The sequence below is a fragment of the Ptychodera flava genome, unplaced genomic scaffold, assembly GCF_041260155.1.
Source record: "Ptychodera flava strain L36383 unplaced genomic scaffold, AS_Pfla_20210202 Scaffold_62__1_contigs__length_770838_pilon, whole genome shotgun sequence".
Classification (NCBI taxonomy): domain Eukaryota; kingdom Metazoa; phylum Hemichordata; class Enteropneusta; family Ptychoderidae; genus Ptychodera; species Ptychodera flava.
The window spans coordinates 638,117-710,114 of NW_027248384.1; the positions used below are offsets into that span (position 1 = coordinate 638,117).

The 71,998-nt window shown below is 38.6% G+C and overlaps 3 protein-coding genes across 4 annotated transcripts; 1 reads left to right on the forward strand and 2 right to left on the reverse strand.

The window, feature by feature from the left end:
* Positions 1 to 7,237: 7,237 nt before the first annotated feature.
* Positions 7,238 to 9,495, reverse strand: LOC139128627 (cell adhesion molecule 2-like). Its single transcript, XM_070694366.1, has one exon. The coding sequence runs from the start codon at positions 9,372 to 9,374 to the stop codon at positions 7,794 to 7,796; it is 1,581 nt and encodes a 526-aa protein (XP_070550467.1). The 5' UTR covers positions 9,375 to 9,495; the 3' UTR covers positions 7,238 to 7,793.
* A 4,920-nt stretch (positions 9,496 to 14,415) lies between these two features.
* LOC139128638 (uncharacterized) lies at positions 14,416 to 29,946 on the reverse strand. 2 transcript variants are annotated; one of them, XM_070694378.1, is made up of 14 exons: positions 29,791 to 29,946; positions 28,998 to 29,144; positions 28,210 to 28,314; positions 26,706 to 26,765; positions 24,245 to 24,403; positions 23,212 to 23,310; positions 22,368 to 22,533; positions 19,992 to 20,152; positions 19,610 to 19,708; positions 17,769 to 17,944; positions 17,596 to 17,656; positions 16,986 to 17,260; positions 16,004 to 16,118; positions 14,416 to 15,479 (listed from the first exon to the last, which is right to left on the reverse strand). In XM_070694378.1, the coding sequence occupies exons 1-14, from the start codon at positions 29,902 to 29,904 to the stop codon at positions 15,414 to 15,416; spliced, it is 1,803 nt and encodes a 600-aa protein (XP_070550479.1). In that variant the 5' UTR covers positions 29,905 to 29,946; the 3' UTR covers positions 14,416 to 15,413. The 2 variants fall into 2 exon arrangements, with proteins under 2 accessions (XP_070550479.1, XP_070550480.1); XM_070694379.1 differs by lacking the exon at positions 26,706 to 26,765.
* Positions 29,947 to 30,182: 236 nt separating this feature from the next.
* On the forward strand, positions 30,183 to 44,947 carry LOC139128639 (E3 UFM1-protein ligase 1-like). Its single transcript, XM_070694380.1, has 17 exons — positions 30,183 to 30,339; positions 30,768 to 30,913; positions 31,933 to 31,961; positions 32,843 to 32,940; positions 33,471 to 33,585; positions 34,141 to 34,271; positions 34,510 to 34,568; positions 35,569 to 35,715; positions 36,308 to 36,483; positions 36,898 to 37,068; positions 37,813 to 38,065; positions 38,500 to 38,614; positions 40,507 to 40,673; positions 41,678 to 41,805; positions 42,535 to 42,615; positions 43,622 to 43,707; positions 44,509 to 44,947. Exons 1-17 carry the CDS (start codon positions 30,260 to 30,262, stop codon positions 44,891 to 44,893), a joined length of 2,367 nt encoding a protein of 788 aa, XP_070550481.1. The 5' UTR covers positions 30,183 to 30,259; the 3' UTR covers positions 44,894 to 44,947.
* The last annotated feature ends 27,051 nt before the right edge of the window (positions 44,948 to 71,998 follow it).

Sequence of the window (71,998 nt, forward strand, 5' to 3'; positions counted from 1 at the left end):
ATATATATATATATATATATATATATCTGTAAAATGACATTATACTAAAATATATTGTTACATGTACATGTATGTATATTATGGAAATACATTTATAATTGCATTTGATATAAAACATTTCTGCATTCTGCCTGAATATCTTACATTTTCAGTTCTGCATAAACAGTATCTTCATCTACATCTCTGGCTGGTTTTTTCTTCACGACACTTGGTTTGACGTTTGATAGATCTAATTCAGCATACGTTAAACCTTCCACATTATTTGATCGCGGATCGTTTGGCGGAGCTTTGGTTCCTTCTTCATCGACAGACGTCACTTCGTGCCTGGGCTTACCGAACGATCCATTCACAGCATCGTACACGTGATCGCTGGGAAGCTGCTGTTTCCTCAAGTTCTCCTTCTCCGATTGGTCATTTGTTGTAATGTCATTGACATCCCGATTCGTCATGGGGCCAATGTTTTGGTAGGCACTTTCTTCTGGGCGGCCTCTCCCCTTTCTGCGCGTCTTAATATGTTTAGGTTTTTGTTTTATATCAGGTTTCTTTGTCTTGTCATTCTTATCTTCAATAGTTCCATTATTTTCATTTGGCATATTCTTCTTCAATTCCTCTACTACTTCACTAGTAACCAGAGTTTTAACATTTGCTACTGCCTGCGTGTCTCGTCCTTTTTCTAAATCATCTATTCTATTTCCTTTCCTGGTTGACAATTGTAAGTCTCCTTGCTTCGCCTTCTCAAACTTAATGTCCGCGGAGGCTGTGTCACCCTTGCCATCAGATCCGCGTTTGAAAGCGACGCTAACTGTTGCGTATGCAACATTATCAAGACTTTGGTCAAGTTCTATGGTGTCGGTTTCTGTCGCATTGCGCTGCTCGGATGATTTGTGCCGGCGTGATTTCCTATGTTTCCTGACGATTGCGACAATCAAAACAGCAATAACAATAAGAAGCACAAACAGGGCACTTGCCGTCGCCCAAATTATGACCCAACCTTCCTGGCGCAAAAGCGCTGCAGATGGTACCGTCATCTCTGGAATATCAATGCTAAAACTGGTGTTAGCACTCCCCATGCCGAGAGTGTTATTCAACTCACATCTTACGTAATGGAAGCCGTTTTCTTGGTCAGCAAGCAAGGTAATCCTCATAGAAAAGTCTTTGAAGTGGAAATGAGTATTATTTCTTTCAGTTCCTGGTACAATTAACTCGCCGTTGTACATCCAACTCATTTGATTCACAGGTGGGTTTGAATCAGGGATACACGTAAATGAAATAATTATATGACCATCAGTAACATACTCCTGAGTTGTGTTTATTTCTACTGTTGGCGGGTACTGGATGTCGAAGTTTCCTACAGTGCACGTCCTGTTATGCGTTAGTCGGGGTGCACAACGGTGCAGGTAAAGTTCAGCCCGGAGCTGTCTAGTCTTGAAGGTTTCCATAAATACGTTAGAAATAACAAACCATTATCGTTTATGGTCGCTTGATATTCCTGAAGAGAACCGCTGACGTCATTAGGACTCCAGGACATGGTTACTGTCGGGTAACCAGGATCAGACAGACAGGTGAATGTGTAGGGGGGTCTCCCTCAATAAGCGTGATCGAGTTGTTGGTGGCAATGTTTTCATGTAGCGGGTCTGACATTCGACACAGAGGGTGTCCGAGCCTTGGAACCTCGTATATTGTCACTTGGGCAACTCTAGACATTTTGACCACTTCACCGGACTGCGTAGTAATGGCACATTTGAACGGACCAGAGTCTAAAGTTGCTGTTGCCAGAGTGTTTTTCTGTACACCTAGAACAGACCCAACCTTGTCTGCTATGTCGTGCAAGGTATACCTACTCCAGTCAACTATATATTGGCTGTAATCCCTGAATGCTGTGTTATCTGCAAAGGGTATATCACCGATGTACCATGTCACCTTCTGGTTAACTTCCAATCCTGTAACAGTGCAGTTTAAATGGAAATATGAAGTTTTCCCATGTTGAATGGCAACTGTCTGATCCTCGGGTTTATTAAAAAATTCCTGGCCGGTAGCTGACACACTCAGCGAGCAAAACGCCGATAATGAAACAACGATAGTGATAGCGAGAGCGTAGCCGTTGACATCGAACATGTTTCCTGTCTGGGACGAAGGAAGACACGGCGTCTTTACACAAAAATAAATGGGTTCTTGTCCCCCTTGCCAAACTCCCAGTGGAAATATTTTGAAGTAGTTCTTGGTTGCGAAAAATAACATTTCCTGATCCGGGTACTTGCACTTGTTCTGTGACTTTTTGTTAGGCAAATTACCCTTCACTTTCAATGCGTGTCAAAAATGTTGACCTTTGACATCATGAGACTAATACCTTGACCAGTTCACCTTCTAACAGCCCTTAGGTTTCAACAGATCCCCCCCCCCCCGCCCAGAATAAGAGCGTTTCGTGTAACATCGTATATTTCTTCCACGACTACTACATCACCGACCGGGGGAAAGTATCGTCCGTCGCCCATAAAATACTGCTATGGCGTTTGCTCCTCTCGCAAACACCCACCATTAATACTATTGCAGACAATCTCATTCCTTTAGAGCTCAGAAAATGCTCGTCTACAAGGATTAACCTTGAAGAGTGGGAGTTTCGGTACCAAGTCTGTGGAAATTTATGCAATATGCATGTTTTTTTTTGCTTTACGTAACCAGAGCTAGCGTGCACTCTAATCACTAATCTTGCTGGCAAATTTCTCTAATAAGGCGTTTTCCGAGATTATCTTCACCTGTTGATTACCAAACTTTATATCATTTAAGTCGACAGGTGTGCACTTTACAATACCACGGTCCCTGTGTGACGGACGTGGACTCGTACAGGGATGGTTTATGCAGCTGTATACAGGTGAAAAACATTAAGGCATAATCTCATATTTGCTGCCCCCATGCCACAAGTGTGAAGAGTGTCTGTTAACTGAAGCAGTTGTACCATTTTCAATTGCAACATGTATGATGAATAACTCTGCCTTTATATGACAGGAGAGTTGCATTACAATATTTGTGTTTCCGATAAGCGACCTTTCCTACTACATGTAAAAACCTTCCTAATAAAGAGTTTTTTCGCATAAATAGCGCGTGACTTTGCCAAAATTTCGTGTTTTTCATGGTTGAAACAGAGTTCCAGACAACATTTCCTATTTCCTGCAGGCACGTTTACGGGATCACACCTTTTGTCTAAGAGATCGTGCATGGCAAACGGGGAAGCGAATTATTTGGAGGGGAGGTTCTGCTCTAGTTCGATTACCGTGCGGAAACACACACTACACCAACAATATGTTGCAGTCATGCCATGAAAGCCGCGTCTATGAATGAAACCAATTAAATCGAATTTCAGATTTTTAATCAGAAACAGTTATTGTCAAAAGCAAATTTATCTTAATTGGGACAGGTTTAAGTAATGATTTCGTCTTCGGATTTTCGCACTTGTCAACTTTCGCTTGGGGGGATGGGTTTGAGGTAAAACTACATGAGTTTTCTTTTTTCTGTGCGCGTGCATTGAAAACCAACAGTCCCCTTGGTACAGTTCAGTAGCGCACTGGTTACCATTTTCGTCAGGAATATTGCCTGTAGACTTCAGTGGTGCCATATCTGGCAAGGCTGGAGAGTGTTTCTGAAGATGTTTTTCTAAGACGACTTTTGCAATCTCTTCTGCATTCGGTACAATAGTTTGCGGAAGTCTGGTGAAACTTCAAGCGGGCAGTCTTATCGGCTCTTGTCTGAGGGATCTCACACACAGCTGCATTAAACGATGACATAGAATCGTCATAGAAGCCGGTAAGATAGTTTGTTAGGTACTCTTAGTATAGCGTAATGATACATTGCATATACAATGGCAACTTCCGACAATTTCACTTCATATTCTCCGTTTTTTATTTGCGCATTGGGTATCATAAAATGCCGAATCAATACCAGCGAATCTATTCTAAAACGGTGTTATATAATATCAACAAGGAAGAATTAGCGGCATTTGAATGCACGTTCTTTCTACTAGCACAAAGGATTTTATACGTCGTGAGATTGGAGCTCAAAGGAACATAAATATTCAGCCTACAGGTCGTGCGTGTATTCTCTCTTCTCTTTTCGAAACCGATAACAACGGGAACAATATATGGTAATAACATCGAAAGCGAGTCATTTCTTCAGAGTACAATTTATTTTCAGACGTACAATTTATTGACCTTGTCAATTGAGCACTGTCGTTATTTGTCGAATAACACAGGACACGCCCAACTTGTTACAACTTGTTACAAGCAGAAGAAATACATAAGGACACATAACAGGTAAACATGACCAAATACATGTACTCCCTGTCCAACAACGATATGATCCATCGTCGCAGGTTGTGGCAACACTATGTGTCAAGGTTCATGTGAAGAAAATTTGAAATCGTATTCTGAATCTGTATATAATATGTTACCTATGATCAGGTGGGGTAGAGTAACCGTGCAATGATGTTCTGACTCACGTCTCTGACATTTTTTAATGAAATGTATAGAAATGTCACAGACACTGGTAAAAATAACATATTTATTTCGAAGAAGAATTGGTGACAATCGCATGTTTATCAGGAGACAACTGTAATGTAAAGAGATTGTCTTGTATGCCATTCCCATGGTTTTAATGTCAAACCCGATCACTTTTTATCACGTGCTGTCAAGGATATAGTTAACAAACAAGTTGTTTACACAACATGGCCAGCAGATCTAACCAGCAGACTGTAGGTTTACATAATATACTGAGCAGATTTGCTGATGGTCAGGAAATAACGTTTTTAAAAACATTCCGAAGAATGCTAATAAACTGATTCCAATCTTTTGAGTTCCATACTGCACTATCCCTCTTATCTTAAAAAATGCAAAGTATATAGGAATGTGCGCCATCAAAGTCAGCTAAGGTACATACAACATGTGCGTTAATGTACGGAATTCTAAAGCATTAAGGTAGTATGCGCCTCGAAAGTGAAAGACTTAAAATTATGCTCAGACTTTCTTTAGGGAATCTTTCAACCATTATCTTTCAAAATCAAGAATAAAAATAGGGGTCACCGTGCAAATTTTGGTAATAAAAAAACAAACAACCAAAGATTTACCAATATTTAAAATTCGCAGCAATCCTATGTTCACTATAAGGAGAAAAATAAAATTTTCGAATTCGAAAAAACTAAGCCGTTTAAAAGCTTTCTTACACCAAGAGCTTTAAAATGAGCCCCCACAAGTGGTAGATCAGAAAAGAATTGTAAAAGTTTAGAGTCTGAATATCTGTTCCGGAGGCGCGTTCTGCCTTAGGCCTCATATCAAAAGAAAAGATACTCATATGATGTGAGGTAGCAACTCTCAAGTAATTATATCATGATTCTATTAAATTTTTAGTATTGAAGCCTAGAATCTACCTCTATTATTTACATCAGTAAGAATTACAGAAGAGATATTAATTAAATGTCTATGACTGTGTACAAATTAAACTATCCGTACAGATCGAACTTGATTTTTCCCCATGATAGCGATTGATTAACATTCGCACACTCTTGAAATATATTCTGAAACGAAATGTGATGATGATGATGATGATGATGATGATGATGATGATGATGATGATGATGATGATGATGATGATGATGATGATGATACAGTGTTATTTCACCGTGAAAATGTTGCAAATGCTGAAAGCGACAGACTAAGGCAAGTTAGGATTGAAAAACTTCACCTGCTTGCTTGAAGCAAGAGTGCTTTTACTGTCATGACGATATGCACGTCAAAGGGACAAAGTCGGCCATTTTTCATGAATTTTGTTTGATACAAGATACTACTTATATTGTTTGACATGTTGAGAGATACTGAATAAATGGGTGACCATGCATATATTCGACCCCGGTTTTAGACACGATACATGAAACCATCGTGAAAATGAATTAATGGTCATGACCATCAATTTTGCGATGGTTTCATTTAATTTGTCCCTTTGTCCCTTTAATAAAAGCTGTTGATGAAAAGGGGTTTGTTTTAGCAGATACTCTTGCAATGTGCAGCGTCTTAGAATCTTATATCTATTAGTAGATTGTCATTATTTACACCAGCTTAAGGAGTCTGAAACGTGGGCTAGCGAGTGACTGACTGGCTGTCTGGAAGTAATTCAATTCAAATAACTTGATGAATATGAGTTGCAGTCCACCAGTTGGCTGAAAGCTTTCAGGGCACTGCAGATACCAGGCTCGTCTCTGCTGGTATTCAAGCGAGGAAAAATATTTCGCAGTTTCTAGTATCCGGTAACATGAATTGTCATTAAAAGCAAGATTACATGTAAAAGTGGTTATAGGCTGTGGGGCATTAAAACATGCACATTAGAAACAAGACACGTCTTGGTTACGTGGATTGGATTTACCTCAACGTCGATACTAACAAGCGAGTTATACGTGATACTATGCCACAGTTACGCAATGAAACCCTATCAATCCGTGATAATAAACCACTATTTTGTTTTGAAAACTCTATCCACAAAATTGCCTGCACGTAAATTTACAACTTCGTTCAGAAGTCTATTGTGTTCATAGTTCAGTCGCCGGATTTCGGCCGCACTTCCAAATTTTCAGTGAGAGTAGTTATAGGGGACTGAATTGAGAACATATGAAACGAGTTTCGTTGATATGCGTGTTTTATTACCCACAATACTTTCTTCGTTCAGTTGTAGATGTGTCAGAAAACTATCTAACAATAATTTGAAGCGACAGCAAATTCTGCATAATTATAATTTCTTCATATTTTCGCTTTTTTGAATGAAAATGAATTCAACATATCCTACAACTCCTGTTAGGCCATATTCCGTGATTTGATCAAGATGGCCATGAATTCAAGTTTAAAATAGATTTGTTTGCAGCATCGAGCGTATTATCCACTGTATGGATGAAACTAATGTACTTGAAATTGCGCAAAGGAAGAGGAATACATGACGCATTAATTTAAATTATATATAATATATATATATATATATATATATATATATATATATATATATATATATATATGAAATTATATTATAAATATATAAATTATAAATATATGTAATATATACATGTATATTAAACTATATATGTATACATATACATATATGCATACATGTATATATATATATATATATATATATATATATATATATATATTATATATATATATATATATATATATATATATATATATATATGAAAAAAGTGATATTAACCTTGGTTGGCATGACGGTCTTTCGTGATAAACTCGTAAGGAAGATTGTTCATATTACCACTTATCTAACATTTCACACTTGTAAATCAGCGTAAATTACAGCGTCATCTTCTCTGATTGGTTGTTTGGTCGTGTTACGTGGAGTGACGTTAGATAGATCTAAATCGGCATATGTCAGCCCCTCCACATTCTTCGAGCGCGGATCGTTTGGTGAAACAACAGTTCCCTGTTCCTCGGAATGCGTCACTTCTTCCGCGGGCTTATCAAAAGATCCGTGTACCTCTTCGTACATGTTGTTGCTAGGAAACTGCTGCTTCCTCCTCATCTCACTCTCCGATTGGTCATTGTTTGTAACGTCACCGACATTCTGCCCAGTCATTGGGCCGACATTTTCATAGGCACTGTATTCCGATGTGTCTCTGGTATTTCTTCGCCTTTTAGTCTGTTTAGGTTTCGGTTTTATATCTGGTTTCTTCTTCTTCTTGTCCTCGTTATTATCAAAACCTTTGCTAACTTCACTTTGGATAGAATCCTTCGACTCTGCTACAGCATCATATGTTACAGGATCTTCGACATTTCTAACTCTGTAACTTTTCCTTTGTCGGGCCCGTCCGTTGTACTTTCGTTTCCACTTGGTATATTCTTGTTCAAGTCTCCTTTCTTGGTCGCAACCTGCGCCTTCAATTGAATATCCACCGATGCAGCGGCAAACGTACCGTCTGTTTCACTTTTGAACGCGACGTTTACCGTAGCGTACGCGGAAGTCACATTGTCACTGCTTTGACCAATTTCGGCATACTCGTCTGATTTCACATCGGGCTGCTCGGGTGACTTCGGCGGGCGGGAATTCCGGCGTTTCATGACAATTACGACGACTAAGACTATGATTACGATGAGCAGCACGACCAGGACGCCTGCCGTCGCTCCACCTATGATCACGCCATCCTGTTGCTGAGCCGCCGGTGCTAGATCCCCCGCGTATTTCGTGACGGTTGTACTTGACGTTGGTTCAAGCTCTACGACAGTTGTTGAACCGGTAGTTGTCGGCAACGCAGTGGTCACTGGCGGAATATCAACAACAAAGCTGGTGTCAGCACTCCCCGTACCAACTGTATTGGTCAACTCACATCTTACGTAATGAACACCATTTTCTTGGTCATCAAACAAGGAAATCTCCATTGATAAACCTTGAAAGTGAAAACGGCTAACATTGCCCGGTGATATTGACTCGTTGTTGTATAACCAATTTATTTGGTTCACTGCTGGGTTTGAATCTGAGGTACATGTGAATAAAATTGTGTCAGTGAGCGATGTAACATGAGTCCGCGTTGAGCTAATTTCTACAGTCGGAGTGTATTGCACGTCAAACCCTCCAATAGTACAAGTACGATCCTGTAACAGTCCAGGGTGCCCAACGGTACATGTGAAGTTCAACCCAGAGCTGTCGAGCCTTGAAGGTGTCCACAAATACGTAAGAAATAACAAACCATTATCGTTTACGGCCCATTGATATTCCTGGAGAGAGCCGCTGACGTCATTACGACTCCAGGACATGGTTACCGTTGGGTAACCGGGATCAGACAGACAGGTGAATGTGTACGTGTCGCCTTCACGAAGAGTGATCAAGTTTTCGGTGGCGATATTTTCATCAAATGGATCTGACATCCGGCAGAGTGGGTGCCCAAGTCGAGGAACTTCGTAGATCGTGACAACCGCAACATTTGACGTTTTCACTATGTAACTGGATGTAGTTGTTATGGCACATTTAAACGGGCCACGGTCTACGGCCGCGGTTGCTACCGTCACCGGGTGCACTACTAATGCAGACCCGATACTATCGTCCAGCGTGATCAAGAAATACCTGCTCTCATCAATTACGAAAGGGCTGTAATCTCTGAAATCCGTGTTATCTGCAAAAATTATGTCATCGATGAACCATGATACCCTCTGATCTGCTTCCAATGTTGTCACGGTGCAATACAGATAGAAGTATCCGGTATCCCCATGTTCAATGACGACTGTTTGGTCTGCAGGTTCACGCACAAATTCCTGCTCCACAACCGAGAGGGTCAGTGAGCTTACAAGCAACGCCGACACGAAAACAGAGACAGTGAGAACGTGGCTGTTAATGTTTAACATGCTGCCTGTGTGATACGAGAGAGCTCGGAGCTATCGTACAAATTGTGTATACGATTGGACTGGAATCCCCCACCTATGTCCAGCTTGAATCCTGTGTTTTGGTCTTGGGCGTAAGAAATGTCACTTCCGATATCCGGGTACATTCACTTGTTCTTTGACTGTTGTTAGGCAAATTACCCTTGAGTGTACGACAAACGTGTTGATCTTTGACACGTCGATGGTCAATGCGCTGTTCAGAAACACACTTTCATTTACTTTGGCCCTCACGACCAGCTGCTAGTTAACGCCCACTCGAAAATTCCCAACCCCGTGTCAATACGACACCAATATTTCTTCAATAGCTATTTTGTCGACAATGACTCTACGTTCGCGGCCTTGCCTTGTACTTACCTTTGAGTGTCCAGGGAGATTGTCTAAAGCATCATCAGTAAGTTACAACACAGGCGCTTGGCACATTGCTGGGATAATAATCGTATTCAATATGTAGAATGTCTATATACGACTTGATTATCCAATAAAAGAATCACCGTAGGTGATATTAGTGTAGGCCTATAGGCCTACATGTTGACTGGCATTATACCTATGGCTGCCTGGCTCGGGCCCGGCGAACGCACTGCATAATCATCAATGTGTAGAATGTCTACATGACTTGATTATTTAATAAAAAATAACGGTACGTGATATTACTGTACATGTCGGCTAGCTTAACCGAGCAGCTGTAGAGCTCTGCAGGGCTTGGACCCGGCTTGGGCCCGTTGTCCACTGCTGCACAGATCTGTTTTTTTCAGTATCGAAATTTATATGTAGAGAATGGTTTAATTTCCTTTCGGATTTTTCCATAAATCTTTAACGTTCCAAGGCGCGTATTCTTCTCAAATGACGTGACACACGGCATATGTAGATACTCAGGCGATCGACAAGCGTGGTACAGTCATACTTTCGCATAGTATAAATTTCCATGGGAGATGATCCAAAGTTAAAATGATAAGTTCCGTTGATGACAATATTTTGGTTGTTTTGACTCGCTTCAACCATGGACCCTTGAGTAGAGATGATCGCGCCTGTACTACAATTTGTCTTCATACAATTGTATAATGTCTATAGGTATTTATCGAATATGAGAAATGTAACCAGGAAAATTGATGTTCAATTTTATAGTAAAGACAGGCAGTCGTCGGAACTGCGCTTGTGCGACTTTCTCGTTTACAAACAATGTATTTCATGCATCAAGTCAACATTGTTGGAACACTTACAATAAATTTTACGATATTCATTGTAAACAAACATGTTTTAACTTTCATCAATCGCCAACGTACCCTAAATACAGTGTTTACATCGGTCGTGGGGTCCCTGGCAACCTTTGAGCAGAGTTCCGACGACTGCGTGCCTCTCTTTAAGTTTTAGATAAAGATGCATCGTAAATTTGGATTTTCTTCTAACCACGTCACTTACTATCAAATTTCAGTCTTCCCAAGAAGTACGGAGCTGATTAGGAGTGGCCGGGACATTATCATTTCCTTTCAGTGCAAAGTCCAAAACTCTAAATGACAAATGACTTTGAGATGCAGGCAGAAGCAATAGTGTTACGTTGTTGGCAATACAATGAAGCCGCATGTTGGTATATTTATCAACAGCCACTCGGAAACGGTTGATCAGCGTGTTTTATAGGATCATTGAATGAAACAAATAGTTGTTGCAATCACAGCCCCCCCCCCCCCCCCCCACACACACCGGTTGGGAAACGCCTGGGTCCCTATTGTTACGATGCGCCTTATGGTTTGATAAGATGTTTGTGTTTGTAATTGTAGGAATTCATTTCGGATAGAATACAATCCAACCCCACAGCAAAATGAACACCACATTTCATGTGATACCTGTCGTAAAAAATATTATCAGGCACAATTTAGACTTGGATCAAGCATAGAACAGATTCCATACTTCTAAACAAGAAGAATGACAATGGCGATCGAGCGCAAGAAATGTATTTTTAAATGGTATGAAATGGTTGACGCAGGTTTAACACATAAGAGTAAATATCAGCGATTTTTGGTAACAAATGTTCGAAAGAAAAAGTCGACGAAAATGGGTATGAAATACGGATGCCAAACCATAATGCGCGTACAATTCCTAATTCGGCACTTCACACGTTAAAACAGTAGACGTTTCCCAACCAGTGTGTGCAGGGACTGTGTTGCAATATATTAAATTAAAGGTAGAATGCTCCTCGGGCACAGTGATTCCGGGACTCTCAACTTAGAACGTTATTTAAGCGTGCCTTTGTGAGGGCGCATTTTAGAAGCTTATGGAGTAGTATTAGTCAAGCTGTCACCGCTTAGTTTTGTGAAAATTGGAAATTTTATTTCCCCCAGTTGTGTTAACACAGAGATGGCGGCCATTTTGAATTTCAAATGTCGGTAAATATCGCCGGGTAATTTGTTTCTTTTAAACAAAAATTTGCACGACAACCTCCGAGGTTTATTCTTTATTTTTAAAGAGAATGTGAGAAAAACAAATACATTCACAATCATGACGTTTGAGGGTGTGCTTTAGATCTACCGTTGGTGCACTCAGCTGTGGAAAAGGAATTCCTAGATGTATAATTACACTTGAAAATGTACGTTTAAGGTAGTCGCCCACCGTTGGTGGCGTAGTATTGGCTAGTTACATTGACTTGGATATTAAAATGCTGGAAAATATCATTGTAATAATGTCATTTTATTGAATCTTTCAAAAGACTCGGCACAGGAAGCCATGATTTCAAATGTCTCCGAAAAGTGGTGTCACCATGCTAGGTTTCAGCATAGACCCTCGAGAAAAACAGTTTTTCCCGAGGGTCTATGGTTTCAGGATTGAGGTAGTTCGTCTTCAACTTTTGATCAAACTCTCCTCGAGCAAATGTTCGAATACCGATGGCAAGTTTTTTTCTGAAGGAATGACGGGAATGAAAACATTAGTCTCAACAACGGACAGATGAAACACGATAGCGACATCAAATATTCTTCATAGTGACGTTTACCAAAATATCGGGGTATTTGAGCAGCCTTACCAATAAAAAATGGACACTGTCCACCACTGGTTGAAGCTAACCCTATATCACAACTTCCAGATGTGATAATGACCTATGGTCATTATGTTAAAAAATACCGCCAATGGCGCTTGGACATAATGACCGCCTAGTATTATCGGCATTTATCAACAACCACACTCACTGTGAATTAGACAGACCACGAAGTCAATGAGCAACATATAGCTGAAAGACTATTTTTCACATTGCGATTTTAAGCTCATTTTTATGAGAAAAGAGACATGTATATGTATATGGAGAAAAAGCAGAAGACATATTTGTAAATTGTTTGTTAAGTGACAATCATATATGCATCTCTTGAAATTTTGTGGTTATAAGGTATAACAGTAGTGTAAGAATAATGAGGTTAGAGTAAGTTAGTAAAGCTAAGTTGACTGTAATTAAGATTACTAAATTATACACTAAGCTGAGAAATCTGAATGAAATAAATGTTGAAAAGTAGCAAAGTCATGGTCATCTTTTGTCTAATACCTTGTGTAAGTTCATGAACTTTACATAAATCTTGCTGTAGATTTGTTGCTAATTGGCAATAACTGTGTTTCAGATCATTTCAGAGCAATCCATCCATGACAGGTTTAAATTGTAATATACTTCTGTTTAAAGGAGAGAAACTTCTCAAATAATTTTTTTCCCTGTAATTAGCTGTGAGAACACATGGACAGATGCTCAGGACTCTATGCTGGTGCTACCTTGATAACTAACCTACAACTTGTAACGTCATTGTCTGACCTGTTCACCCCAATTTCCTGTAGACAGGTCCACACTCTCCATTGATAACAATGGGTTTGGGCCATACCATTGTAGTGAAAGACTGTAACATGTGAGGTTGTGGATACTTAATCTCTGGAATGTCAAAGTCTGTATATTGACTCAAGGATGTTTACTTAACAAATGCCTAGGGTCATCTCAAAAGTGAGGATCTAAACTATGAAATATGTTTTTTTTAATGCTTTTGATGCCCAAAAGACCATAGAAATCTCTTATACTTCGAATCAGCCATCCTGCATATTTCTAACATTCATCAAAACCTCATTTCTGTTCAACAACTCATAAAACAGTCCACAATGCAGGATTGGTGTACATTCCAAAACTACATATATGAAAGACCCCTAAAAAGGGGGGGTTAGAATTTCCCAAAACTATCTAACCGGCACTCCGTTTGGCTCCATTTTTCGGAATTGGAACCTTGGAACCAGTCTATGTATTGGTATCAAATATCAACGCAGTCTGTTCAGCAGTTTTGACTTTTGTCGTTTACGGAAATGGACGACATCAAACACCGGTTGAAACCACCTCTATATCACAACTTCCAGTTGTGATAAAAAGTACTCCGATAGGATCCCCGTTGGTGGCGTGACCATGTAAATACATGCAAGGGTCGGCGCTGAACACCACCCATACTCGCTCTAAAATTTATTATTGTTCTGTCTATGAAATACAGTGTCTTGTTCAATTCCTGTAAGCAGTAATGTTGGATAATGCTGTAATGTTGCAGTCCATGCAAGATTTCATTTTTCAACAATAACATCGCCTATTATTTATAGTAGTTTTGTCTGCAAGGCCAATACGTTCCATGTCAACGTGCAGTAGAGAGGATAGCAAGAGAGTCGTTTTTCCGAAAATAAAGGTAATAAAAATATAAAAAAGTTACTCATTTTCCGTTAGAGAGAAAGTGAAAAATCGTTTCCGATGAACACTAAAAATCGTTAAGATTCATCTCTCTCTCTCTCTCTCTCTCTCTCTCTCTCTCTCTTCTCTCTCTCTCTCTCTCTCTCTCTCTCTCTCTCTCTCTCGTTTCATCGTCATAACCTTGGTGGCAGCAAGAGAAATAGACCTCAAACAAATACATGCACAAAACATCGCTGGTAAAATCAGCAACGATGGATTGGTATGATTTGACATCAAATACCATCACAGTAGCTTCTGCCTCAAAGGAGAACATAGATATGCGGATGATGCGGTGGTATACTTTTTACTGAAACTCTCAATATCCTTGCAAGGGTACAGGATGCAACACACACTGCAAGGTAAATAGTTGTGTGTATTGTATGATATTTTACAGCAAAAAGAACGAGGTAATTATACATATATTTCAAAATATACACGTGAAATGGACGGAACACCTTTGAAATCACACCAACACAGATTTTTGTTTTCCAAATTGGACGAAAACAAACCCATTATTAAACCGCCATTCTGAATTTGTTCGATCACAGGCTATCACTTGAACACGTTCTTCACATGAGAGTGCGCCCTCAACGACGTAGAACAAATGCACTGCTTTTGTGTCCTACGTATTTTAGATGTTTTCTCTCAAAGGTAAAACAAGTTCTAGTGATGAGTCGATATTACAATAACAGATCACAAACTGCTTTTTAATGCTGCGCAGTTGCAACGGTGATTAATCGTGCAATTGGAAAACATTCAGTGCTTGATTTCTGTCCTGTCATTTTCGATGGGAGAGTTGGACATCTACACTGAGAAGTTGGGGATGTAAGGTTTCAGTTAACTGATTAGAAAGAGCACAGCATGCTGAATAAACCTTAAAGAAGAAGCAGTTTTGTAACATATATGTCAAGGTAATGTTCACTGAGTAGACCAGAAACACTTAAATAGATCTCAAATGGACGGCCAGCAAAGTCTCTCACATAAAGGATCTGGTTGATCTCTCAGCTACATTATAGTCCTCTTGAATAAAGCATAGCACAGTGGTGGTTTTAAGCACAGAATAGCATTCTGCCTAAAGCGGTCCACCAAATGTATTTTGCCAATACTTTTGCACAAACAGAAGTTGACATCAGGTGTCTCGATGATCTGTCCATCCACACTGCATTTGATCTGAACGACACAGAAATTAACTCTTGGGATTGGTTGTATGGGCAATAAAATTGGAGAACTGAGACACTTGAACCAATCAAAAAACAGCTCTCATTAGGCTCTTCACATCATTTTCTTCATGTTTGGACGTCTGCTGTGCTGAGAGTTGGATTGACCCATAGAGTGCTTAAGCATTTTGCTTCCTGTGAACAAAAAAAAATCATTGAATCTTGAGATTCATTGGAGAACATAGCTTTTTGATGTCATTTGCTGGTTCTTTCGATAAAGATTACATCATATTACCCAATGATTTCACTGCCTCCTTCTGCATGTACCAGAGTCGGGTCACAAATAAAACTGTATTCCTGTTTGCAAATTAAGTCATGAGAATGGTCCATCGTTGAATTATTTCAGCAGAAATATTTGCCATCTTAACAACAACGTTTTGGTAAATTCTATTGGTTTTTATTTGTAACAGTGATCCAAAGCCCCCTTCTGGAGATCAAAATATCTGAACAGCTAAAAGATTTCTTCAACTTAAACTTCATTTTTGAAAATTCACAAACTGATTTCATTGCTCAACTAGACAAAGGTTGAGAGCATGACTCTCTCTACGTCAATATATTTGACTTGCTAGAACAGCTGTGCAGATTGAATGTTTCTGAGTCAATACAGAGTTGGCTATTGGAAAATTAGAAAAGTCTATTGGAATCTTTCTGTGACCAACCTTAATGACACAATCATCTAATATTGACTTCATGGTCAATGGCAATGGTTTTGACGGTGGACTTGGTGCTATCTGGTATTCAACTTCCTCACTCTGATCAGCTGATTTGACTCTCCTGTGAGGAAAACAAACGATAAACACATGCAATTTATGAGCTTGTGAGGGCGCTCTTCACCACAGCATAGAATCACTTGGCCTAAATCACTCTTCCTCCAGATAATGTAGGTAAAAATGCAAAGACAGCAGTGAAACATTAGTTTATATCAGAAAGAATGAAATTTTATTGGGTTCTTCTCATACAAGATTCAACGTGCTGGAATTTATATTTGTCACATAATTGTCACAATTGTTCAAATTATGCTCAAGTCAATCGATTCACAGTATGCAAAAGTCCTCATAAAGAAATGGATGCATTTCTTTAACATCCTAAAAATCTTAATAAGAAAGCCAACGTAGCACAAATTGATACACATGAAAACATCTTAATGTCTAAAAATAAAATCATGTCAACTTTTTGAGAAGGAGTTTCATAAGTCAATGGTCCCATTGCGGAATGAAAAGGACACGCAGTGTTTTAAACATTCAGTACACCCAAGGGATCATGTGATGATGGTTAAAACAAATGCCTGCATGCAAATGGGGAACGAAAACTAGCATTGTGCACATGTTTTTGTTGTTACTGTGGTCGATTCAAATTTCGGGTTTAGCCTATTGCCAAAGTCTATGTAGGGACATAAAATGTTTAAATTTGTGCATGAATTTCACGATTCTAAGAGTCAACAGATTTCAGATTCATACATAGAAACATGTACAGAGGCAGCGTATCAAATATAAGTATGTATAACCAATTTTGATAACTCATGAAAGTGCTATATTAAGTTATGACGTGAGGTGATTTTTCAAACACTAAGATTTAACACATTCCTCATGGCACACTAGTGTTAGCTGGCACTTTTTTGAACTTGGTTGTGACCACACCTACCTTGACCCTCTGCTGTATTTGCTACCAGTCTTTGATGAAATCATACTCTTCTTACTACTCACTGAGCTGTAAATTGACCTGTGTTCGGAGAGTTCATCTATTGCTGACAGTGGCCCCGATTTATTCCCTGAATCCATAGTGCTCGGTAACGCCAGATATCCAAGTGGTTTGTCTTCCTCCAGTGGAGGCAAGCTGATTTCCGGGGGTTCAGCCACTCCAGGGGGAGAGGGCAGTACTGGATATTTATGTCTCGGATCTTGATCTGAGACACCTATCTGTGAAAGGAATATTAAAAACTTTCAAATCGGCTGATATCATCTAACTTTGAAACATTTATCTGTGCTATCAATCATTACCAGAGCTTTCTGTCTGTTTTGTGTCTGTATATTAGTGTGAAACAGTACTCACTATAGTCTCTTGGAGTCTCATAAGTTTTTTTCAAAATGGATGGAACATAAGGGTTCTCTGAAATACTGTGTACAGACTGCAAAGAGAGACAAACAGGCACCTAGATGGCTAATTGCAGGAAAGAGTGGTTATCCCCCTGAAATTACGGACATGTCTGACTTCCATAATTAATTTATTAAAAAGGTTACAATACAATACTTACAAAATCTCCGATACTTGGTCCTTGAGTCATCCATGCAAAGTCCTCTTTCTTGTCCAGTATCCTGAAAAAAATCACAAATAATAAAAGTTGCAATGACATCTGCCTTGAAAAGAGTTAACATGTTCATATAGTCAATAAAACTCTGTTTGCAGATTGCTTGAATATTATTTTACCTGTGAGTAGCTGCTTGGTGTGCTAGTGCATATTCATACATGGTTCGGAGTCGCCGTCTCTCGAAGTCTCGTATTCTGGCCCTCAGTTTAATTTCTTCATTCATTTTGATTAATTCAGGGTCTTCTTTCTTGGGTGCCAGGTCTAGTGTAAACGCTGCCATTCTGGGAAGTTCAACCTGGAATTACAATCACAGGAAACATACAGTATACATCTACCTATGGTTGTTTCAAAACCTAGGACATGTCACTTGGATATTCAGACTCACATTTGTACAACACTTTGATGCTATGCTGCTTGCCTGACTCATTTTGAAGCTTGTGGCATATATGAAGTTTTAATTTTCACCACAGATTTCACATTGGGTACATAAGCTATTTCGAAGTTTATGTAAATATTTGTCACTTTTATGTTTCTTGTAACCCCAAAATACTGTAAACTTAGACCTCAACCCCCATTCCCATCACTACTCCCTGAGTTCTGTTCTTGATCATTTGAAAGGTTTAAAGTTTTTTTCGAGGAAAGATTCAACAGACATTGAAACATTCTGTTTCAAGGTGCATATTACTCTATATCATCTGTAACAATAAGATCTAAAAGTCAAAGTTATTTTGGTTTAGCTGAAACTGCAAACTTGTTTTCCAGTATGCTTCTGCAATCGAAGAATGCTTCATGAAACCTGTCAATTATCCCATTCTGTCATGGTCAGATATTAGCTACAGATTATGCAAACAAAATATTTTCCAATAATATCTTTGGTGGACTATCAATGTATAACAACTTGAGATGATTATTGTTACTCATAGATCAAATTACCGCTATGGTAGAATGCACATCAGGTATAGATATTTGGACTCTCTAACTTTTACAATACCTTTTGGTCTACCACTTATGGGGGCTCATTTTGAAGCTGATAGAGTAACTAAAGTTTTCACTGGCTTAGTTTGACAATTTAATATTTCCCAATGGAGTTATTAAAGGGATATAGTCGTCAGAACTGCGCTCAAAGGTCGTATGAGACCCGTACGACCCATGGCAACAATGTATCCATGGCACAATGGGGATTGATGATAGTTAAAACATGTCTGTCATAATCTATCATCGTATAATTTAAATGTTGCAGCTATGATGATGAGGTGCATCTTGATATCGAGCACGAAATACATTGTTTGTAAACAAGAAACTTGCACACGCGCAGTTCCGACGACTATATCCCTTTAAGTTAACAAAGGGATGTCAGCCATTTTGAATTTCAATTATCGGTAAACATTGGGTTATTTGTTTACCTAATACCAAATTTTACACAATGACCCCTGATTTGTATCCTTGAGTCAGAAAAGGAATGGTTTTAAGTTTCTTTACAGACCTTTAAGCAAAAGTTTAAGTCTTTCAAGTTAGAGGTACATTCTACCTTGAAAGTAAAACAATTTTTATATAATGATTCTACCGGTACCTATTTTCTAAAGGCATAAAAATAGCAGCATTGTTATCACTGTCTTCAAATATTAACCCTTTGAGTGCCAAAGTCAATTTTTGTCGCCTATATCAAAATATACACCAGTCAATTTTTTTCTAATTTTTGCTAAAATTTTGATAAAAACCTGAAGCCAATAAGATGTGGTGTTTATTTGGTCCAAAATTGTCAAAAAAGTTACAGAAAAATTCACAAAATTGGTTAAATGTTGCACACTATAATTTTGGTGGGAAAAATTGCAGCGCTCAAAGGGTTAAAGTTATATGTATGCCGCCAAACTTCATCAAAACACATTTAACTATAAAATATTTTTAATAATGGGTGATGGAATACACTGTCACACCATTCCGGCACTGTGAAGAAACACACCTTTGGAAATCTCTGATCCACAGCCAGTGCCTTTGGATGGATTGATGTTCTTCTTCCTTTCACAGGCGCTGATAAGTAACTGGAAGGGCCGTGTTGGACCTGCAATCAGAAAGTTACAATATGGATGAACAAGTCAGCAATTTGGGTGTTGTTGTCAGGGTGCAAAAGCAAGTTTTTCTTTTCAATTATCCTAGAAATGAAATCACTGTAAAGACAAAAAGTTCGCAATCACTCTCACTCTCAGTCTGTCTGTCTGTCTGTCTCTCTCTCTCTCTCTCTCTCTCTCTCTCTCTCTCTCTGTCTCTCTCAGTATCAAGTGACAGACCAGCTGGTAAAATTTAACAAGTCTGTCACACTTACTTTCTTTACTTAGAATGCATACCTTTGTAAATCGCTGAGTGACAGCCCACTGATGCATGGAAGTTCCCTTTGTGCTGGGCCGTGACGGTTCCTTGTCCTCAGTGATTTGACCCATAGGGACAAAACCATCTGGTACAGGAACCTTGATGGATGCAAAACTGTGGTTGCTTGCTGCAGATACGGCTAGAAAAGATTTATAAACGTTAATGAGACACATGTCTCTACTTTATTGAACTGTGAGGGACAGACTTATATATCATCACTTTGAATGCAACTTAATGTAGGCGGTACAGACATAAATGACATATTTCTATCTCACTATCACAGTAGCATATCCCCTCTCCCTCAAGTGGAAGATACTGACACAGCATCTTAACTACACATATGCATGCTACAGTACACCATCAATAAACACATACATAACATCAATAAAACACATACACAAACAGTAAGTGCACCTATTTCAGTGACTGGAAAATAGCATAAACTTTATCAAAATATTTTCCTGAAGCAGCTGCAAATTCTTCTCTGAATTTTGATGGCTCAGAAATAAGGGCATACATTCTTTGTTTAACCAGTGCAAACAAAACACAGAACTTAGCAACACTCAAAAAGGCTTTTCATTTTATATTTTTTCCTTTCTGTTGGGGAGTGTGAATTACAATTATTCCAGAATGAAAACCACTTTCTTGCATTTATGGTAGATGTAGTTTGTAGGTCAAAGTTTCTGTTAGCTAGAGAGCTGAGAGACACACTCTTGCCTGAAAAACATCTAATAAAAATGTTGTTGACAAGAAGTCATGACAATAGTTGGTAACAAATGAGGTTAATCCAAACTTCTGTGCATAGGGAGTTAACAGAAAAAATGTCCTCATTTACTTTTTGAAGTTGGCTTTTTTCAACTTGGACAAAAAATTTTAAACATGCACAGAAAATTCTGTTGTTGTCAAGATGCAGAGGTCAGACAAGTCAAACTAGACAACTTGTCTAACTGCTATTTTTGATTTCCAATTTTAAAACAATATTATTCTATATCTTTTTTCTGGTGTACCTTGGGGACTATACCATTGCTAAAAGGGGGGGTGACCCAGCTTCCCCATGTACTCTTGATAATGATTTCATTGCATGTTTTACATAACTCTGGACTTACAAATGCAATTCAATGTGCTAAGGGAAAGAATATCATCTGTGATGTACGACCATTCACTCACTGACAGAAGACAACATTGGAAAGGATCAATAAAACGGGGAAAGCAAAGTGCAACACAACAAAGTTTTTCAACCTAAACCTTTGTGTTCACCCTTGTTTGCATGTAACTGTCCAATGGGATGGAGTTTGTGTCTTTGTAGTCGTGCATTGAGAATCCACACTGAAAAGTATATGGTATGTTTTAAAAGACCTGAACATATGTCACACATAAACCAGACAGATTTTACAAAAATCTTTACTACTGCTATAGATTGATAGCCACTAGAAGGTTACATTCCCAACTTCAAGAATAAAACATGCATGGGTCTGCAAACATTTTGAAACTAAAATGAATCAAAGTCCAAACTACCGGCACAACACAACTGAAATGTCCTTATGAACAACTTAGATGTCAGACATGTATGAAATAAAAGGGGCATTCCATTCATCAATTTTTGTATCTGATCCATGGTTTTGAATCACAGGAAAGTAGACTTTGTTAAGCAAAGTTTGAATAGGTCACATTCATGTATAGGGTGAATACACTCAACTTTCAAACAGGATTTCATGCAAAATTATTCTTGGAACCATATTAGAATATATGCAGCATGACAACTTGACCGTTGTGATTAAAACATGAAAACTGAGAAAGAAAGGCTGAAGATTTCTCCATCATTTCCACTACAAGACCGATTTTTTATTTTTGCTTTTCAACAATTTCATGAAATGTGAGAATATTTTTGACAACTTGAAAAAAAGACAACTAGAAGAGATATTTTTCAGCACATCCATTGGTAATATGGCCAATAATTACATCCATTGGTAATATGGCCAATAATTACATCCATTGGTAATATGGCCAATAATTACATCCATTGGTAATATGGCCAATAATTACATCCATTGGTAATATGGCCAATAATTACCATATGTTAGAGTTTGAATGCAAGTAGAAATTAAAGTTGTTCATCTGAGAGGACAGTAAGAAAGTTTTATATCGGTACAAATCACCACTGTCAAGATTCCTAATTTTATGCAAATTAATGCAAATCAGTTATCCAAAATTTCACTTGTAAAACTTTTTATTCCTTCAATAAAACACTTATCACAAGATTGACTGTCAGACCGTGGTTTAAAATTTGCTCTGAAAAGGCATGTCAAAATATTGGGGGTTGCCACACCTGGAGGAAAGAAAGAACACACACTTACTTGACGGAGATTCAAGGTTGGAGCCACTCTCAATGGTGTTGGTTGGTGCAATTCCAAACATTTCATTGTATTTCTCTGGGATTTGGATTTCTTCCCAGAAGCTGTCCACTTCTGTCTGTGTCTTCAGCTTGCCTTCTTTGTACATCTTATCTTGGACAGCAACAATCTGAGAAATTGAAAGTAAAAATTTCATTTTTTTGTTGACTGAACACATTGTCATTGAGTAAATAAACATGAACCATGTTCGATGAAGATGGTGGTGAAATAAAAATGTATCTTAAGAAATTTAAATCATCAAATTTTTGAACAGCTGACCTCAAATTTTTTGCATTTTTAAAAAATTGCGAGACTCATAATTTTCCAAACTTTGCAGCTTACTTAGGTCATAAGAAGCAAAATATAAAACACTGAAATAAGTTCACAATTCTCAGAGGCAAATTCGAGTAAAAAAATTCATTTTTATAAGGCTACATGTTTTCATCATAGGGCACATGTAAACTGCAGCAATAACGTGATCTCACTCTGACAGAGAAAGAAAACATCAGTGCCTCTTAGAAAGTATCATGATTAATGTTAGATGTCCGCAGATTGATTTGGCAACCAGGAATTTTGCAGGATTTCACTAGCTGGTCAACTCTCTGATTTTAGAGCAATCTTTTCATATGATAATAACCACACAAGGGGATTCATTTTTATAAAAACAGAATATGCAAATTATGCATTGCTATGTAAATTGATCGTCCAACTGTTTTTCCAAGCAGTGGAGAACATTATTGTGCTGATGTGCTGTCATCATTGCAGAACCTTTGAAATGAAAACAAGGAAAATCACTGCACAGACTCACGTTATAAAATTGTGTTTTTGGTAAATCCCTTAGAAATGAATTATCATGTGACAGGTTTGAGCGTTCCTTGGTCATCTTCACGTGATGAGTAGCAGCTTTCTGAAGGGGAAACAACAACATAAATAGAAATTTATTAACCATTGCAGTGCATTTATCTGGGTAAAAATCATTCACAGAAATTTCAACTTCCACTACATTTTTCTGAGCTATAATATGGGTCAGCTCTTACCTTCAAAGTTGATGAAATCAAAATGGGAATGTTGCATGGTAGAACAAGAATTCCAAAAGGATACATGCTTTGAAATGGTGGAAGTCATCACATCATTGAGGTTTTAAGCTTTTACTCTTCTTTCAATTTCATTTGGTATTTAAAGTTGCATGAGCCTTGGTGACTGATATTTGGACTCTCCTGGTCTACTGCTTGTATTGGGTTAATTTGAAAGCTCTTGTAAATTACATTTCAGTGTCATATTTTTTGTGAAAATCAAGACAAATTAAATTTTATTGAAAGTCAAGTATTGGTAAATGTTAGGCACTTTGTTTCTCAACCTGTATTACAAAAATTTCCACAGAGACCCCTGGTTATTATTCTCGACTTTGAAAGAGACTGGTTGAAAGTTTGTTCAAATAAAGTTTGTGTAAAAGTACAAAGGACTTGTAACTTTTGATGAGTTTTCAACTGCTTTGTTTTTTTTATGTCTATTCTTGATCTTGTTCTACTCCCCAAAATGTGTTGAAATATCAACTATTTAGCTTGTAAACACCGCATCTATATTTGTAAAATGCAAAGTTATTGTGTGTAATATTTGAATTCTAGTCCAGACCATTCACTTGTCAATGATAACAATGCAGTCTACACATGTACAGGCTGGGTTGACAAACTGAACAATGTGTATTTCACAAGCTTTAGGGAGTGGAACAAGAAAGTGTGGTTGGCTTCAAAAACAGAGAAAAAATCATCAAAAGTTACAGCTACTGTCCCTAATAGATGCTCTGATAGACTTGGGACACGGCATTAGTGCACTCCACCTACCGCCTTCTCTTTTTTCTCTTCTATCTTCTGCTGGAGCTCGTCAGTTTTCTTCTGGATGTCCTTTCTCTGTTTCTCAACTTTTTCGTTGAGGGCGCTCATGTACTCGAAGTAGTAATGGTTTCTGAGCTTGGTCAGGTCTTCCAAAATTTGCATATGTTTCTAGATTTGCGACAAAAAACCAAAGGAATAAATACAAAAAAATAAGTGAATGGATATAGGAGTACATGCTGCTGAAATCAAAATAATAAATATCTGTTTGGAAAAATTGGATCATTTTTAACATCTAGAATGCCTGCCCTTTTACTTGTTTGTAGTTGTACTTTAAAATTCACTGCAGATAATGAGCAGAAAAAAGATATATGCAACATAAACTGTATCAAACAAACCAAATAAATTTCAACAAGTTTAAACAGGTCAATTTCATTGCCATACATTTTGGGGGTTTTATGTTGTTGTAATTTCTAAAATTATTTTCTTTCACACACAAAAGATTGACCTTGATGATATTTGCAAAAATGGTTAAATGATCACAGTAATGCACAGAAATGTAATGTTTGTGCAGTAGTGTGTAAATATTTCTACACACGTACACTGATGTGTTAAGTACACTTATTGGTTTCTCATGAAAGAAAGCCATGTACAGTGACACAAAAGCCTGGTTAGTATGATGATACTGCATTTCAAAACAACTCACAGCTTAATCACACAGAAAACCATCACAGATGGCATGTATAAGTATAAAACACATTCTGCAGTAGCGACAGCATTAAAGAGAGAAACAAAATAACATCAGGAAAGACATTACCGCAAATACAGTAAATATTTAATGACAAAGTAAGGATAAAAATGATTCAACTGAAGAGAGTAGAAGTGAGGCCTCTCTGAGTAGAGGTTGAAAACTCAGATGAAATCAGACCAACTACACAGAGTAACTAAGCTTTTTTTGAAAAATTAGACCACCTGAGAGTAAAACAAATATTTCTGTTTTACTCCATCACTGTAACTATGGTTTCACATTTCCCTGTCTTGTTAGCAAAAGTTGACATTGTTTTTAAACTTAGGATAGCAAAATAGCTGGAGAACACTGTGGCCCCCTTTGCCGAGTACATCAAGAGATCTTGCTGCCTATTTGAAAGTTCTAGAGAAATTTCAATTCACCGGTCTACTGGGAAACGGCTATTCTCGTAATGTCAAAGATAACAATTTTACCTCAGACAAATATTTGTTGAAATATATAAAAATGAAACCTTGTAGAGAAAGTGGACGACATAATGTGGAATATAGTATCTTTTTACTTAGTTTATTTATTATATGTTCAATTAATGCTACCTGCAATTGGCATCTAGCTTGAAGTTCCCAGTTATGCAATCAAGAGTAAATTCATCAGTTGCAATAATTTTTAAACAGTTGTGTGAAAGTAAAACTATTTTCTTGCTTTGCATCTGAGAAAGCAAGCAATTTATGCTGATATTATCTTGTTTTATCCAAATTATTTCCAACTCTGTTTTGTTTTTACTACCCCAGCAGATCAAATAACAATATATCAACATTGGTCTGGGAAAATTCTGTTTGAACCTTGGGAGGGGATGGGTTGGGAGGCAGGGGAGGAAGTGTCAGAGTAATTTGCAACTTAGGAACTTGTTTTTCTAAATTGTTCTTGAGACATCTCAAGGAATGAATATAGTAGATACAAGATACTGCTGTACATTATAGCAAGAACCATTGTGCTGTGCTTCAAAACATTTGAGAAAATATCCTGGCAAAGATGTGATTTCAGACATTGATGTGAACAAACGCATATAAAGCTGAGATTCCAGCATCAGCTGTGCATTAAAAGACAAACACGAGAAGATACAGTGTTGATCTACACTAGCAAACAAATAAACAACTTGACAGTGAACATGTGAACATGACATTAAATATATGCAAAACCTTGAGGTCACTATGCACAAAAGCCAAGCATTGCACAATGTGATTTGTAATGGCACACTGGGGAGTTCTCTAGAGTTCAATCAGAGGTCACCCTAAATTTGCATAATGCCTGAAATTTTTTGTTTAATTTAATTAATGAAGCAGGATGGGGTTGGGTTGGATAATAAGGTTTTGGGTTGGTGAGGTTTGCTAGTGCAGAAATTTAGGAGAGTAGGATGTCCTCTACTGTGAACTCATCTGAAAACTCTGATGTGAATTCTCACACAAATATGGATACAGTGAGCAAAAAATATGTGAGATAAAAACACGTCAACCCTTTCACCCTCTGGTCCTTGTGTTCAGGTCCAACCTCACCAAGTAAAACAAAAGGACTGAACCAACTTTGGGTGATACAAGGGTTTGATATACTCTGTGAATTCACAACATATGAAAGTAACAACAGGACAAATAACGAAGACAATGAACAAAAAATGTCACAAAAACCGATGAGGATGGTGACATGGTACCGCTGGGGGGTGGTTTATCTTACCAATATAGCACCTCTGAGGTTTATTCTGCCATCTGGTTTAGCTAGACTAGCCAATACGGACTGCAAAGAGCACGGGTTTGCATGGATATGGGTTAGTGAGTAATACAGAGTCAGGGTGTGCTAGGCATTGACAAAATAAAGCATGCATTTATCATACCAGTTAATTCCCTAGCTGTTCGCTGAGTACATGTGTGTCACCAGAGCTGTGAAAAACTTTGTCTGATTTTCTTGTTTTGTTACTGCTGCCTGTGTTCAGGTATTTGATGTTTGGACTTTCATGCATACATGTTTTAGTTTAGGTTTGTTTGTCCTCTAGAATTTCATTCATATTGAATATATAGCTTTCAGTTGGCTACTGGCTTCATTGGCCGGTATCATGGTGATTGGCACTTCAATTCATTTACACTTACCTTAAAGGGACAAAATTGGCCATTTTTCATGAATTTCATTTGATGCGAGATACTACTTATATTGTTTGACATGTTGAAAGATACTGAATAAATGGATGACCATGCATAAGCAACCCCACCATTTTCATGATAGTTTCATGTATTGTGTCTAAAACTGGGGTCGAATATATGCATGGTCATCCATTCATTATCTTTCAAACATGTCAAACAATATAAGTAGTATCTTGCATCAAACAAAATTCATGAAAAATGGCCGACTTTGTCCCTTTAATGAATGACACCATCATACCAGAAGCTGCTATTCTGCTTGTAACTGATATTATATTTGCTACTCAATAGAATTCTTTCAGGAATTCTTTAGAGAGCCAGGAAATTTTTGTAAACCTGAAGTGATGATTTGAATCACACTCTCTCAATGGACTGTGTTTGAATACATGTACAACTACACTTGCAAACAAGTGAACAGCTTACTCACAACTCCAGTAGAACACACACGTACACCAGTGGATAATTTATCAAATCCCATTACAAGCAAGAATAGACTGTGATAAAATTACTTTTACCATTGAGCATGCTGATCATATAAGTTTGTACCATCATGCATTGCCAAGCAAAAGGAATGGGAAATGTCATCGTTACGTGGATCTTGACGATTGAAGACATAAAATAATATCACACAAAGTAGTCTTGTCTAGTCAGGAATCTTAATAGAAGAAAAAGCTCTCAATGTGTTTTCATTGTTGACAACCAATACAAAAGGAGTGATACAAAACTTGTAACTCAACAAGCTCTTATAGAAACTAAAAAATATTGTCTTGTGAACAGAAAGGTAATTGATATACTAAAGGCCAAGTTTAAGGTCATAAAATTCACCAACTGTTTGTGTCATAAAAAATATACTTAATAACAAAATAAGAAATACCAAATTTGACTTTCTACATGTGCAAAAAATGTGCAAATAAATACCCTATTTTGTGACTCATTCAAGTGTCAAATCTGACTTGACCATTCAAAGAAAAAATTGCAAAACTGTAAATCTATATACTGCAGATTCCATGAAAGGTAACAATATCATGGGTATATTTTAAGCTTACCTCTTGTAATTCCTGGAGTCTCTTTGCCTCTCGTTCTTCATCATCATCAAAAGAATTTGGAGTTTTTGACCTTTTACCTTTCTTCTTTTTGCGTTTTCTGATCATCTGGTGAAACAGTGAAAAGAACAGAAAGCGTTAAAAAAGTTAACAGGAAATGTTTGAGCAACAATGCAGCAGTCAATGAAATCCCCGAAAGATACCACTTAGGGCAATATGGGACAAATGTGGGGGATTGAAATTATGCCCGACAGGGTGGGGCGAGTGCCTCATATTGAAGGCACCTTCACAGGCAAGTGCAGAATTTATGCCCCCACACCCATTGGGGTGGGGGAAACGTGGAGGATTTGGATGGGGATTTTCCAGATTGTCTTGCCCCAGGGGGTTGGGCATTAGACAAATTTCATAAGGCTAATTTCCAAATCCCCAATTATGCCCCCTAGGTGGGTGTGGGAGGGGCATTGACATTGACTGCCGTATAAGCCTGAAGCAAAACTTTGACCTGATCTAAAGATCATGGTTGTACGGCAACTGTAGCTGTTTTTTGATTCATAGTGACAGATTTGAACATATTTGTCCATGGTTGCTTTTCATTGTTCATTATTATGTATAATATTTTTATGATAGCCCTGCGTACCGAGCTGTATGTTCCCGGCGTTATACGGCCTCCCACCACATGGAGGCTGTAGAACGCCGGGCACACAGCACGGTACGCAGGGCTAATATGTTATGATAGGATAGTTGACATATGCAAAATTGATTGGAAAGGGAAAAATAGGTTATGGTATTACCATCTCTGTCGTAGTTGGCGAAGACTGCTTGGGTGTATCTCCACTTTCAAGAAATTTCTTTCGCAATGTATTATAGGACATCTCCGAGGTTGTGAGACTAGCACTGGATTTCTGTGACTGCCTCGTAGACGGTCTGGATTTCGTTCCCTGTGATTTAAAAAACAAACATAAAAAACATGATAATATCAGAGAGAGAGAGAGAGAGAGAGAGAGAGAGAGAGAGAGAGAAGAGAGAGGAGAGAGAGAGAGACTAGCATAGCAATACACAGGTGGATAGTGTATCGTAGCCTGCATTTCAGCAATCGAGGTGGTAGTCGAGACAGTGGGGTATCACTATAGGGAAAATTACGAGACTAGGGCGAGAAAGTGACACTTTCTCGCAATTGTTTAGAATCTCTTGTCATTCTCACTTCTACTGGTGAGAATTTTTGAATTCTCCGTGGTGATCAGTGAGAAATCAACTCTTAAGTGAGATTCTATTATCTCACCAAGGAAAGCATTTTCGTTGCTCACCGGTGAGAATTTTTGAATTCTCACCGGTAGCAGTGAGAATGACAAGAGATTCTCACCAATTGCGAGAAAGTGTCACTATCTCGCCCTAGTCTCGCAATTTTTCCCTATAGTGTATACGATAGGCTCACACAGGTGAGGTCCCGGATCCCGGTAGTACTGACATTTGCCGCTGGACTGCGCTGTCGACAGCGCAGTCCAGCGGCAAATGTGGCCGGGGCCAGCGATACGAAAATGCCCTGAAATTGAAAAGTTGCTTGATCGAAAGTTTAGCTATGCTGACCTCTTCTTGTCCATCTCTGGAATTCTCTCTGTCGTCTTTTTTCGAGAAAGTGACCTCCTTATGCTCTTTCTGCTTGTTTTCTGGAGACGCTTTGCCGCCTTTCACGTCAGCCATGATAGCTCGTTGTTTTGGCAACAGTCCTTTGTGACCTTTGACTTTTACTCTGATGACTGCCCTCTATAGGAAAGAGCTGAAAATATAAAATTTCTTTCAATCACTCGAATCCAAAACCGAATCAGAAACCGAGTCTAACTTTAGCATCGTTATATGTGTATACGAGAAAGACATTTTCTTTCCTTTGTCGAACACTTTCTGATTGTTTTATGGGTATCTTAGACTAAAATATATTTCTGAAATATGGAATACCTTCACTAAATGATGTACTTTACAAAATTTCGAAATTAATGAAAACTTGTTGACCTCGCAGCACACGAGACTAAACGAGATTTCATTGCATAGTGCTGTCAACATGTCGAGCGCAGACTGGGAAGAAGTAAGGCGACTAGCGGCGGATTTTCAAAGAGCGTTGCTCAGCAGTACTGCTCAGAGGTTAGTAAAGCAAGGTTTTAGTGACTACCTATGACTATTAATTTGAAAAAATGCCCTATTTGTCCTCTCAATGATTCTTATTAGATTGTTTGCAAACCATCTGTCTCAGACTCCCATCTCTGCAGTGCAGTGTAGCTGTCATGTCCAGCCTGTAGGATCACAGGCGTTATGTTGACCGGCACCGGGTAGTTTGTAAAAGTGTACTTTATGCGATGAGAATATGCTACGATCCGACGTTCTGTTATGTAGCCTTAGATTGTTGTCAGGAACGATTGCTTTGAATTTTTTGGTACTATGTGGTTTTAGTAATGAAAATTGCACATGGCCTGTCAGTAGGCTTAACTTCTGATAAGAAACTAAGTTTCTAAATTCTATTAGGATAATTATCCCCTTGGTGTCTAATACTTTGAATATTGTTCTCAATGCAGTTTGTCAGAACGTAATTGTATTGAAATTGTCAACAAACTTGTAGAAGACAAATTACTGGATGTAATCCATACCAATGATGGCAAAGAATACTTGACTCATGCACAGCTGACAAGAGAAATTCGAGATGAACTTATCGTTCATGGAGGTGAGATACAACACTTTAGTCATAGTGTGTAACTCCATGGTGATACGGTAATACAGTAGTAAATTATCAAAACACTTTCATTTCACTCAACATGTGTGTAGTGAATATTTTAACATACCTTGATGAACTAGATTACATAAATAGATCTGCTTGTTTTTTTACCTTTGATATGATTTGAATCATGAAGCACGCAGTGTGATTCAGGATCTTTGGTTCATTGTAGATCTCTCTGTAATTTGGTGAGCAGCCAATATAGCATGAAATGGGGTACAACACTTTCATTTATTTGGGCCAAGCTTGATCAATATCTGGATATAGAGTTACAGTAGAAGATTTTAGAGGAACTGCTTTTGTAACCAGTGTAGTGTATTAAGACTTGTCTTTAAAGGGATATAGTCGTCGGAACTGCGCCTGTGCAAGATTCTTGTTTACAAACAATGTATTTTGTGCACGATATCAAGATGCACCCATCATCATAGCTGCAACATTTAAATTATACTATGATAGATTATGACAGACATGTTTTAAGTGTCATCAATCACCATCGTGCCTTGGATAACATTGTTGCCATGGGTCCCATACGACCTTTGAGCGCAGTTCCGACGACTATATCCCTTTAATCAAAGCAGGAATATTGAAACTCCTATTAGTCAGCTTCTTATACATGCAATGTGGAAAATCACGTGATAGAGGGACTGTGGGTAAATGTTCTTGTGTCAGAGACAGTATGCTTGATTCAGAGGCTCATCCAATTGACGTAAAGGGCAAACTGACCATAATACATGTAGTTTACTACTTGATATTCCTTGCATATCTGTCAAATATGATTATTTTTCAAATCTTTGTGAGATAATATGATAAAATATCACCATTTCCTGTGAAATAATCTCCGGACATTCACCGAGATCATTGATACACATTCTGCAATAGACTTGTTCATAACATATGCATGCGTAAAGACATGCACTCATGTACATGATGGAATTATGGATTTTTTTATGTTTTTTGTCATGATACAGGAAGGATCAACCTTGTAGATCTGCAAGAGGTAAGTTTAAAACTTCATGTCATACATCTGACCTACATACATAAGGATTAAGCACGGTTACCGAAAAAATTCCTAATAATCTAAAGTATAACAAACTCTCTTGGTCTTATATTTGCCATTTACTGGTCTACAGTTTGTACGAATAGAGTTTGTGTCATTCACTTCTTGAAAGAATGGTTGCATTTCACACATGTAAATCTCAGTGAGCTTGCCTCTCCTGGCCAAAAAATTACACCATGGCCCGTGATTTGTATTCTTAATTATGAAAGATAAACGCTTAGTGGTGTTGCAAATTTTGAATTATTTTTATTTTTAAGGTGTCTATAACCTTGCACATCCATGATATCAGAATTTGCACATAATCGCAGCATTCATTGTACATGTTGGCAAGAAAAACTTGTGCGGTATTCAGTATGTGAAGTGAACATGGTGTCTTTCACGCTGCTTACTGACTTAGTGCATTTATGATTGGAACACCCACATATTTTTATTCGCACAGACTACCTGTAAAAATCACTCGGTTCACAGGGTGTCATTGACTGCCGGTAACCAGTGCACGTGATATGCCATGCTTATTCTGATGTATTTGTACAATGTGGAAAGAGAGGCCTTATGACATCCCATATATTAAATGTACATGTACACGCATGCACGTCTGTTTTCATCATGGAGTGATGGTTAAAAAGAAAAAGCCACATCTGTTGTATAGAGATGCTGTTTCTAACAGATGACATAAGTAAAACCGGTATACTTCGCAACTTTAAACCACCAGAACATGAGCAAATACATATTGGTTCAGTCACACTATGAGCCAGTACAATATTGTGGACTTTAGGATGTGTAGTTAATAATGTATGTTCCTGGTTTGGTTCCATTGCCAGATTCTCAACGTTGATTTCAGTCATGTGGAAACTAAAGCTAATGATATTGTCAAGGCTGATAAGAGTCTCACATTGATCCTTGGTCAGCTCATTGACACGTAAGGTTACACTCCTTTTATTTATGAGTATAGTCCGATGTTACCAATACCATTGAATGTGCCAGAGAAATGCTGAAACACTCCAATGTAAAATACTCAACAACATAAATGGACAAGTTATTGGGTCATTGATCAGCCAAGACATAAGCCTCATTTGTGTTGTTCATGTCATCACAGAACAACAACGCAATGGCCCCTATTCTATCCTCACTGATTCTGAATCGCTGCTTGCATTATTTTAACCGTTTGGATTTTTTGGGGTTAAGTGCCAGTGGTGAAACATACTACAAAAATATGCAATATGTGTGGTGTTTGTGTGTGTGTGTGTGTGTGTGTGTGTGTGAGTGTGTGTGTGTGTGTGTGTGTGTGTGTGTGTGTGTGTGTGTGTGTGTGTGTGAGAGAGAGAGAGAGAGAGAGAGAGAAAGAGAGAGAGAGAGAGAGAGAGAGAGAGAGAGAGAGAGAGAGAGAGAGAGAGAGAGAGAGATGAATACATGTAGCTTAGAAGGTGATTTTGTTTTTGTATTTGACAGTGACTACCTTGACAAATTGGCTGATGAGATCAATGACGCCTTACAAGAGTCAGGTCAAGTTACTATTGGTGAACTTACCAAACAGTATGGCCTGCCTGGTGATTTCATTACAGAGGTATGTCAAATCATGATTATGAGATTCAAGTTTCCTCTACATCTACAAGAAAGCCACTCTTTGTTCTTCCTGTTACCTACCACTTTTCTTTTGGTGTATGTTAAATTGAATTGTGCCTATAATACTCTATTTAAACCAGTTTAATATTCAACATCCTGATTTTTGCTAATACTGAATTCTTAGATGTCTTATAAAACAAAATTCTGAACCATGTATAATTAGAGCTTGAATTTTAAAGCTTGTATTTTGACATCAGCATACATGTATTCATTGCATCACATGTAAAACTTTGTTAGTCTTGTTCAAACTATTTAAAAGTTTCCATATTACAATTGCAGCCTACCATATTTGAATGTTGTTTGCTTTAATACTGTCAGTGTCATCACCAAAGTAGGTTTGGCCATACTGATCTGTTCTGGAGAAGAAGATTTCTACTCCAAGTTACCCAAGTACAGGAACAAATAGTCTGTAATCTTGTCAATATTTTTATTCCTGTAACGTTCATACATCTGAGTGCCCATCCTTTTTGCTATTTTCATTATCATGGTTCACCAGGTGATAGAGGACAGACTAGGCACTATTATACAGGGTCAGATGGACCAGTATGACAGGGGTGTCATCTTCACAGAGGCATTTGTAGCCAGACACACTGCCCAGATCCGTGGAGTATTCAGTGCAATTACAAGGTAAAAATTCTATCCTGCATTTTTCAAATCAGATTCAACCTTTCATAGAAGATTTTGGTTCATCTTCTATCCATAGGTTCACCTAGTATCTGGTACTGTGACCACTAAATAGTATTGCTTGACTTATGTACTATGGGAAATAGGTTGGAAAAGGCTGACAGAAATACCAATATGTAAAAGGCAGTGAAAAGTAATTCACATGAGATGCACTTTCACATGACTATTTTCTTCTTTCTAGACCGACACAAGTGATCAACATTCTCAACCAGTACAAATTTCAAGAGAAGTTGTTTTACAGTAAGTGAAAATTTCACATGACATGTGCTAATAATATTGTGATGTGACAGTGTAGTCATTCGTGCTTCATTCACACATAGACGTGATTCACACTACAGAGATAATCTCAAGTCTGAGTAGGCCCTGGTTTCAAAAAACCAACATGGATGTACCGTGTCGGCCCGGAGCTGGCCTTATTTATGTTGGGTCAGTTCAGGGTCAACACAAATTTGCAGCTGGGTCCAAATTGTGGGTGTTAACATTTATGTAAGTCCTTTGCCCTTTGAAGCCCAAACAGTTGGCTTAGAGAAAAGAGATTCAAATACAGTGTGAACACAGACGGAATATTTTCCTATCTTATCACAGTCTTGCACCTGACCCAGGTGTGGCTGTAGACCTGATTGTGAACCTACCGGTAGTATCTGTAATTGTGGCCAGTATATAATCTCTGACACGGTTTTCAAGTCATTTACTGTACATACTGTAGTCTAGGTCCTTCATGAACTTATCCAATCAGATTTTTCATTTTTGGCACATGTGCATGTTGCAAAACACTCTTCATTTTCTTTAATTATTTATTTATTTATCTATTCAGATGACCATCAGGAGTAAATTCCCAATTACAGGCTCCACTGAACATAGATAATACATACAATTACACACAAACATACAGTTGACAAACAACCAAAAAAACAACGACGAAGAACATACAAATCATGAATAAAAATAATTCATCATACTAGTTTTAAAAAGACTGTATCTGTTTAAAATCTGAATACTCAAACTAAATTTTGATATATTACTATAAATGCTTAATGGAGTGTTACCCAAAATGGAAGGTTTACCCATAGAACACGTTGAAAGTTCAGCGGGATTTGAGTCAAAAAGGAACAATTTACCCCAGGATGAATGCATTTATATAGGAAACTAAGATCGGAAAGCTTTCTGCAATTGTATGAAGGAGGCACTCTTATAACCTGCATGGAGAGACTTCATTTCTTTCCTTAATTTTGTTTGCCAGCTGTAGTTGAAGATCTAGTCAACCAAGGTAGGCTAAAAGGTAGCATTGTGGGAGGAAGACAAGACAAGTCATCGTATGTCCCTGATATCTATGCAAAGACACAGAACGATTGGGTGGATTCATTCTACAAACAAAATGGATATCTGGGTGAGTTCAGTGGCCTTCAACAATTAATTAATATTACATGAAGTTACAGATTTGTTTTGATTTCCTAATGTTTCTTTGTTGAAAATAATGCCAACATCTATGATGGTTATACTGACGGGTTCGTACCAGGTAGATTTCACTTAGGCCAGGTTGGTTAACAAAAAATAGAAAATGGCTACATATCCTGTATAACACATTTTAACACACTTTACTTTTCAGTGATCCCAGAAAACAGACATTAATATGATTTTCAATGACCTGTTCAGCTGTGACATATGTTAAGTATAGAGATTTTGTACAGACTTGACATGATAGTGATACGCGTGTCACTGCAATATATGTCACAGTCATGACCTTGAATGACCTAACATCAACCAAGTTTACACACAGGATCAAGGATAGTGTTTATCCCTCCAAACTCAGAAAAGTTGTATCATCTTAATTTATTTCTACTAGACATTTAATGCAATGTGCACATAAATGTGTTGTGAATGGAGGGAGACTTAACAATTGTGAAAAGAAAGATAAAATCTCAAGGATTTTTGTGAAATTTTTGGCCAATTATTTGTTTTCCACTCCTATTTGATTTCAGAGTATGACACACTAGCAAGGCTTGGTATCACAGATGGCAAGTCATATGTGAAAAGGAAATACAAGTCAGAAAAGCTGGTATTCCTACAGAGTGTGTGTGTTGGTAAGGCAATCCGAGACAATGTAGAAGCCAGCTTAGATGAGGCCTTGTCCAGTAATTCATGGCTAGATATTACAGTAAGTTATAGTCAAACCTTACTCTGTATATACCATTCAACATCATTCTCCCAGTATACCAAACCTGTATCCTGGACCTAAACATACTGAAGTGATCTTGGTAAATGTAATAACATCTTGCTCCAGGGTCTGTGGTAATATCAGCAATGTTGTTTTATGTTGCACAGCGCCCCCAACGGCCATGTTGGGAACAGCATGGTGAGCAAAGCAATATACCCATACGCATTCGTGGGTTTGCTGTCATGTATTCAGGATTGCAGGTGTTAGACAATCAGCAAGGTCAGTAATTACATCTTACAAGACCAAGAGTAAGACAGCTCTGAATCCTTTCCCATTTAAAGATGTCACACAGTAATATAATATGAAACACAATTCATTTACTCACCTACTGTTTATCTTCTCTGCCTCTCGCAGCCATTACTTCCATCGCCATTTACAGAAAGCGATGCAAATCAGCTCTTACAGCATATCATCAAAGAGAAGACAGGGGCGAGGATATTCTGTGATAGCATCGTAGCCAGCCAGAAGTTCATCAACAACTGTCATAAACCGTTTGAAAGCTTGATGAGGTTAAAGGCTGAATCAGTAAGTAGACCCAATGTTCCATTCATCCTCTGCTCTATGTATTTTATTTCTACTTTCTAAAGGTATATTTAGACAAAATCAGTCAGAGATAAATAGGGGTGGTTCAAACATATAAAAACTTTGCACACCCTATTTTTGTCACATTATGGATCATGTTTCCATTTTTGTTATCCAAACAGAAGATTCAAAGCATAACAAGAGATCCTAAAAAGTTTGAAGATGCTGGGGAATATATTATCCTTTGTGAATGCATATTGCTAGTCACTGTGCCCCTGAACTTTTTAGAAACATCTAAAGTTTGAGTCAGTCGAAGAATTTCTTGAACTATCCCTGAATCAGCCCTGTTCCATGGATATAATATGTAACATTAATATCAGTTGACTTCACTCTTGAGTCTCTAGCTAACAAAATTTTCAAGGTGTGTACCTTGTTGCTAGTAATTGTATCCAGCAAGTTTATAAACCATAATTGCAAAATCCAAGCCAACAGGCTTGTCTTGATAATCCCAGACTCTGAGATGTTGTAAATTTCCAGTGCTAAGCCTCATAGACATCATGCAGATTTTAAACCAGAAAGCCAAGTTTTCCAACAGAGATGAATGAGCAACACCAAGTCAAGGGAGTAAGCAGTTTGCCATGACTTTAGACAGCGAAAAATAACATTTAAATTTTCAGGTAAGACTTGTTTATCCCGCCTTACTTTATCAATTCTATTTTTGTCCCTCCCTCAAAAAACAAAATACAGGATTCAAAAAATGCCACGTCAGCTTTCCTGCAAGAAAAAGACATTACATCAGCGACAGCGAATGCTGGAGATGGCAAGAAAGACAAACGAGAGGAGAGAAGGAAGCGTGCAGGGGCAGGCAGTGGCAGCACACATTCCGGAGGGGGAGGAAATGCCAGGGAGGTGAAAACCAAGAAGATGAAGAAATCAAAGGGACGAGGAGGAGGGGAGGAAGATGAGGAAGATACTGAAACATCAGCTCCAGGTAAGAGGAGTTTGTGTTTTTCTTCAAATAGGGATTTTGTGGTGAGCGTACAGTGTGGGTTGTCTTATCAACTATGACTCAAGTTTATGTTGTAGTTTTTTAGTGTGCACGCAGTGAACACACAAATGTATTTTAACAGCCAAAAAGTTTGAAAACAAGAGTGAAATGCAGTCTTCCTTGCCCCTGTTTGCTGAATTTATCAATGAAGAGAATCCTGCCAATAGGCCAAACCCGGAATTCGAATCGACCACGGTACAAACAAAGCCATGTGCGCTAACGCGCACAGACGTACGTGTATTTCCATACGCGTTCAGTACACATGTGGGTTTGTTTGTACCGGCATCACGTGATTATTTGGGCGTACTGAGTACGTAGAACGGCGTACGCATCGCGTCCTTTTTATTCCGGAGTAGAACCATTGGTTTTGTTTTCTAGCATTCAAGGGCAAACACAAGAGATCAAGTTCATGTCTGTGGAGGAGATAGAACAAGTACTTAGCAAGAACCTGAATGACTGCAGCGAGGAATTTATATCAGAAATAGCATCTGAAATCCACAGGTAAGATCCAGTGTTCGCACTACCGCTCGCCAGACGGCAAAATGGCGAATTGATTCACTCATTGGCGACTCAGACGGTCAGAACAATCGCCAGACTGGCGACTCAAAATTTGTACGTTCGGTCACTTTGTTCTACGATGTTCTGTTGCATTGCGGTGTTTTGTTTTACTTCTTGGGAAGTCTTTCGCCATAGTACTACCTTACTCATCTAAGTATAAGCCCGCAACTGTTTTCAGAGTATAATGGGTCGTACAAGTTGGTAAAATTACTTTTCAGATCAAAGAAACTAATGGGACATCGAAGTTCCCGTGATAGTATCGTGAGGAAAATGGCACGTATACCCAATACATGTACTTGTGCCCCTCCGAAATGTCCCTGTTACCTAAATAGAATAGTCCCACTCTGGTGACGTCCGCCATTGTTCAGGTTCACGCTGTCCTGTTTTCCCGGGAGGTTGTCATAGTCTAAACATGCAATTTCAGTCGTTTTTTTAGCGATCATCCTTTCATCTGTGAAGAGCTTTTACCGGTGACCATTACAATTTTCACTGCTATGCTGTTGTTTTCACAAGACACGGACTGTTTGATCTTGGAAAGTAGAGTTGCTTTTACGTGCAGCCAATGCACATGCCAGTTCACGGGTTCACACCATGCTCTTGAACGTGAACGGCAGCATACATGTCTTTGTTTCATGTTTATATTTTATTTCAAGGTATGATTCAAGCTGAAATGTCACCAAAATGTCACTTTTATATCGAGGGATTGTGCAAACCAGTTTGATTTGAAACAGCTTTGTAAAACACTCTTTACTTAGCTCGGAAATTGTTACTGAGTTTTGCTGTCTTTTGGCCATGCATGGACGTGTATCAGTGTGATCATGGCATGCCATGCCACGTTCATGAAGATCTTGAGGATGTTACTCTTTTCTGTATTTTTTTGTACTTCACAATTTCTTTGGTTGACGTTTGAAAGTTCAAGTGGTGTTCAATAGTCATGCATGAGTTTTGAATCGAAGCATTCTTTTTATTGAACTATTAAAGCAGTACTGAGGATTATACATATGATGATGAGAAAGTGGCAGACTTCTGAAATATTTGGTTATCATTACTCTTGAGTGTTTAATGATATCACCTTTGACCTTCGAGATGAATGTGTGTGACCCTTGACCTCACCTCTCAAAAGAAAAATCTGGCTACTTGTGTTCACACTGTATTAGCCAAAAAGGCTAATCAACTTGAGTAGCCAGAGCAAACCCTGAAGATCATGTCAATTTTTCTCTGAAGTTAGAGATAGGTTTGACTGGATTGCAATACTGTTCTCTCTGATACGTAGAAACATGGAAATATTTCTTTTATTCTGGCGTAGTCATTTGACTGTCTTTTAATACCACATTCAATCCAATCTTGTAATGCCATGTCTGTTTGTGTTTGTGTTATTTTGTTGTTTTTTGTTTCACAAAGAAACCTATTCTCAACATACTGGTTGACGAAGGAGTATACCTCTTTAAAAAACACAAAAGTACATATTATAAGTCGCACCCCTTCTCTGGAGAAATAATTCGAGTTCAAAATTTGCAACGTCATAATAAAAGACGCGTCTTATAAAATAACTTTAACGGTACACAGTATGAGAGACAGTAATTTACATCTTAGCTTCCTTGAAAGACTAGTTTAGGAAGTGACATTACACAGCTGAACTCATGAGTTAACAATTTTCAAATTCCAATCCTTGTAAAGTAATTCTACGCATTGTGAATTCTTTAGTGAGATGCATAATACAGCAAGTTTTATCTATAGACGACAATGATATTCTCTATGCAAGCTGCAAAAGCCAACTTGGTTACAGCAGTTCAATTATACAACTTACAACACACCTTGTGTTCATATTCTCACAGGCCTCTCACCAAAGCATATCAAGATATAGCCAGGTCAGTATTTCTCGAAGCCACAGGTGAGGGCGCTAGCGGTGACCGAAGGAAAACACACTCGGAGCTACAAGACAAGGTCAACGGACTTTGGATAAATATCAAATTGTTTGAAAAGGGAATCAGAGTAGTTGGTGGTGAGTTGTAACACCATAGTCTCCATTTTATTTTCTTCCATACACAGATTTCATACCATGACCAAAACATTCATGAATGTTCAAATTTCTGTTCAATAGTACATTGCTAGCCACAAAGTACTTTATGTCATTTTGACACTCCAGTTTGTAACAAGTTTAATGACAACCAAACACATCTTGCTTTATAAGAACAATAATATTTCCTTAGTTGAAATTAAAATCATTATAATAATTTGGAAACGTACAAATACTTTTGCTTTTATGTAATGAGTTAACAGGGCAAAACAGGCTAATCCTGAAATCAGATGCTTTTTACCTGTCTTACCATTGTAAGCAAAAGATGATACTCTGCAGATCAGTAATTTGTGAAAATAAAATGCCAGTTTTAGGCGGCACATTTGCCACTTGCTACAGATACAGTCTAAAAGTACATCTTGTTCAGTAACAAATTTGCCATGATTTGTCATTCATCACACATCCTATGCACATAGATCACAGCGAAGTACACACTCATTTCAACCAATGATACAGCTGAAACTTGTTCAGCCAGAGAGCGCCTATTTTCTGAACTCATACCCATTCCCACATTTGTACATAATGTTGTTGTCAAACTTCAAACTCTATCAGTGTTGCTTGCTCCACAATAAGTGACTACACGTACGCAATTATACAGTGTTACACAAAACTGCCACTGTGAGTTTCTTTCAATCAAAAGTTTGCTTCTCTCATGCAGCAAAATGTAAATTTTGAATTCTACATCACAAAAGCAAAAATTGCCAGAAGATTGGGGTTTATAGAGGTCATAGAACCATCCTACATGTTTTATGCTGTGCCTGATAGTGTGAAATTTGAAAATACTTTTGTGGCATTCAAGATGCTGCAACTGACAAAGTCCTGATTTTGAAAAATTAAAAAAGGTGGAATCATTGCTCAGTTGTTTATTTTTTGTGCATTGTGGAAGTCAGTATAAGCATTGTTGCATTTTGATATCCTATGTTTTACAGAGGAGCTGCAGATACAGTTGTCAAGATATCTACTGAAGACTCTGTGCTCAGACATATCTAATTTACTCTTTGAAACCATCGCTAGGGAAAACATGGTGACTGTTAGGGAAACAACCATTACACCAGAGGTGAGTCAGGATCAATAAATTGAACCCCAACCTGGCTGATATCAGCAAATTACCGTAATTTTTAAAATAAAAATGCTTCTTATATTGTTACACTAAACAACGGACAGTTTGAAATCGCTATCAAACCCTCTCGCCTCTATATTTTCTTCATACTGTCAAAAAAGACTTGAAATATGTGAGTTTCATGTGCACAATAAACAGCCAGTGGTTGTAATGTTTGATGATCTTTTCATTATTTTTATTTTGTATGCCAATTGCGAGCTTATGTTTTACTTTCCAAAGCATATTGAAACACTGAATTTGTCAACACCACATCCACTGTTATCATTTACATTTGAAGACAAGAACTCCCCTGTCAACAATAGCATAGCAGTCTACACATGATGCATAGGCTGAGTTGACAAGCTGAATACTGTGTATCTCAATATGCTCTGGGGAGTAGAAAAAGAACATCCAATTTACATACAAAACAAAAACTGTGCAAAGAAAATCATCAAAGTTGCAGCTACTTGCCCTTTAATGTGTGATGACCAACCATTTTCAGTTGTCACCAAGCTATGCTAGCAAGCTAGCAGTGTGCACCGACATCTGATCTCTCACAAATGTCTGCAGTTCATTGCAGCCATTGTTTCATTTAGTGAACAGATCATATCTGTGAAAGTCAGTGCCTCAGAGATATATTCCATTGAGCACCCTTTACATTGTTAATATCTAATTTACTCTATACAGATCCGGGCAAAGCTTCTGACCAAATTCCCAGACAGAATCAGTAACAAAATGAGTAAACTGCATGCGTCCCTTGCTGGCAAGGTAAGTCTGTCGTGCTCTCTAAATTGCTAGATTTCTTTCAGAAAGTGAAAAAAGCAAAAGAGTAAAACGTATTTATGCATATTGCCAAAGCCTCATAGTGATTTATATTCCAACATAAGAGGGTTAATGTCACTGCTCCGTCAGCAAAGTTTTCATCAACTATTGCTTGTTTGGCAAGTCTTAGAGCCTTGGAGTATGTTTTTCTCTGTTCATCCCCAATTCACTGTAAACAGGTCTAAATCACAAATGATAACAATGGTTTTGGGCCAAACCATGGTGGTGAAAGGGTTAAAGATAGTCGGGAAAACATACGTTCTATCAACTTTCCTGTAGGATGGACAAGAAAGCAATGACATAGTTTCCTGCATGTACCAGGAGTAGATACTAACACTTTAAATGCTCCTACAAAAATCTTCAACTGTGGTATAGGGACATTCCCTACTCTGATGATATCACATATTATCAATATTTTGGTCTATAAGTAATCGTAGAAGGGTATTTCGTTTTCTCATGAGCCTGAGAAAAAGAAACACCCCTTATCAATAGATGAGATCTGCAAAGACAATACCAGCAAGTTCATTCATTTAAAAGGCGTATTCTTTCTTCTGTCAGTAATTTCAGCCATAAGTTTTGTAAAATGTAGATAACGCAAGATTTTATGTCAGTAAATCTTCTCCGTTCATCATTATTCATTATCGGTTGATTTTCATTCTCAAACAATGCTCATTACTTTAGTAAACTTTCTATAAATGAATTTATTTCAGAAATCAAGCATGAGGCAGTACCATTAGAGGAATAAACACTGGAGTTTCTACTGGTGATGACATAGTGTCTTGTGTAGTGTATGAAATATATTCAAACGCTGTAAATAATTTTCTGTGAATTTCAATCCCAACCACTCATTTTTCTCACACTGCCTTCAGTTTGAGAATTAAAACAAAATTTTCTCATCCCCTTGTGTTCAAAAGAACGGCTACAAAATTCATGTTTTTTCATTGCCTTACAGACATTTGATGATTTCAGTGAAGAGTTTGAAGATGCAGCCTCACTCTGTGACGTAATGCTGAAAAAGACGGACAAGAAAAAAGAAAGGTGAGTTGATGGTGACAGCAGACCTTGACACAAGGTCATCAAATATTAATCTCATCACTACCGACTGACAACATGACCATATTTTGCATAACAAAGCTGAACCAAAATAGAGGAAAATAGAGGAGGGCAGGAGATAGTCCATCAAGCACAGGGTTGTTAGGGATCCTGCAGACAGTCTGACTTTGGAGTCATAAACAAGAGTAGAGCTTACATTTTATTACATGCCTCAATGTGAGTGCACATCAGTGCATTGATTTGAATAGGAACATCCAGGGAGTTAGCAGGCCCGTTGAATGATGTACTGACTGGTTTCCATGGTTACCCATTCCGGTGAAACTCTTTGATGTTTTGAACATCAGGTAGACGCTTAACGCTAGATGTAAAATATCCATGCTATTTTGATTTTCGTTTAAAATCTCTTTGATGCTGGTAGATAATGGTAAAATCGTTTGAGAATGCCCTGCATGTAACTAAATGTCATATAGTGTTATCTGTGAAGAGGCATGTAATAAAAATATTATTACCTGAATACATTGGTTTATGTGCCCTCCTGGCGTTGGGTAAGTTGTCACCTGCTCTTGGGCACATAAACCCATGTATTCAGGCAATAATATATAATGTTAATGTACATTTTCAATTCTAATAATCACACATTGTTCATACTCTAGTGACTCCTTTTGCTTTTGGTTCTGTGAAATTGCTCACAGAACAAGGAACCAGTGTTTATCCTTGCAACATGTCCATTATTATTACATGTCCATTTATGGATGTTTTTCTTCTGCTTTCTCATCGTATCTCTAGGCAATTGGTGTTCAACCACAGGCAAGCCTTGATGGACCAGCTCCGCAATGAGAATGAGCCAGCCATGGCGTTACACCTAGCGACGGTGCTGCTCTTCCAGACGCACACTCACTGCATGATCCACGCCCCTGGAAGGTGTGTCCCTCAGCTCATCGCTTTCCTGGCCGATTATTTACCACCCGAGCAGCTTGAGAAACTGCAGAAGTTCCAAAGCCTCGTCCAGAAAAGACTCGGCACAGGCAGAGAGAGACAGGATGAAAACGAAGAAAAAGACGAAAGTGAGGATAATCGAGATGAGGATGCCATTCATCAGCTTAATGACATGCTACCAACAGTGAAGGAAATTGCACTTGCAAAGAAGTCTGCCACGACAGCGGAGACTTGAAGATCGCCACCAAGTGGTAGAAATGTGAAATCTGTATCATGATCATGACTTTAAAATATGAATATATATGTTGAAGAAAATAAATTCTTTATGTCAGCAATGAATACTGTCTTCATCCTATTTTGATGCTTGTGTGCTGTAGTGGATATTAAATATGCATAGTCATTTGGTATGGTGTGTGCACTCAAATGGATAATGGATATTAAATATCAATAGACATTTGGTATGGTGTGTGCGCTCAAATGAAACGTTTGAAAGTTTAAGCATTCACTTTCAATATCAAGAAAGAAAACCAGGGGTCATGGTGCAGACTTTGGTACTGGAGACACAAATTACCCAAACTACATTTGAAATTCAAAATGGCCACCATCCCATCCCTATGTTAACTCTATGGGGATAAATTTGATTTTCACAAAGAGAAGCTGGTAAAAACTTTATTCATTCCATTAGCGTCAAAATGACCTCAACCAGTTGTAGGCTGAATATATTGTAAAGGTTTGAGAGTCTGAAGCCAACTGTCCTGACAAAGCTTAGATCTTTGTTGAAGTGGTGTGTCTACTATTTAGCCAGTAGTCTTTCATTTAGTGTAAATGGGATAGTCTTTCATTTAGTTTAAATGGGATAGCTTAAGTTGGGTCTTGGGGAGACTTGACATTGTTGCATTACCGCAAATTATACTTGTATTGATAGACGCTCTTTTTGCACCTTGTAATTGTGACCGTAGATGGCGCTGTGACATTAGGTAGGCTGGATGAGGGTGTAACCTTACTGCTAAAATTTTTGTAAATCTTGATTAATTTTGTTTACCATCGTTTCGATTTAAAATATAAGTTTTCATTACAAAATATGAATCTCCCTCAAGAAATAAAATTAACATTTTGTAAGTTTCGGTTTTAAGATGCCGTCGGCTGTGTACCTCTAAATCACATCCATGGAAATTAAGAAAACAATGGACGATTTCACCAGCTTATTGACCGCGTGATCTTACGTTACGACATCACCTATGTTAAATGACAAGCCAGTCAAACGTTTCAACATATGGTGAGCATTTCGGGAAACCATTTTGACTTTTCGCTTTACTATAAACTGCGGTTGGACTTCACCAGGGAGGTTTCACACTTGAAAGTTGCCCGTGGTTGTATTCGGGTTTACACACACACACGTATAGACACTAGTCAGGCTATCAAATACATTTATTTGTATTTCATATGTTATTGCTTATTCTAAATCGCTCTAAATTGCTTCACTTTTTCATTTTTAGTACTTTATTTCTTTCAAAAATATGAGTAAAACAAAATGTAACAGTCAATGAAACATCAACTCGAGAGGCGAGAACCGTTAGCGAGTTATCTGAAAAGCTATGAGGTGTGGATCGATTGATAGAATATATATACGCTTGTAAGTTTTGGTTTTGCGCTTGTACATGTTGCTGGTTTCTTTGATGTCATGTAATGTTTTACGGGCCACGAAGGTCGACCGAAATGGTAATTTTCATGGTTCTCCGTGGACTATATGTGCAGCTGCTGGGCACCCTTATCAGCATTTTACTGGCCACAGTCCTCTCTTTAACCCAGACGAAGTGTAGAAGTGAGAGATAGAGAGACACAAGTCAGTTTCAATATCGTATGACATGTTATTGTTCTATACAATGATTTTGCAAAGCAGTGTATACTGTTGACATTAGCTGGTACCCGTCTTGTCATTTTACAACTAAACGCAACCGTCTCCTCTTCAATTTCGCCCAAAGTAACAAGTCTGATAGCGATAAGCAAATAAGCTCCACAAACTGCCGTCATTCTTGTTACCTTAGACTAGCAGAAGAGAAAAGTTGTTGCGAGACCACAGAACCATCAACTTTTCACGACCGCCGCCTTTTAGTGCTTGTAAATTTAAAATTTAGAAATCGTGAATGTCGATGTACGGTTTTATGTCAAGCTTTGTGTCGACATTTGTTTCTCCAGCACGTCAAAATGGTAAACTTTGCTCGATAAAGACAGGTATTTCCCCAACGCATAACGTAGGCGATGCACTTTGGCGATTGTGTTTTCAAGAACTTTTTTACTTTACAGCAAACGAAAAATACTTTCACCGAAATGAAGGGTGCAGTCTGTCGATGGATTTGCTTTTGAGAAAACAAAGTTGAGGCGGTAAGCTTATGTGCGACAACAAAATTATGCCCACAAGTGGAATTGTGCTGTACATTGAATGTATGAGAAAAAAATTCTGTGTGCTGCATGATTTTATCTCGACACGAAATAATTTACAGTAATTCTTACACCAGCGTAAACGCAAGAATTAATCACTGACAAATGGACATGGTGCATATCCGTTAATCCACAAGTTTCCAGCGAACTCGCCATGGACAAACGTGTAGGTAGTTCTACACGCGTAAGAGTAAGTTTCAGTTGCCTATACCATTTTTACTTTTTGAAATTAGGGCGGCATCTTACTCAAAGTGATTTTTCTGTTTATTCGTGAGGGGAGGTGTCATCATTTGCGAGAAATAATCCTTGGATAAGGCAAGTGTACGATACCTCAGAACCTCTGAACTGCCGAAATCGAACAAGCCGGTGCCAAATAACTAATTTCAGTTGTAATGACTGCGATTGGTAAATTGTCTGTCGGTGTCCTCTTCAGCCTGTTGAACAATTCACAATTAATTTGCCTTCGGAAGAAAACAGAGAGTCCCGAAACTGTGAGCTTACAGTTTAAAACTCGACAACAACAGGCGATCCAAAGGTGCTAACGAGTGTACGTTTTTCTTCTGATTGGATCGAGTTCGTTCCCCAAGAGAAGATAATTTCACGATTTTTTGAAGCGATGACAACATTCGGTATTATTAATCAATAAAAACATTAATAGCTTATTGATAATAGTAAAATTCGTTCTTAGAAAGTTGAAATAATAACGGTGTTTTCCCACGCTGGGGAGGAAAACGCCGCCACTATCAGACCGCCCTCTAGTGTTTGGTCTGATTGTACACAAAAGGAATTGAAATTAATTCACTATCTGTTTTCGGAACAAAGACTTCAAAAGCCAGCCGACAAAAGAAAGGAAAAGGTGGCCATTACCGTGACCTTTGACATACAAATTGGCAGCATTCAAAAAGCTCGGTGTATTGTTTTAGGCCATCTGAATGGGAAAATTATGATGATTTCTGAAATTCTATCGCGTCGTGTGAATTGACCAAAAAGCAACTCCGAGAATTTGTGCACTTGTCACAGTTGTGTTGATGTCAGCGGGTCAAAAGAAATTCCGGGGACAGGGCTCGTAATATTCAGCGCCAAAATTGTACAATATCTGAAAATGTACTAACGTAACGAAAGCCTCTGATCTTGCCGCCCTGGAATGCTCAGCCGATGTTTTGTCGTAAAAAGTCGTAAAAGGTAAATGGCTTGGGGCCGCTGTGTTATTGTTATTGCTCGCTGAACAAGCTATTACTCATAAAATAACTCACACACCCACCAATTGCAAGTCATCGGAAATTAGTCGCGGCATCTTAATTTGTCTTTATATATTATATCTTTCCTTGATTTTATAAGCCGCTCAATTCGTCTGAACAGATGACTGTGTTGTTGTTGATACATAAAGAAAAGGGCTGCTGTTTTGGATTGGTTGAAATACTTCATTCATTTTATTTTACTACCACGGGTGGTCTAAAACAATGAAACCAAAACACTCTTTGGGTGAAAGGAGCGAAAACAATTGCGAATTTAACCCGAACTCGTCAAAAATCCGCCAGCCTCAACGCTAGCCCTGGCCATTTCTGTCCAGATCGAGCAAGAGTCACAGTCCAAAATAAATAATCCACATTATTTTGGCGAGGACATAACCCATATACTTAGTAAACATCGTTATACGCCCGCGCAGGGAAATTACCGCTTTGAGAATGCTTTGTAAAAAACCGAACGCTGAGTACATTCCAAGGGGCTTTCCGAATAATTAAGGAGAACCCCAAACCAATCAAAGGGTTGCCTGCGGGGAGTATGATAATTATATAGTTTTGTTTACAGCGTTGATTAAAAGCAATAAAATGAAAGAAAAATGTGTGATTTTGTGCATGGACTCCCTGTGGGGCGAGAAAGCTGAGAAAATTTTCAATTTGCCTGAGAATGAAATGCATAACGCCAAAGTCTCTTCCCCCAATTGGTCGGCCGACCACACTTGGCTAATAGTTGTGATCACATTGCCTTTTCGCTTATGTCCGAGAGTCCACTGAACGGTGAATAAATCACCCACCCTCTAAAACTATTATTATCAAAGATACTGTGTTCACGTATCACTTGCTGATGTTGTTCCATGCACTGCGACATCTAAGTTTTGAATTCATGCGTCGTAGTTGATTATCGTTCTTGTTGTTGTCCGATGAAAGCGAAATCCATTTATCAGATATTATAAATGCGTGCAACAGGTCATCAACAGGTCATAGAATAATTCTGCAGAGTATAGCAAGTAAGTGTGCTCTTTCAGATTAACATCAGTAGTAAGAAACATTCCAATTATTGTTTTTTTTTTCAGTATAGTAGCATTAAATATCCTCTTGCACTAGAAAAAAGGATTTTACTTTGTGTGTAGATTGATTCTTTGGCAATCCTTGGTCAGAGTTGCCAACAGCACTTGTACACAGACATCAAACTATGTTTAAATCTCTGATTCAATTCTTGATTCTTGTTGGGTACACTTGCTACTTTGCTACTAAGAAGTTTTAAAAGCTATCTTCAAAATGTCCCACGGTGTTTGGTTTTCGTTGTCTCTTATTGATTTGGAAATACTTTTAAATGTCTTTGCTTCGGTCTCTCCTGATGTCGTCTCCGGTTAAACTGAACTCGCACCAAGGCTGGTCCACACGACGCCATACCATATCTTCGCCAATACCTTGAACAATTCTTCGCTCTGAACGTAAATTGGTGAGTTTTTGAATAGTGAACACTTTAACCGGCCGGACGATTCAATTTAGTTTTTGAAATATGAAAAGCTCCATCTTCTTTTGCGAACAAAAACAAAATCAAGCTGCTGTGCGGACACCAACTTTCCAAAACGATCGAAAGTGGATATTGTAACTTTGTACGGTGATGAATCGGACGGTAGTGTGAAAAACTTGTCAATGAAGTTTTAAATGTGCACTTCAGTTGTTTAGGGAATCAACTGGACATTAACAACAAAACTGTTGACGAAAAAAATACACATTAACCGTTTCCCGTTTCGTTCTGCATGCCATACAAAGACCGGTGGACGACGGGCAGCTTGTCTTTCGTTGTAAAAAGTGGTATACCAGTTTGTATACTAACCCGTTCAGTTAATTCATTTATGGTAGCGAAAACATAGAAGGTGGTTGGCTTTGAAACGAAAAACTAAAATTTAAACCTTACTAATATTCCGCATGCGTTACCAGACAAGATACCAGACTTCACGAACAGCATTGTTTTTAGACATTTTGTTTGCATGCATGTGGAACTGCACAGAAACACGTTTGCGACACACTGCGTAGACAATGTTTCTTGTAAATCACATTTTCAAACAGAAATAACTGCTGAGGTGAACACGCATATCACTACATTGATTCTCAAAAAATAGCCATTCAGAATCGCGGGTGTCGCGCCTTATATGAAAATCTTGATGAAATATCCGGCGCTCTTCAAAATTTGATTACTCTCGCACGATCTTCGTTTTTGTTGTGATCCGAAAGTTTAGTATAAGTTGTGTGGATCTCGCAAACAGACTGAGAAATTTCAATACTAGCACCCTGACAGACTGACCAAAGTCAGAGACAGAGGGCCCCCGTACACATTGACCAGTCCTATAGTTTATCATTATTATGGAACAGAGCTATAGAGCGTCTTCAATTATTAATGGTTGTTTTGCAAGAAATCCACCTTAACGTTACTGTGGAATGACTTGAAAGTGTTTGGGTCAGCCTCACAGACTTGTGGCTGTCCAGGATTTGAGAGTAGCGTTCAACTGTCATTTGAAGAATCGGAGAGCACTGCTTGGGCAATGGGGGAACCATGGGTCGTCAAATCATGAACTAGAGCATGAAGATATTAATGTTTGTGAGTTGCCTCAATTTTATAACGAAAGGTGACATTCTGTGGTACAATTTTCAGACCTTGAAGGTCTATAAAATAAGAAAATATAGCATTCTTTACTTTTAATGTTCGTTATTAATGTTTTGTTTACCGTCGAGTGATTTCATGGCCACTATTGACTTTGGCCACAGTGCAGACCAACGTACTATTGTGCGCAAGTTATCCAGCAATGACGCTGTGTCTTTTGAGAAATGCCAGTTAACATTCTAAGAGAAATCTTAACTCACTATAGTTTGATAACATGGTTGTAGTATCATTTGATATATAGAAATTGTGGATATATTTGGTAGTGCATTCATTGGTTACTGGACAACTTCGCCCACACAGTCCCTCTCCTCCTGTGGTCCAATGGCGTCGTTAAATGAAAATGGAATCTTGCTGTTCGACGTTGGTGGCGCTTTGGCATCCTCGGACTGACTCATCACTGCTGACTGGTGACTGCGCCAGGAAGCTTTGCACAATCCTCATCCCTGAACAGCGACGATCGTCCCACCTCGGTGAAAGTTCATGACGCCTTTCGGGACCGGATATCTCTCGTTTCCCGGCAGGCGTTCGCCCACGGCGTTCGGTGCGTGCGTCACTTTAATTCGATACCCTATTGTTTTAGTACAATTAGTGATCGGTTCACGATTCATGGGAAAAACGTTCTGATGACGCGTCTCTGTTCTATCTAGAAATCACCTGTGATTGACGACCTAGGAGAGAATAGATGTATTGTAAAGTTGGGCGACCAACTTCCTCTCTGTACAGAAAACGCGACGCTCACGGTCATAACAACTTAATGAGATTTCGCTCACCAACAATACCAATTAAATCTACGTTTTGTTTTAGTATTAAGCACTATCAACGTGTGTTCCAATTTCCTAATTTACTGTAGACGTTGTGTGTTCCAATTTCCTGCCTCTCTCCGTTGCCTCTCTGGCTTTGTCTTAAATAGTTCATGAGATAAAGTGTTGGTCGCGATATTTTCGCGACGTAATCTGCCATTATATTAAACTTCACCCTGAGTCGTTAAAAACGTTCGAATCCGTCGCAAGATCAACACCGATCGAGAAAAACCTACTCGCCGTCAGTTTGCAATTACCGCTGTCTTAAATGTGCGATTATTTAGTAAAGATAATATCACAGATGTGGTTATTGACGTTACATTATGTGCATTTGATGAATATAATTATGGCACTTTATTGCTTTGGAATCAATTTTCCGTGTGCAGTCTGTTTCAGTTATTGAACAATGTTTTGTCCAGCACGTATATTTACGAGTCTAATATACATCAAGGTCTTGTTAAATGTCGGTGGATAATATTGGACAATTAAAGAAAGTGTGGAAAATTGAAAACAAAAAGGTGAAATGAAAATCAAATCAAATCAAATTCACACCGTTTGCAAGTTTTGTGTATAATATTTCTTGTCAATGTTGAGTGTTTGCATTGTGACCGACAGTCCCGTTGAATGTTTGTCAATCCGGTTTATGTCTTCGGCATTGATTCTTCGGTGAGACGCCAACACAAAGTATTCTTGCCAATAGCACGGGTACGGTGTTCATCTCAGCCAGAGAGGATCAATTAAGCAATAAACCAACCCAGAGATGGTTGTACCACGAGTGATTGCGAGCTATGTAGTAAACTAAACAAGACATTCTGTTATAACAATATAACCGTATATTGAAATTCTGGTGTTAAATGTTCATAGGGTTTTTTTTTAACGGAAAGCTCGTGAGTGCTGTAATTGCGCTATATATCGCGAATATAGCATCGGTTTGTTTTTCACATCTAAATCGTAGTCAACCAATCAGATATTGTATTTTCACCATCAATATACTGATGTGATACTAGTCTCATGAAGTATGATATCAATCTAGACCTCGTTAAAATCGAAACAGAACTTGGGAAGTGGTCGAATTTTTATATGAAGATTCTACTCGTTCAAGTTCCTTGGAACATCGAAATAAACACGTTCAAGTATCGTGCACCTCCAGTATAAAAATGACCAACTTTTATGCAAAATGTGCTCGAGAAAACTTCGATATGTTTTCTCTGGCAATGGAGAACAGAAATCAAGGATCGCAGTGTTTACTTTGTCATCAGAGCTTTTGAGGCCTATATAACCGCCAACATATCGACTACTATGCTTAACAGGCAACATGGCAGCCATTCATTGTGTCAACACCATGGCAGAGAAGTATTCGCGTTTCGTCAACATAAGACGGTGACTTTTCGCCAAAAATTTAAAAAAGTATTAAGATGTAGACCAGAGAAGTCTCAGAAGAATTGTAATTACAGGATTTAAAAATATCTCTCTACGGCCTGGCGCATTCGTCTTTAGGTCGAATGTGTCTCGGGGGATCCGGGACAGATATTCGCACTCTCAATTTTTTACAATATATCTTTTTCTGGTCTACCGCTTAGTTTAGCTCAGTTTGAAGCTCATAAGTAACGTTTTCACCATCTTAGTTTTGTGAAAATCAAGAAATGAGTTAACACAGGGGTGGCGGCCATTTTGAATTTCAAATATCGGGAAATATTATAGGTGATTTACTTCTGTTGTACCATTTTGTACATCCATGGTTGTACAAAGTTTGTAAGGTGACCCCTGATTTCTATGATTGCCCTGTTAAGATAGTGGTTGAAAGTTTCATCGAGGAAAGTTGGGACAAAATTTTAAGGTTTCAATGTCGAGGTGAGTATTACCTAAAGTTATAACTGTAACTTCGATGTATTTGCCGGTATTCTTACTGTGTTTATAGAATACAGTTCCTTGCTCTACTCCCAAAATCGTGTCAAAATGATTGAGTTCAACTTGTTAATACAGCAATGTATGTAAAGTTCGCTTGTCGATTATTGAATTTTACTGGGTGCGAGGGCAAGTGACTGTGGTCCAGATTAGTAGAATCCAGTGAAGCCAACAATAACATTGTGGATTGTTAGTTCCTACCGTGTTGTAAAGACTCATGTACTTTGTATTCAGTTATACTTTTAGAAGAAAAAGAAGAAGATTTTTATTTTTCAAAGAAACTTTATTACTAAATGTCCCTGTAGTAGAGAGAAGTTCAATGTTAAACCAATTGAAAACACGATCAAGTACAGAGGAAAGTCAGCAGAAGAAAATTGCTGTAACTCTGGGAACAAAAATAACAACAATTTTATGAACAGTCACTGTTGTTTTGCGTCATCGTTCAAGAGAAACTTTGTTTCGATATTTTGATTTTTTCACCTATAGCTCTTTTTTTCTATTTTTCAGTTATATATTTTACTGCATTGAAAACTTCCTGTCGATTTCAGAAATCTGTTGTTCTATCGGCAAGCCTTTAAAGACAGTTCTAAGTTGGAATTCAAGGATAGCCGCTTCGAAAACTGTCTTCAAGTTGAGAATGAATAAAATGCAACATGTTGAAGACGGCCCTCCTCAGGAGAGTCTGTGGTTTGAATCCTTCATTGGAAGATACAGAAAATAGCAATCATACATAAGTGTATAAGAAGGACTCGTGGGAATATAACTATGGCAATTGACGAGATACGACTGCAAGTTCTTAGCATAGAACTTTTGCTCATATTTATTTTCTTCTCTGTCGACAGTAGAGCCGCTATACACTCTGTCAATGATTTTGTTTGTCTTAATTTAAGCTTTTTTTTGATATCGAGATCGTCCGGGATTGTAAAGAAATATTTATCATAAAATTAAAATGACTACGTTTTCAGTTTTTTTTTCACTTTAAAAATGTCAGTTTATCTGACTACAAAATAGATGTAAGAGGGCGGACTTTGAAGTGTGAATGATCTTGTAAAACATTTACGTAGCTCAGATACTGAGAGGAACTTAAAGACACTCCTCTTGCTAGGTCAACAGTGAATTGTATATAGTTTTTGTATGGAAATTCACACGGTTTTCATCACGGTATCAACTACATCGTGATGCAAGATATTATTGTCCGTGTAAAAATTTCACAGCAATCTGCTTACGTACTATTTTCTGACACAAGAGTGACAGTCGTCTGGGTGGATCGGGTTCCTAGGAGACACACATCAAAAATTGCTATTTGAAACTTCTCCTATGGCCGTGCATTATACCTCAAGTATCCTTCTGCCGGGCAGGTCTTGTCTCTCGCCTCCAACGCCGTGATTGAAAGATACACGTGCTTCCTATTAAGGGAACCCATCTTCTAGATCAACAGCCATGAAAATATTGAGCCAGTAATGATGTCTGATAGCACATGTGTCCATTCCATTGTCCTCTTTCAATTGCACTTGTCGCATTTCTTGCTCGCAAAGTTGAACGCACAAACATGCCGTATTTGTCGAGTCATATTTGCCGTGAAAATATCTCCGGCCCACGAATGACGTGATTTCGCCTCGGTGGCCGTGATTTAATTTTTTGCCCGTCGGTTGGATGTTTCGCTGGGGTGTATTTACGTAAGATTGCCCCACCTGTACAAGCAAGGAGCTGGGCTTTGAAAAGCGTTCGGTGTGGCTGTCTTTCGCAACAAATAGACGTCCGTAATTAGTGTTTGCTGTCCCTGCATTGTGTCTCTATGTACACTGTAATTACTGAATTACTGAGGCAAACCGTGTATACCTAACACCTCATTAAAGCGATACCACGAAAACACAATACTCTAGGCGCGAGAAGAAAACAGAAACCGACAATAGCAAAAAAATAGGGGACATTTCAGAAGCCGTCATAACGCGCAAAATTTTAATTAGTTTACGTTAGAGCGCTGTTAGTTTGTTTTACCTGTAAACGCTTGGACCTTGGGGAACTATATTGCGTGCAGTTCGGTGTGAGAGTTCATGGAACTTGCACGTCTGTCCATACTGAGTGAGGTTGACTTTGGTCACTTCAAGTACGTGTGAACAATTGTTTGATCAGTTGAATAACCCCGATCTCCCTACCTGATGAATTCAGCTTCCGAAATCCCATTTTATTTCGGAAAAGTTAAATGTTTTTCTCCTTGAAAAATTTTCGACCTCCTCTTGTAACATCTCAGCCCCGCATGGCCAATCGTTAATCACCCCCTCCCCCTCCCAATTTCTTATTACATGACATCCAATACAGGTCCTGCGTCACTCTGGTGATGCAGGGACGTCTGTCGGTTTCTTTGCAGCCACCATGTGAGAAGTTACACAAACGTCTTTTGTTTTGACATTTCTGGCGAGAGTGAAAGGGACATGAGGTTGTTTTGTTCGTTAAACAAGCAAACTTTGATCACTTCATTCATTCATTTCAATGGACCACCTTCTTAAGTGTTATTTTCAGAAGGTATTTAATCTCTGGGATGAGTCGTTTCCAGCTCACATCTGGGATCTGTTTTTCACCTTTCCGATTTCTCCCGGTCGGAATCGCCACTAACCCACTTGATAATTTTTCTTATTTCTCTAAAGATGTTAAGAGTCATTCACGATTACGGTGATCCTCGCTCTGCCTGTCACATGGTGGATAACATGAGCCTGCGATGTCTGAATATGAAGGCACTATGAAAGCCAACCATAACAACAAGTTTGTGTGAAATCTACGCCCTCTCCTTTTTTGTCACAAAAGTTGTCAAAACTTTCAATCAAGTCCATTGTGGTCTGAAAGCGGTCGACAATGGATATTTCGAAATGCGACTACAGGTTGCAACCCCCCTCTGTGCCGCAGACAGCAGGATCGCCAATATTCATAAAACGGAAATGACAACATCTTGCAGGTGTTACTGACAGACTGTATGGACTATCTTCAACCAGAGTTAGTACTGGAATATTTCACAGTGAATGTGAATAAAAGTGACCATTAGTGTAAAATTTATAAAGATTTGTTTAAACTCACTTTATATTGTTAACCATTCCTTCTGATAAACACTTTAAAAACCAACGATTCTGAAACAAACATACGCCTATAGGCAGATAACATTATCATCGTGCAGACTGAACAGAAAGCAATCGGCATGAATATCACATGTGGTAGGAAAAACTTGATATTTTCTGTCGGCAACAAAAAGAACTACGTTTACACATTCTTGCCGTTGAAGAAATATTTCAGCGAAATCAAAGTATGAGAAAGGTGCGAAAAATCATACCGCTCGGTCCGAACAGAACAGCGTAAAACGAGGGTCCAGTGTAAACGCGAAGAGGCGCAACCGATGCAAAGTTTGCTTAAACTATCTCACCAGGAAAGAAAACACTCGAGCGGGTTTCTATGGATTTGTTAATCTACTAAATGGATGCTTTTTACCGTCATCATCTTCTTAGTTGCAAAATTCCTTGAAGTGTTTGACAGCGGAAGATCAAAGCGATTAACCCCACAAACTTGTCCAAACTCAACGTGTGAGAGCCGAATACCATCGCTCACAGAGACCGAGAAGAGAAAGCCTGCGCGTATCAAAACACGGCGAGACTGCTAGTGTTTGAAAACACGCCGGCCACCACTTTCCTTTTGGAATTTCCCCATTTGTCCATTTCGCCATTCCGAATACCAACCGTGTCAATTTCTTGTTGATAGTTCTCTTTCACACATGCTTTCGAAGTCTTGTTGGTGTGTTGTTTATTCTTTACGTTATCAACGCGTTACTTTTACGCAGGTTTAAATTCTCTCGCTCTTGTCCAAGGAGTCTGGGGAAAATTAAACATGTTTCACCGATACAAATGAAATTTTGTCACATAAATGGCTTCAACCCCTCCCCAGCAAATCACACAGCAGCCTATACCGAGTGTACACAGAAAGAAGAAACTCCAGTGAGAGAGAACCTGTGAAAATTGAAACTAGAGTTCAAATTTTACTGATAAATTCATTCCAATATTTCAGCAACCGTTGCCTAGCCTATAAAAAAACCCCATGAAATACACCAATGTAATTAATTTTTAAAAATGTATCTTCTATATACGCCACCAGAGTCTTGATTTTAAGTGCCCATTAATAATCAGCAAGTATAGTAAGAGAAAACAGTTACACAATCCTAAAAGACGGGAAATTTTACAATAATACCCGCACATGAAGCAGACTTCCGACGTCGGTTTAAAAACGTTATATAATAAAATTATTAATGCTGAAATTGCTCTGCCTACCAAAGCTGAACTGATAGCCACAGTGCCTCTAATAAAACTAGGCAATCACTACCCTTATAATTAGTAAAATTACCATCAAATTTTACATAGCTACTTTTCAGGACAGCAGATAAAATCAAACCATGAGGCCACACACACCAGAAACACACACACACTCTCTCTCTCTCTCTCTCACTCTCTCTCTCTCTCTCTCTCTCTCTCTCTCTCTCTCTCTCTCTCTCTCTCTCTCTCTCTCTCTCTCTCTGTAACGTTGCAATAGTATCAGACGAATCATAGACAGTATAAGCGAAAGGGATGCACTACTGTCCGAAAATAGTCTTTGATCTCTTGTCCATTGCGGGTGAGTTACCGTGGAACCACCTGTTGTTCCATCACCGGACTTGTTTATCTGTGTCTCATGTCGTTTTTATGAGATTTTCCGCTTTTCATGTTTGCCGCACTTTAACGCAATTTTTTTAATATACGCATAAACCGATTCGTCTGTGAACGACGTAATCTTGTTTGAACAACCGTGCTTCCATTGATGAATAGCGTCTTCGCACCTTGCTTCTTTCTCTGGACAGCAACCCATATCACACCCCTATCAAATAACACCAAGCCGCTTTTCATGGACCTATCAAGCTCTGGATGGTTTCACTTTTTATCTATACTTTGTTAACATATATATTTTTTCTCACACACTATATCTTTGTGGCGCTTTCGGTAGCACCAGAAGACCCTTGCAATTAGCTACCACATCCAGACCGGAAATTACTTTTACCTTTTTTGTTTATTATGAACCATGAAATAAACATTCGATTTGTAAAAGGACAATGGTATTAATATAGCATGATGACAATTCTTGATGAGAGTGTCCTTGTTAATGGTCTTCGTACAAAGCAGGGCAAACATTGAGCTTACTTTGCCCAATCACGGCTGATGGCTTTCGATATATTACATCAAATATGTAATTTGTGCAGTAAACATAGTCCGACCGACCCGCTTGGCCTCAATTACCGAGTAACAGAGTGGATATAAACTATTTTTGTAATGGACAGTGTTTTTTGAGAGAAATGAGAACATCACAAACTCAGTTCATCAGAAAAAGCCAAACATAGAGCAAAAGTATAAAAATGATTTGTTCCTGGCACATGAAATTTTGCAAAAGTGATTTCATTTAATTTTTCATGTCTGTTTTTCCTTAAAATTATCTTGCGCCTAGTAAGAGCGATGGCGCTGTTTCGGGTCGTTCGATCAAGTCACAAGGGTATTTTATACTCTGTTTGCTGAGTTGGCAATCCTTATATATATATATATATATATATATATATATATATATATATATATATATATATATATATATATTTATATATATGTATATGTATATGTATATGTATATGTATGTATGTATGTATGTATGTATGTATGTATGTAGTATGTATGTATGTATGTATGTATGTATGTATGTATGTATGTATGTATGTATGTGTGTCTGTGTCTGTGTCTGTGTCTGTGTGTCTGTGTGTGTAAGCGTGAGGAATGTCTCCAAAAGGAAGAAACAGTGGTCAGTGAGCATTAGCAGAATAATCTAGCATGTAATTAAATTGTGTTGATCTGTACTCGATATACATATATATATATATATATATATATATATATATATATATATATATATATATATTATATATATATATATAATATATATATAAATATGAGATAGATATATGAGAGAGAGAGAGAGAGAGAGAGAGAGAGAGAGAGAGAGAGAGAGAGAGAGAGAGAGAGAGAGAGAGAGAGAGAGAGAGAGAAAACAACGGAGAGACATATCAAATTAGAATCGCCTTGCTCATTGGCAGAATTGGTATCTGAGACAGAGAGACACAGTCAGCGAGACATGGGCAAACAAATAGGGACACTACTAATAGTAAACAAGTGCGACTTTCTAATAAAATATAACCTAATCTTATTAAGAGTTGGACAAACTTCTACTATTCACGACAACTACTATTCATAAGGAGTCGGACACACCTGACGCTTCCCTTACCGGCTGTATTAAGTGTTCATAAAATATAAACGTGACAATGCCGGGATTTTTCTCACGGACTTATATGATCAGAACACGAGCGAGTCAAAGTTTATTTTATTATACAGTAACATTTTATGATATCATATCATCTATTTAGCCCTAGGGATCACGGGAACCTAGCTATTGCTGCATTGTTGCGCTCGCCCGTGTGCACAACGCAGAAGCTAGGGTCAATGACTATCGGTCCCTTTCTTGTGGGTTTGAATACCCCGACGTAGAGTCTGCGGCTGGATCTTGCCGACCGTTCTGCCAGTGCATAATTTCCCCGTTTACAAAAACTACAAACGAGTTCCGATTGGTTTATTTGAAGTCGTTGATTGTGCCGTTTTGGTTAGTGTGTTCGTGTCCGGCTGAATTTAATGAGGGTTTCCGGGTATACAAGTCATATATTTTATATCAGATCTGTACCTCTCCAGCACAAAGGCTGGTATTCCAGGGCGGTGCTATTTGTTTGTCAGTCACACCGAAAGCGATGCGCGGTTTCAGATGCGAGTGATAATTTCAAAACGTTTCCTGTGCATGAAACCGGAGATTCCGCGTTGCGTTGCGCCGTCCAAGTGAAATTTGCAAACATCAGTGGTTAATCGCCTGGCAACAGCGTGTGAGTAAAGTCTGTATCGTAAACCTTCAAGTTTCACAATTCTATACAGAGGTTCACATCGTACAGTCAGGGCGTTGAGGTATGCGTGCTAGCTCCATTGGGAATCGGATTGGGAATCGGAAAGACAAACTCATATACACAAACGGTTTCCTACTTTAGTATCCCCGAGGGTGTAACAATATACGTTAACTGTATTGTCATGGTCAAGGTCAACAATGACGTTACCATTTTACTTTGGATAAAGGAAACACTTCCTTCGTGCAACGGGACTTGGCGATAGTTCATTGTCTCTCGACTTATTGCGAAACCGCAAGAGCAGTATAATTGATAATTTCTTGTCTTTTTATAAGACGAAAGTAAACAATAACGACATGGGGACAAGTCATTTATCGTGTACTGGTTTGTTAAAACATTATGCCGACAAAGATACTCTCAGCGAAAATTTTAATTTGCGGAAAAAAAAACATGGAAAATAGCCTTTTATAATGTAGAAGCATAAATGACTGTCGTATGATTTATGCGTTATGTCGTTGATAATTAAATGCAAAACAGTTCTGTCAGAACAGTTAAGTTCAAAGTTCTGCTGCAGAGAGATTGTGCCTCCGTGATTACGTACAGATTACACTCTTTGTTTCAACACTTATGCCTTGTTTATTATGGTGCCCTGTGCTTGGAGTGCAGCTTGGCGGTATTCTGCTCTTTGCTGTGGTTTCTTCCCTCAACACCTGACATGCTTGTGACGAAGATTTGCGGTTTCGCCTCAGGATCTACACAACGGGCGAGATTCCAGCTTAAGTGGGGTTCTGGACTATGCCCGATTCACCTTTCGACTGCTCGTAATTCATCCGTATTGTGTTTAAATTTCTCCCCGACAAGACGAGCTCGCCTTTTACGACACCTGTGACGCCAGTAGGAGTTTGGATACAGATAAATCATTATGGGGGCAGCGACTGTGCGGACTTTGACACCGATGATGGACGCCGCGTCTCATTATAATATTATCTGATCTCATATACCATGATCACTAGGTGTGGGTTTTCTTACCATATGTGACAATTGCAGTTGACATCCACAGATTGTTTACAGGGAAGCAACTTTAATAACCCAACTGTTGATCGAAATGTTAATTTGAAGATCACCGGGATGAGGACGCGAAGAAAGACGTTACGTCCGTGACGGATCATGGTAGGATCAGAACATCAAGCAAACCTGACGTAATAAGTCATCGCGGCTCATTAATCACAGAGCCATGGACTGTGTTCTAATTTTTATGTGCACAAAATTGACAGTAATGATGCCAGCGCAATCGAAGTCGTAATATACGAAATAGCGAGGGCTTTCACTCAAAATAGAAATTAGCGTCGATGGACAGGGAATAATGAGTCCCGAGGTGGCCATTGGCTGGTGCTACTATTCATGGTTCGTTAATTTACTTCCTGTTAGATTTGCGATTTAACCCCGAATACTAAATTGAGTTCACTTTTTTTAAGAAGACGAAGAAGGTGTTCACCGCCCTCTCTGCGAAATAAATCAGGCAGGGTCGCGATCCAGGGTTGTTCAGGTACATCATGCACGCCTGGCAGAGGCACAAGTTAAAATCGACTCCTTTTGTTGACGAATCCAATTATCACCTGAAAGCCAACCTCCATACCTGCAACTACTAAACCATAACAGTTGAGGGACTATCCTCTTTATTTCACCCATTGCAAACGACCTCAGTGCGTTGATTAAAACATATGTGTCGTTTACTTGAACACAACTTTGCTTCGCAGAATTTTTATATCTGATATTTCATTTATAAAGTAGAAAGAGCGTCAAGGACACTCTGCATTTTGTAATGCTTCTCTGGTCTACCATTTGTTGGGGCTCATCTTAAAGCTCTTGGAGTAAGACAATTTTTACCGTCTTATGTGTTCGAAAATCGATAGTTGTGACCCATAGAGTTGTGACCCATAGAGCGAAAATTTGACCCCTTATTCTAGATTTCGAAAGGGAATATATGGTAGCTAACGGAAAATTTGAGCAAAAATTAAGATTTCCAATTTAGAAGCGCGAACTACTACCTCAATTAACAATTAGCTTGAAACACATGGACTGTGTCTGAAATATACAGTGGTTCTAGGGATTCTGGATAAACAGTGTCTGCAACGCTGGACAATCTTTTAGTGTGAATCTCTGACAACTTAGCCAGTGCGAGTTACAACGTCTTTTCAACTTCATCAAAATGTCTGAAATCAGAGAACAGATATTTCTGATTGATTTATTAATTGATTGATTGATTGATTGATTGGTTGAAAAGAATATTATCATTCCCGCAAGTGCTTATATTATTACCTTTGAACGTCACCTTCTATGAGATATCAAGTGTTCACATAGTATAAGAATTTTGTCACACTTACCTGGAGAGGAAAATGAAAAGGCGTAAACTCATTTGTGAACGATGGTTTAATCTGTATGTACTTTTTATGCAACAATTAATTCATCAAAATATTATCCGTTTTAAGTTACTAGGAAGCTTTCAGAAAATTATTGATTTTCAAGATGAGTATTAAATCTGGTCAGAAAGTAAACAAATTTGCAAGTTTTTAAGAGGCACTTAGGAAAAGTGACTGGGTTTTGTGTTCGTGTTTGCGTTGCATCACTTGTTTCCTCTGCTATAATGTTACACAATTGCGTTTAACATCAAAACGTGCGCCATGCTGTTTCCAAGGATACGAGGATGATGGTGAGCCCCGTCACTGCAGATAACAGTAAACGGTCTTTTCTCGCCAGGAATCAATATTGTCTCTGACTCCTCGCCCCATTGTGATGTAAATAATCTGATATTTATCTACGGAACAATTGATATGGGGAGACGAGTACACGAACCGGACAAGGTGTTTTTTGACCGCTGTTTGCTTCAGAAGTCAGTGGCAAGAGGCGTAAACGCTGCCTTGCAAACAAGTCCGATTGCTTTTGTTGCAGCGCCCGTTCACCGCTGGCAACGTCGTCCGTGTATTGATGTTTGGACGGTGGGAAAAGTTATTGACTTTGCCAGCTTTTCAGGGTGCATTATCGTCAGCTCGGTGTCAGTAAACACTGCAGTTTTCGTTTCACACCTTGTATGGTGGCAAAGGTGCAATGTGTATGTATCGAGCGAACCGGCAGCTCAAAATTCCTTCGGCGGTTCACACAGTTATACTGCTCTTCAATCGCTCAGCCAGGAGAAATCGGCCAGAGGCTAAATTGAAAGTCACCCGTTGGTTGGTTAGTGAGCGGGATTTGTAAACAGAGAGATAAATCTTGGACACAAGGCCGCAAGGACAAATAGGCAAAAGAAATAAACGGAAACAGGGGACGATACTAGTGCGTGAATGCGATAAACCAGTTGAAAAATCCAGCAATATCTTAGGCTGTAGTTGCTAACGTCGAACGCAAACAGGTCTGTCGAGTATGACTGTTACTAGACAATGCGTGACGTATATATCGTTCTTCTGTTTTTACCATAACACTTCGTTAAAAATCAACACCCTTCGGTCACGGCGGTGGGCGAACTATAATGTTGAGTTTACCTCCGCGAGGAGGGTTGGCACATGACATTTTGACACAGACAAAAAGGAAAAATTAAGGGCCGTAAAACGAAGAATAGAAACCCTTTTGAAGACTTCTAGTCTTTTGAAGTTCCCATTGAAATTATTTCTGTGAATTCTTCTGTTGCTGCACACGTCTTGTCGTCTGTGTGCAACAGCAAATCGACTTCCCAACTTTGTCCAACTGTCCGGCACGCAGCCGAATCTTCGATAAAAATGGATTTCGAGCGATTGTGACTTTCAGTTAGAGGCATGCATGGCCGCGCATGGAACATCGGAAACGAGTTATTCTTTTTCAAATTTGTCTGTTTATAGCTCTGTTGCTTTTTGTTGCGCGCAGATAATAATTCAGTATAGGTTAAATAAGAGAGCCGCGTTCCTACAAATGAACCCACTCCATTGGTTTTATACTGAACGCGTCATAGGCTCAAAGTTGCCCGGTTTCAGAGGGACTTCGGTTGTCTATTGTTATGCTAATACACGGGAATAGCGCGATCTCGTAAAAGCCGAACAGGACAGAGGCAAAGGCAGAAGTCGGAATATCGTTGGGGTCCATAAATGCTATCGGTGCCCTGTGTTGTGCACCGCAAATTGCCCATAAAATTCTTATATGTACATCATGGAATAAGTAATTCTTTTTTCGACCCTTACCTTTGGCCTACTGTGTCTCGACATATAGAATTTAAACTCGAACTGGTTATACCGTTGACAAACAGAACAGTCTATCGGCAGACGAAATACCGCGTTCTTCGAGGAAATATTCTGTAACTGATCGGTCCGTATCTTTTAAGCACAACTGTTCATGGCCAAACTAAGACAGAGTTTCCGTAGCTTGTTTTCCGCGGCTTCGTGGGTACTTGTTAAACCGAAGTATTGCATTTGAGTTTTTTCAGAGTGTCCACTCCCGCCCAGAGTTTATTGATATTACCCGTATCTCGGCTGAAAAACAAACAGTCACGGTTCTGACATATCGCTGTTCAAAATCCATTAAGGTAGGCAAGACAAGTATGCCAAAAAAAGGTTTTCTAGGATGCAGGCGCACAGTGACTCACGACCAAAATCGAAAGCACGCTCGTGTGTCCTCGTCGAGCGACTTTGCGCAACAGGTGGTCGCGCGAACACCGAGTTTGAAATCCGGGGAGACTTATAAAGTCACTGACATTTTGCCTTCGTCAGCCTGAATAAAAGTTACTGTAAAGTACATTCTACAAAAGTATTATATGGGTTATTTGTTAAATGTGAAGTCAAATGTTCAAAGTCTGGTCGCCCATACTCATGTCTGTACCAGCAAGTGTAAACCGTAGTCAATAAAATTACTGGCGCACAGCGGCACCAGCATATCAGTCTAGAAGAAAAGTAGAACCGACGTATACAAATTGCTAGAGCGTGGGCGGCCAAGACAAGCTGGACGGTGAACTTTATTACTGTCCCGTTGAATAAATTGTGCTCAGTTGCCTATTCGCTTTGTACCCTGGGATTTCACACGTATATGTTGAAGTGTGCTTTCGTTCCACAAGCATATAATTTTCGTGGGTCTGTCAAGTGAGCGTGTATGTATGTACATACAGCGAAGAAAACCCTGTGTAATTTTAAATGTAAGATAGAAAAGGTTAGGCTTGTTTTGTTAAAGCTGAGAGATCTAACCCCCCAAAAAAACACTGTGAGGTGTATAACGACGGCCAAGTTAATGCCACTAGTAAATGAAGATTTCTCTTTATCGCCTGTGAAGTTCTCAGTAAAACCAGGCATTTATGACCACCCGAGGAAAAGTTTTCTAGTCCAGAAGACAGCAAAACCAACGAAACTAGCAAATATTACAATCACAACCCGCTAAATTTTAGCTTGTGCTGAAATCCAGACCGAAGATGTCACTCCATTATAATAACAATCACTTACTGTATTCTTTATCTCTTTTTAACTATAGTGGCTTGCTTAAGACTTTTCCTTGTATTTTCAGTGAGATTTCTGAGACACTGCTTTTCTTCGTTTCTGAGTTGTTGTAAACCTTTTCATACCTACCATGGGATGATGTGTTAATAAAGTATTAATTAATTGTATTCATTAAGAGGCAGAATTCACTCGAACAACACATCCAGGAACCAAAATGTTCGGTCACCTTCAGTTTGATAGACAAAATCCACTGGGGCATATGTCCTAATACCAATGTAAACGTAAATTGCAATGTTTAATAGGCATGATCTAGTTGCCACGGTAATTTGCGGGCGATAGTTTTACAAGGAAAAAAAAAACACTTTCTCTTAATAGATGAAGATAAACCACATAGTAAACTGACTCACTTTCATTACCTTACAATTACTCTCGGCTTGTAATCATTTTTAACGAAATCAATTAATTATAACCACTATTGGACCTTTAATAACTCCCTTATTTTGATCAAGGTGGATGTCAATAAGAATGCCAAGTTGTCCAAGTAAGCCTTAGCCGGGCCATATAACTATATCTACAGTATGACTATATCTGAACTCAGCACAGAGAGAAAAGTTTGGTCGAAGTAAGCTCAGAAAGTGTTTACTGGGAGAAGGCTACTTAAACATTCATTCATATTACTAGATAGGGAGAGGAATTTATATTTTTATAAGAACAACTTACTTCAGATAAAGTGAAGTTCACACCTGTTCGTTTGACATTTCACGCTATGGCAGAAGGCATTTAGCAGATGTCTTATATATTCTCTTCTTGTGCGTCACTACATTCATGGGTTTAACATGGCCTTATCTAATCCCTGGCCAGAGTCAAACAACACAAAGAAAAACAAACTTCTACAAACTCTCTGCAAAGTAGCGTGCGTGAGAACTGTAAATTTACAAAATACCTGGAAGGGCGCTTTCGGAATACAGGTAATTCATTCGCCGCGAAGATTCCGGAAGCCCGATTGGTTACAGTTATTAGCGTCGATAACATCTGTTTGAGAACGCGCAACGACGCGCGCTCACCGGCACAAGGTGTAAAAGGTGTCGTTACCTGACAACACCCACCTAGCAACGGCAGCGGCTGCCGTAGCCAGCTAATCTATGTACGCCGGAGGTCGATGCTGCCTTTGATCTCTGCGTGTTAATTTAATTAACACCTATTTATTAATTACTACGGGCCCTGCGGCGGCCTGGTAAGCCGCCGATAGACCACTGAAGGTGTCAGAAGTTTGGACGAATGTGGATTAAGTTATTTGCCCTGCGAAATTAATAGAGTTAAGAAGCCTAAATTGCATTTTCTACCATTCACACTGTCGACATTAGGAAGGGGTATACAAGTATTCGCTGGGTACCAGCTCTTAGGTCGACTATTTCCAATTTTTATCAAGCATACACATGCTTCCATGGCTATTATCCGTAACGAACGCAACCTTCACTTGACGTCTCTCAGTTTACTTTCCTCAGCATGAAGCTTGGAATATTATATCTGCTTTGAATTCCCTTCGCTTAATGTTGACCGATAATTGTGACAAAAGACGAAATGCCCTAGTTTGGTTTTCCTCACTTGTCCGATTGATATCTATTCTTCTCTTGTATTCTGCTGGAGACGACAAATATGGGGGAGAATTCGAGTAATTATATATTCTTTAGAAGATTGTATGTTTTCCCGAAAGAGAAACGCCGCGTGCAATAAGTGAAAATATGAAGGAGTGTGGAGGCATACATATTTGATAGTCATGAGGTTTTATTTTCAAGAATGAATCTGCTGGTTCCGGATAGCTCCTTTATTGATGCACTTGACGAATATTTTACGATTTTTCTGCTCCAGTGGTGATTACCATTGAGGGAGGGGGTGTCAACCAATCTTCAGTAAACGAAAGCTAAACGACGAGGACATGCGACAACCAGGGGAATTCATCTGCCCCAACGTTTCCCTAGTCTATGGATCAGAGACCTGGCCCTTTGTGACGAAAGCGTCAAAGAGACAGTTGTTTGTCACACACGGAATTTCATGATCGGACAAAACAACACGGAGGGGCACCGCCCGATGGAAATAAATTGCCAACGGAAACAATGTTCTGCCGTCTGGCGAGTTTTTTTACGATCGGGATAACTTCTCTCGACAAGGACATCCATCTTACATCACGAATAGAGTTTCTCTCAGACAAACCACTTAAACACAATAATAGCTGCATTTAAGACTAAGGACCTACCAAGTCGATGCTTGCATACGTACATTGAGCTTTCTTCGTAACAGACTGAAAACAGAACGCGCCTTTCTTGAAATCTTCTATTCTTGGTAATAAAAGTTGTTTTCGTTGCCAGTGCGCGTCAAGTGATTATATCAGCTGGCGCTAATGAGTGTTTCCCGAATATTCTTATCAGTGCGATGTGGGAAAAAGAGGGTGGTGGACACGTGACCGTGTTCGACTTCACCGGACAACGTCCGAAGTAGTATTCGGTTGAATACAATTATTTTCAAATACGGCAAAATCACTTCGTTTTGGTCTGAGATATTTTACAAAGATATATATATATATATATATATATATATATATATATATATATATATATATATATATATATATATATATATATATATTATATATTGTTACGTGCAGAGAAAACGAACAAAAGGGTGAACTCAGCAGTTTCCGTTTAAACAAAATTTATTACGAAAACAAAACTAATTGCTAAGTTAGGGACAGAGTACAAGCTTTAAAAGTGTACAGACTACTTATCTCAGCTGGGACGGCAAAGCTCCAGTCTCAGAGTTGTAACAGTCAGTTGGATGAATGAACAGTCCTTGCAGGCTTGAAGATGCATAAAGTCCACAGTATAATCCAGCGTTGGCAGTGAAGGTCTTGAAAAGTCTTGAGAATGACTACTGCTGGAGTTTAGTAACACACAAGAGACACGATCCCAAAAGTCTCACTGGAAGCTGTGCACGTCCCTTTTATAAAGGCATATAAGAACAATCTAGAACTTTTATTGACATGCTAATTACTGTTCTAAAATTATCTCTCTTACACAACTAATCAACTTTCCAGAACATTCCAAACATGACTAATTGAATTCAAGGTTGTGAGGTCATCAAGGGCAGTGACCTTGGGAATGTTCTAGACTAATTGAACTCAGGTCATGATGAGTGTGGGGGAAATGACCTACATAACACACCCCCTCTTCAAAAAAGAAAATTTTTCAAAGAAAAATCTTTCTTTTGGAAATGTTATCTTGAAAAGATTTAAGTACTCAATTTTTTTTTTTTAAAGTAAAACTTCTTGAAAGTGAACAACAATAAACTCTAAATACGAGAAAGACAGTCTGCAATTAAATTGTCTCTGCCTTTGATATGTCTAATGTCAAGATTAAACTCCTGTAACATTAAACTCCATCTTAGCAATCTCTGATTTTTGCCTTTAAATTTCTGCAGAAAAACAAGAGGGTTGTGATCAATATAAACCACTATTGGCTGATTTGAAGAAGTAACATAAACTTCAAAATGCTGTAAAGCTAATATCAAAGATAAACACTCTTTTTCAATTGTAGAGTAGTTTCTCTGGGATTTGTTAAATTTGTGTGAAAAGTAGCAAACAGGATGTCCCATGACTATCTTCTTGCAATTTGTTGTTGGAAAACTTGAAATGGCACTGAATTTGGCATAAAGTATGCACGGCAAAGTCCGGTTATTTTTACTGAGTTCGATAAAGTCATTGTTCGGCAAATACTTGGCTTCCTCCTGGAGATATTCCGCTTTCGCAGTCTGTCTGGATGTTGTTCCACTGGATTACTGTCGCAGACATCTTCGTTGTGATAGGTGATGTTTGTCCTCGTTGGAATGTCTTGGAACAAATGTTCATGGATTGGTTCTTTCAGCTGTTGTTGTTGTTCTGGCTGGAGGTGTGCCAACTTTGTAGACTCCAGCTTCTCCAGGATTTCTGAGTTCTGAAGCTTGACCGAGCCCAGCTTTGAGTTTAGAGTATTATCACTCAAGTCAGTTTCAGTATCACTATCTTCATAATGGTTTGAACTGACTGCACTGACAGGCTGAGTTATAGTAGGATTATCCCTATCCAAATATGGCTTAAGCATATTTATGTGACATAGCTGTTTTTGTTTTCGCCTGTCAGGTGTTATTATGATGTAATTTAAATCACTCAATTTCTTATCAATTAGATATGGCCCAAAGTAACGAGCATGGAGTGGTTTGCCAGGAATTGGAAGTAGAACAAGAACTTTTTGACCTGGTTCAAACTTCCGTTTTGAGGTGCTTTTATCATATCTGGTTTTCATTGACTGCTGAGATGACTCAAGATTTTCTCTGGCTAATTCACATGCTTTAGAGAGTTTTGTACGAAAATCTGACACATATTGCAAAATATTCAGACAATCATCGTCGTCAGACAGGAATTTCTCTTTAACGAGCTTAAGTGGGCCACGGACTGTATGTCCAAATACAAGCTCAAATGGGCTAAAACCAAGAGACTCTTGAATTGACTCTCTAACAGCAAAGAGCAGAAAATGAATTCCTTCATCCCACTGCTTCTCAGTGTCAAAACAGTAGGTCCTAATCATGTTTTTCAAAGTTTGATGAAATCGCTCAAGAGCACCCTGACTTTCTGGATGATAGGCGGATGACCTATACTGTTTAATGCCTAGCTGATCCATTACTTGTTGAAAAATACCAGACATAAAGTTGGAGCCTTGATCGGACTGGACACATTTAGGGAGGCCAAATAAAGTGAAAAATTTGACTAAAGCTCTCACTATAGTCTTTGTCTTTATGTTTCTCAGTGGTATGGCTTCTGGAACCGGGTTGATGTACACATTATTGTCAGCATGTACTCATTTCCTGATCTTGTTTTTGGTAGGGGCCCAACACAGTCTATTAGTATCCTACTAAATGGTTCTTGAAATGCAGGAATTGGTTGTAAAGGGGCCTTTGGAATGGTCTGATTTGGCTTTCCTACCATTTGACATGTGTGACAAGTTTTACAGAAATGTGCTACATCCTGCCTGAGATTAGGCCAATAAAAGTGACTGAGAATTTTATGATAAGTTTTCCTGACTCCTAAGTGACCAGCCCAGGGGGTTTCATGGGCCAGGCGCAATATTTCAGCACGGTAGGGCTTTGGAACCACAATTTGATGTTTTATAGCCCAATCGTCATCAACCAAAACATCTGGAGGTCTCCATTTACGCATGAGAATACCAGATTTTGTATAATAGGAAACAGAGCTATCTGAAGTGTTACCTTCATCATCTACCCTGTCAAACAAAGACAAAATATCTGGGTCTTTGTGTTGTTCTGCAATGAGATTTGATCTAGAAAATGTCTGACTTTGGTCAGCAGAAGTTGTACTGGAAGTTTCAAATCCACGAGGGATAACGGAATGATCCGTGTCAAACACCTGACTGAGAAAGGTGTCATTTAAGTCAACATCTGTGACATTATTTTTGAGAGTATTTTGATTCTCGGAAGTTTTCTTTGACATGGCTCGAGTAATGGCACATGAAGGAAATAAATCGGGTATCTCTTGTTCAATTGGCTCTGGATCCTGATCTAAACTAGGATTATCAGTCACAAGTGGATTAGTAATGACCTGTTCCCCAGCAAGGTCGTTTCCAAGAAGAAGGTGAATCCCTTCAAAAGGCAAAAAAGGCCTAATACCTAAAGCCACAGGTCCAGAAACAAAGTCCGAAGACAAATAGACATTATGGAGAGGAACAGGAATGTAGTCATTACAATCTACCCCCTTAATAAGAACTTTAGAACCTGAAAATGACTTTTCAGAAAACGGCAGGGTATCTGCCAAC

Excerpts from the sequence above, each read along its gene's own strand:
- LOC139128638 (XM_070694378.1), bottom strand. The coding sequence starts at position 29,904 with ATGGCTGACGTGAAAGGCGGCAAAGCGTCTCCAGAAAACAAGCAGAAA. Across the intron at positions 22,534-23,211 it reads CAAAAACACAATTTTATAAC|ATTGTTGCTGTCCAAGATAA; the intron begins GTGAGTCTGTGC and ends TCAATTTCTCAG. Across the intron at positions 17,657-17,768 it reads CACCAAGCAGCTACTCACAG|GATACTGGACAAGAAAGAGG; the intron begins GTAAAATAATAT and ends GATTTTTTTCAG.
- LOC139128639 (XM_070694380.1), top strand. The coding sequence starts at position 30,260 with ATGTCGAGCGCAGACTGGGAAGAAGTAAGGCGACTAGCGGCGGATTTT. Across the intron at positions 35,716-36,307 it reads CAAACAAAATGGATATCTGG|AGTATGACACACTAGCAAGG; the intron begins GTGAGTTCAGTG and ends ATTTGATTTCAG. Across the intron at positions 40,674-41,677 it reads GGGAATCAGAGTAGTTGGTG|AGGAGCTGCAGATACAGTTG; the intron begins GTGAGTTGTAAC and ends TATGTTTTACAG.
- LOC139128627 (XM_070694366.1), bottom strand. The coding sequence starts at position 9,374 with ATGTTAAACATTAACAGCCACGTTCTCACTGTCTCTGTTTTCGTGTCG.